Here is a 68,952-nt window from a genome sequence, read left to right on the forward strand (position 1 = left end):
CTCCATCCCACTTGAACAGGCATAAAAAAATACCTCTTACACTAAAAAGGGCATTATCATCATTTTCACAATTTCAGTGTGAAAATATCATTAAAAAATAAAAATCTAGTTTGCTGCAAGAAAGAAAAGAGGATTGGCCATGATGGATGTTAGAACTCTGGCCTTAAGAAGAAGAAAATCGAGAAGAGGACCAGCAAAAGTGTTTCTTTTAGACACTACAACTGCACTGCCCCTTTAAAAACCAGTAGCCTTGAGCAGAGATTTGAGGGGGAATTGACTTGAATGGATCACTGCAGCATGTCTTGACTGTTCAAGTTACCACTTCACTTGTGATCTATTGGAGTGCCAAGTTATCCTCAAAAGAACCCAAAGTTGGTTGAGAGGGACATCAACGCCTAATTCAAATTGATCAATAGTGCAATTTGTAAGTCGCTCTGGATAAGAGCGTCTGCTAAATTACTTAAATGTGATTTCTCCTGATAATGTCCTGTTTCTGACCTGCATCTTATCGAAATTGACCTATCTAATGAGAAGAAACTTGACGCCATCCTATATCTGGAAAATAAGAACTGAGACACATTGATACAAGACAAGTGTATCTGTCTATCTGCCACATTGAAGGCCACATGAAACAATCACTGATGCATTTTACCCTCGTTTGTGGTGACCTGTTAGCAAAATATACACAATCTGATTTAAAAGCATTATAGCCCCCCCAATCAAATCTTTGCTCACAGACTACCATTGGTGGAAAACACAAGAACAGGCGTGGGGGAAAAAATGGTTGTGCGTTCCACTGACCCCCCAGAGGGGAAGTCAGATGTAGAACTGGTGTGCGGCGAGGTTGTCCATAAAGGGGCGGACCAGGTTGTCTGTAGAGAAGTAGAAGACCAGGCCAAAGGTGATGGAGATGGGGAGAGCTGGGAGGGCCTTCTTGAATATGGCCAGCAGTAGAAGAGTGAGGCAGAGTCCCTGTGAGACACAGAAGGGGTCATTAAAGAACATTTCAAATCCACAAATGGGCCACATTTGGTGCTTTATCACACAGTTTTTAGGGCTATTTCAGCTTAGCCACCACACTAAATAGGCTAGCAATCAACACCCATTCCAAAGTTTCTGCTGAAACTACCTTTCTAGTTTACTATGGGTCTGCTTATCACGAACCTTAGTTCAGACTTGCAACTGAGCAGTTAAAAATACATAAATACAATTAGAAAAAACTAATAAAGTTATAAACTATAATTGTAGTCTAACTCAATATGCTTATTGGTGTAGTCTCCTGAGTGGTGCAGTGGTCTAACTGTGCCACTAGAGATCCTGGTTCGAATCCAGGCTCTGTCGCAGCCGGCCGTGACCGGGAGACTCATGGGCGGCGCACAATTGGCCCAGCGTCGTCCAGGGTAGGGGAGGGAATGGCCGGCAGGGATGTAGCTCAGTTGATAGAGCATGGCGGTTCGATTCCCACGGGGGGCCAGTATAAAAACAATATATATGTATTCACTAACTGTAAGTCGCTCTGGATAAGAGCGTCTGCTAAATGACTAAAATGTAAATGTAAGCCACCCTGCCTAATCAATGAACCAACAGCATCACCTAGGTCTATACGTTCACTCCCAGACTCATGGATAGAACATTTGGAACGTAGAATACGGTAACCAGTCCATCCAGTATGCATAATAATACAGTTCACACTCAAAGGTAATTACTAAAATGTGTTTAATTTTGGAGTATAGGTTAGACCAATTATGTACCAAAGACATCTTAAATCTTTTTTTTTTTTCTATGTTTTACTGCTGTGCATTATATGCGGTAGGCTATGTTTAGTATATTATGGGACAATCATTATTTTAATTAATTTTGATTTAAGCTTGGGCTCATATATAGCCCTATGCATAAATAAGCTCTAATATGCTTATTGGTGTTTTGAATTAATCATCACCTTAGAAAGTGCTGTTCACTTTGAAACAACATCCACAAAGACCATGTTTTCCACTCAGTTTCAAACTGTTGTTGAACTTCAGTGAGGTGAGTTTTAAAAGCACGATACTGTTTTGATGATAAGTGTTTGATATGATTTTGCATTGATGTCAGAGTGGTTAGAGGGACAATAGAGCCCTGAGTACCAGACCATTAGCAACTTGATGGTCGTTAGCGAGTTGAGTACTACCAACGCATGCCCAGAGTGCATAAAAGGAGATTACTCAACAGTCACATGGAATTTTACTGCGGTTATGACTCATGATTGACGGTGTGGCGGTAATACGGTCACTGCAACAGCCCTAGGTCTGGCTGCAACACTCACTATGAGAATGGCCACAAAACATGCCAGCGTGGTGTTCCAGTCTCCTCCGGTGGTGGCAGCCTTCCCCACCAGCACACTGTAGAAGATGAAGTCCCCCAGTCCCAGCTTGACTCCTCCTGCAGATTATACCACACCACAGCATGTCGATTTTGATTAGTTTCACACCACAAGAGACCACATTTATTTTAAAATAAAAACAAAAATGCATTCTAAAAATAATTGAGAGAAAATGTTGCTATGGGAGATGTTTGCCCAATCAACCCCTAGAACCCTACCCCCTATGCATTTGTGGAGCCCTTAAAGGATTGGCTAGAAATGGCAAATGACTACATTTTGCCCTCTGATAGGCCTGGTGTAATGTTCACCACCATTGCTTACACCTATCTGATCCTTTCAGATCCTACAGACGTGCCTAGGGGGTAGGGGCTAGTGGTTGATTTAGGATTCAGAAAGTACTCACGGTCTTCCTCGTCTAGGTCATCCTCGGTTGAGTAGGACCTGTTCATCCCTGAGGACACTTGGATCTCTGGCTCCGCCCAGTCTCCCGCCAGGGCGCTGCCCTCACTCTGATGTGCTTCCTCGTCTGAGGAACCGAAAATGGCAACAGTTTATTCATTTTAAGTCCTTCATTCAAATCTACAGTGGACTTGAACGTTACAATGTTAAACTGTTTGACTGTTGATACCATAGACAATATAACTATATCTATGGTTGAGACTAGGAACAAACTGAGCATTGTTAAAGCCAAAGGGTTATAAGCAGAAATTATACGACACGTACCTGTCTCTTCATTTGTGGGCTCTGCATTTATTGCTGGGTTGGCCATCCCAACCATCCATATCATGGCAGCTAAAAATAAATGAAAGTCTTATTAGGAAACTGGTGCAATTCTGCAAGACTCGTAATTTTGGTCGAAAGGCATCCTTATGGAAGGAAATTACGAACCATACCAAAGGCTCGAGAACCAGCTCAAAGAAACCGAACAAACATTTTGGTCAAATCTGAATTGAACTAAAACAAACACACATAAAGGGCACCAAGACAACGAGCCACTGCTTTGTATGATGCCTATTCCCTCAAAGCTGGGTAGTGTTCATTATGTGTCCTTTACCAAAGCACTTAACCCTAAATTGCTCCAGATGATAATGGCAGACCGTGGCTGTGACCCTACTCTCCGAGGGTGTCTCGGGGAATTGGGAGATTGAAAAAAAAATATCTATAAATTATATTTCCAATTCACACATGCGTATAATACACACTTGTACATGTGTGAAATAGGACAAATACAGTGGGGAGAACAAGTATTTGATACACTGCCGATTATGCAGGTTTTCCTACTTACAAAGCATGTAGAGGTCTGTAATTTTTATCATAGGTACACTTCAACTGTGAGAGACGGAATCTAAAACAAAAATCCAGAAAATCACATTGTATGATTTTTAAGTAATTAATTTGCATTACATAAGTATTTGATACATCAGAAAAGCAGAACTTAATATTTGGTACAGAAACCTTTGTTTGCAATTACAGAGATCATACGTTTCCTGTAGGTCTTGACCAGGTTTGCACACATTGCAGCAGGGATTTTGGCCCACTCCTCTATACAGACCTTCTCCAGATCCTTCAGGTTTCGGGGCTGTCGCTGGGCAATACGGACTATCAGCTCCCTCCAAAGATTCCGTCTCTCACAGTTGAAGTGTACCTATGATAAAAATTACAGACCTCTGCTCTTGTCCTTCTAGACCTGTCTGCTGCCTTTGATACTGTGAACCATCAGATCCTCCTCTCCACCCTCTCCGAGCTGGGCATCTCCGGCGCGGCTCACTCCTGGATTGCGTCCTACCTGACCGGTCGCTCCTACCAAGTGGCGTGGCGAGAAGCTGTCTCCGCACCACGTGCTCTCACCACTGGTGTCCCCCAGGGCTCAGTCCTAGGCCCTCTCCTTTTCTCCCTATACACCAAGTCACTTGGCTCTGTCATATCCTCACATGGCCTCTCCTATCATTGCTACGCTGACGATACACAACTAATCTTCTCCTTTCCCCCTTCTGATAACCAGGTGGCGAATCGCATCTCTGCATGTCTGGCAGACATATCAGTATGGATGACGGATCACCACCTCAAGCTGAACCCTGGCAAGACGGAGCTGCTCTTCCTCCCGGGGAAGGACTGCCCGTTCCATGATCTCGCCATCACGGTTGACAACTCCGCTGTGTCCTCCTCCCAGAGTGCGAAGAGCCTAGGCGTGACCCTGGACAACACCCTGTCGTTTCTCCGCCAACATCAAGGCGGTGACCCGCTCCTGCAGGTTCATGCTCTACAACATTCGGAGAGTACGACCCTGCCTTACACAGGAAGCGGCACAGGTCCTAATCCAGGCACTTGTCATCTCCCGTCTGGACTACTGCAACTCGCTGTTGGCTGGCCTCCCTGCCTGTGCCATTAAACCCCTACAACTCATCCAGAATGCCGCAGCCCGTCTGGTGTTCAACCTTCCCAAGTTCTCTCACGTCACCCCCCTCCTCCGCACACTCCACTGGCTTCCAGTTGAAGCTCGCATCCGCTACAAGACCATGGTGCTTGCCTATGGAGCAGTGAGGGGAACGGCACCTCTGTACCTTCGGGCTCTGATCAGTCCCTACACCCAAACGAGGGCATTGCGTTCATCCACCTCTGGCCTGCTGGCTCCCCTTCCTCTGCGGAAGCATAGTTCCCGCTCAGCCCAGTCAAAACTGTTCGCTGCTCTGGCACCCCAATGGTGGAACAAGCTCCCTCACGACGCCAGGACAGCGGAGTCACTCACCACCTTCCGGAGGCATTTGAAACCCCACCTCTTTAAGGAATACCTGGGATAGGATAACGTAATCCTTCTACCCCCCTCCCACTGGCTATAGGGTGAACGCACCAATTGGTGAGTCGCTCTGGATAAGAGTGTCTGCTAAATGACGTAAATGTGCCCTTGAGCAAGGCACTTAACCCTAATTGCTCCTGTAAGTCGCTCTGGATAAGAGCGTCTGCTAAATGACTAAAATGTAAATGTAATTTTCTATTGGGTTCAGGTCTGCAGACTGGCTAGGCCACTCCAGGACCTTGAGATGCTTCTTACGGAGCCACTCCTTAGTTGCCCTGGCTGTGTGTTTCAGGTCGTTGTCATGCTGGAAGACCCAGCCACGACCCATCTTCAATGCTCTTACTGAGGGAAGGAGGTTGTTGGCCAAGATCTCACGATACATGGCCCCATCCATCCTCCCCTCGGTGCAGTCGTCCTGTCCCCTTTGCAGAAAAGCATCCCCAAAGAATGATGTTTCCACCTCCATGCTTCACGGTTGGGATGGTGTTCTTGGGGTTGTACTCATCCTTCTTCTTCCTCCAAACACAGCGAGTGGAGTTTAGACCAAAAAGCTATATTTTTGTCTCATCAGACCACATGACCTTCCCCCATTCCTCCTTTGGATCATCCAGATGGTCATTGGTAAACTTCAGACGGGCCTGGACATGCGCTGGCTTAAGCAGGGGGACCTTGCGTGCGCTGCAGGATTTTAATCCATGACGGCGTAGTGTGTTACTAATGGTTTTCTTTGAGACTGTGGTCCCAGCTCTCTTCAGGTCATTGACCAGGTCCTGCCGTGTAGTTCTGGGCTGAACCCTCACCTTCCTCATAATCATTGATGCCCCACGAGGTGAGACCTTGCATGGAGCCCCAGACCGAGGGTGATTGACCGTCATTTTGAACTTCTTCCATTTTCTAATAATTGCGCCAACAGTTGTTACCTTCTCACCAAGCTGCTTGCCTATTGTCCTGTAGCCCATCCCAGCCTTGTGCAGGTCTACAATTTTATCCCTGATGTCCTTACACAGCTCTCTGGTCTTGGCCATTGTGGAGAGGTTGGAGTCTGTTTGATTGAGTGTGTGGACAGGTGTCTTTTATACAGGTAACGAGTTCAAACAGGTGCAGTTAATACAGGTAATGAGTGGAGAACATGAGGGCTTCTTAAAGAAAAACTAACAGGTCTGTGAGAGTCGGAATTCTTATGTCATGCAATAAAATGCAAATTAATTACTTAAAAATCATACAATGTGATTTTCTGGATTTTTGTTTTAGATTCCGTCTCACAGTTGAAGTGTACCTATGATAAAAATTACAGACCTCTACATGCTTTGTAAGTAGGAAAACCTGCAAAATCGGCAGTGTATCAAATACTTGTTCTCCCCACTGCACCCACCATATTTAAAATAAAATTGTAAGAACGAAAATGAAAAAAAAACTCAAATGGTAACAAAACCTTTTGCACCGTAGCAAAACAATTTGCAACAAAAATGAGAGTTTATTGGACAAATTCGTTCCATTTGGTTTCAAGATAATACACACCCCTGAACTTGTTTAACAAGAAACACTTTCTGTTGCAAAACAGTTTGCTACGGTGTGCCCCAATGAACAAAACCTTGTACTTACATGAATATATGAGTGCAGGGAAGATGGGCTCGTTGCGCTCCTGTGCTGTCTCTACAAGCATCCTGAGAGGACCTTTGGGGCACAAGACTGCAACCAAATCTGCAAACAAAGGACAACAGCATGACACAGGAATTTCTGAATGAGCAAAAAAAGTACTGAACTACTGGAAGAATGATTGCAACATTTATACATGATGAAATCGCACACTTTTTGATAGGTGGTGCTCAGCTAATAGTCAATGTCTGTACAGCAGCATGATAACTGCTCCACCATTACAGATAAAAATAAGTGTCAATTTAACACCTATACCATTACAAAGGGCCCGTCCTCTTGGCTATTCACGAAGATCTGAAAGGATTAGATAGGTATACGTAATAAAATGGTAGATTCACCTTGCACTGGGATAGGCTAGGTGGAAGTTATACCCATCCAAGGACCTTGCACCACTCCAATACTTTCAAATCTGCTACGTTTCTAGACAAAAGATGGAACCTCCACCTTGCCTACAGTCGTGGTCAAAAGTTGAGAATGACACAAATATTAATTTTCACAAAGTCTGCTGCCTCAGTTTTTAAGATGGCAATTTGCATATACTCCAGAATGTTATGAAGAGTGGTCAGATGAATTGCAATTAATTGCAAAGTCCCTCTTTGCCATGAAAATGAACTTAATCCCAAAAACACATTTCCACTGCATTTCAGCCCTGCCACAAAAAAGGACCAGCTGACATCATGTCAGTGATTCTCTCGTTAACACAGGTGAGAGTGTTGACGAGAACAAGGCTGGAGATCACTCTGTCATGCTGATTGAGTTAGAATAACAGACTGGAAGCTTTAAAAGGAGGGTGGTGCTTGAAATCATTGTTCTTCCTCTGTTAACCATGGTTACCTGTAAGGAAACACGTGCCGTCATCATTGCTTTGCACAAAAAGGGCTTCACAGGCAAGGATATTGCTGCTAGTAAGATTGCACCTAAATCAACCATTTATCGGATCATCAAGAACTTAAAGGAGAGAGGTTAAATTGTTGTGAAGGCGTCAGGGCGCCCAAGAAAGTCCAGCAAGCGCTAGGACCGTCTCCTAAAGTTGATTCAGCTGCGGGATCGGGGCACCACCAGTGCAGAGCTTGCTCAGGAATGGCAGCAGGCAGGTGTGAGTGCATCTGCACGCACAGTGAGGCGAATACTTTTGGAGGATGGCCTGGTATCAAGAAGGGCAGCGAGGAAGCCACTTCTCTCCAGGAAAAACATCAGGGACCGACTGATATTCTGCAAAAGGTACAGGGATTGGACTGCTGAGGACTGGGGTAAAGTCATTTTCTCTGATGAATTCCCTTTCCGATTGTTTGGGGCATCCGGAAAAAAGCTTGTCCGGAGAAGACAAGGTGAGCGCTACCATCAGTCCTGTGTCATGCCAACCTTAAATCATCCTGAGACCATTCATGTGTGGGGTTGCTTCTTAGCCAAGGGAGTGGGCTCACTCACAATTTTTCCTAAGAACACAGCCATGAATAAAGAATGGTACCAACACATCCTCTGAGAGCAACTTCTCCCAACCATCCAAGAACAGTTTGGTAACGAACAATGCCTTTTCCAGCATGATGGAGCACCTTGCCATAAGGCAAAAGTGATAACTAAGTGGCTCGGTGAACAAAACATCCAAAATGTGGGTCCATGGCCAGGAAACTCCCCAGACCTTAATCCCATTGAGAACTTGTGGTCGATCCTCAAGAGGCGGGTGGACAAACAAAAACCCACAAATTCTGACCAACATTGATTATGCAAGAATGGGCTGCCATCAGTCAGGATGTGGCACAGAAGTTAATTGACAGCATGCCAGGGCAGATTGCAGAGGTCTTGAAAAAGAAGGGTCAACACTGCAAATAGACTCTTTGCATAAACTTACTGTAATTGTCAATAAAAGCCTTTGACACTTATGGAATGCTTGTAATTATACTTCAGTATACCATAGTAACATCTGACAAAAATATCTAAAAACACTGAAGCAGCAAACTTTGTGAAGACCAATACTTTTGACCACAACTTTAGGGATATGCTAAGTGGAAATGATTATACCTATTTAAGGACCTTATACCTATCCAATCGTTTCAAATCACCTCAGTGTCTAGACTAGAGACTAAATTGCTAGGGGTTGTTTCCCAGACAGTAGAAACCACAAGCAATATGTACTCTGAGCCCTCCTACTCACCGTAGACGGAGATGGCTCCCAGGATGACCCAGGCGGACCACTCGGGCAGGTACTTGATGAACATCAGGGCCATGAGGGCCGAGATGGCGATGAGGTAGGCCTGCTGCAGCTGCAGGGGCCCCTTCCAGTGTATGCAGATCATTCCCACTGCCCCAAAGTTCCAGATGATCATGGCTACTGTGGGGTAATCCATGGCCATGTTGTAGGTTTTAAATACCTCCCTGGATAGGAGGAGAGAGATATGTCAAATCAAACTTTATTTAAAGTGCATTCAAACCTCAAACTGCTTTACAGACAAGGGACGTATCTCAATGGTCACTAGTGGCTTCCTTTCCTCACCTCCTATCCTTCATCCATAGTGATCTGAGTAGGTCAGATGAATACCCTTCCTTTCATCTGTCCTGTCTTTTAGGATGAGGAATTCACATTAAACTGTTGAGATGCTCCCATCCAGAGTTTGAACTGAGGAATTAGAATGCTGCCTTTGATGTAAGTGAAGACAGTGGAGTTCTGTTTAAGTTAAATCTCTGGCCCAGGGACTAACACTCTACTCAGCAAATTGGATGTAGTCTATCACAGTGCCATCCGTTTTGTCTCCAAAGCCCCATACACTACCCACCACTGTGACGTGTACGCTCTTGTTGGCTGGTCCTCACTACATGTTCGTCGTCAAACCCACTGGCTCCAGGCCATCTATAAATCACTGCTAGGCAAATCCCCGCCTTATCTTAGCTCATTGGTCACCATAGCAGCACCCACCCGTAGTCTGCGCTCCAGCAGGTATATCTCACTGGTCATTCCCAAAGCCAACACCTCCTTTGGCCGCCATTCCTTCCAGTTCTCTGCTGCCAATGACTGGAACGAATTGCAAAAATCTCTGAAGCTGGAGACTCTTATCTCCCTCAATAACTTTAAGCATCAGTTGTCAGAGCACCTTACCGATCACTGCACCTGTACACAGCCCATCTGAAATTAGCCCACCCAACTACCTCATCCCTATATTGTTATTTATTTTGCTCTTTTGCACCCCAGTATCTCTATTTGCACATAATCTCTTGCACATCTAGCATTCCAGTGTTAATACTATTGTAATTATTCTGCACTATAGCCTATTTATTGCCTTACCTCCATAACTTGCTACATTTGCACACACTGTATATATATTTTCTGTTGTATTTCTGACTTTATGTTTTTTACCCCATATGTAACTCTGTGTTGTTTTTATTGCACTACTTTGCTTTATCTTGGCCAGGTCGCAGTTGTAAATGAGAACCTGTTCTCAACTGGCTTACCTGGTTAAATAAAGGTGAAATAAATAAATAAAATAAAAATAAAGGTGATCTTTCAGATCTGTCAGACAGTTCTTTAAATAAGAAAAGCTGAGGGGGTAGAAGTTTTAGCTAACAACACAAGCATTGTAATATAATATTTTTCATTTCAATAACAAAGTTACTTAATACACTAGTGTGGTGGAAATTGCTATAAGGCAATATTTTTGGAAAAGTGTCAATAGCCACAGAGAAAAGTGGCAGCAAAATACATATTAACAGGTTCTGCTTCCAATGAGGCAGCAGTATCAGTTCCCCTTGCTTCGTGTATCAATAACACCGGGCTAACGCAAGCATTGTTGAACAGGCAGGGGCCAAGTAGGCCACACACACACACACAATTTAACTTGCCCAGAATAACCGTAGCTCAGAGAGGCACTTCCAGTTTACTGTCCAAAATGCATATGGTGTGTTGGGGTGTAAAACAAGTGACATCTCAAATGACATCCTATTCCCTATATAGTGCACTACCTTTGACCAGAGCCATGAACTAAGCCCATATAAACAACCATAACAGCCAGGCAACATGATACCATAGGGCTGACTACAAACAATTGCAGGGAGGGCCACTCACCCCAGGTACAAGAAGCTGAACCAAAAGAGCAGCATCAGTGAGGACAGGATGAGCCATCCGTGAATGAACTAGAACAGAATGAACCATGACACACAGATTTAGAATGTAGCACTCCAAGCTTGGGGCCTGTTCAGGAGGATGTAACGTTACAGAACGTTTAGATAGAAATGTACGGTGTAAAACAACAGATATGATTCCCTGTCAGATAGAATACCAGGGAATCGTGTCCGCTGTATTCATTCTATTTCTATCTGCAACGTTCAGAATGTTTCACATTACTGAATACACCCTTGGCCTGTCTCACCTTGTAGCAGCGGTATTTGTAAAGCACGACCAGGAAGATGGTCATGACCACGATGACGCTGATCATGATGAGGGTGTTGAGCACAGAGTTGAGCAGCCGCTCGCCCACCGTGTCTGTGTCCTCTGTGAATGGCGTGTAGATCCTAACAGGGCCAGAGTCAAATCAACAATCATGAAATCGGCCTGACACTAATACTATGCTCCGTGGTGTAGTTTCCCCCTAGGTACAGATCTAGGATCAGCTTCCCCTCCCCCAAGCCTAACCTTAACTATTGGTGGGGGAAATGCAGAACTGACCCTGGATCAGCATCTAGGGGCAACTTCACTCTAAACCTAATATTATCTACACCTAATCTTTATCTCATAAGTGGCCAACCCTTCTCAGAATACTAGCTAGCTACCTTTCTGCAGGATTTTGCTCCAGCCCTACTCGAACACACCTTCAGGTTCAGGTTCTGGATTTCAAGCTATGTTATAGTAGGGCTGGTGCATAAGCCTGCACACCATGTCCAGAGGGAGGGTGGACCACCCCTAATTTAGCCTTAGTTCCAGTGAGCTAGATATGAACTTAGCTTGTACTAAAGCGTGGGAAAACCAGTTGCGTAACATACTCAAGTTATAAAGACTATTAAGTTCTAAGCATGTCAGTGTCAAATCCCAGGAAAAGTTCCCTCAAGGAGCTGTCATAAAGATCTGCGAGAACCACCTCGTCTCATAATGTCTTGCATAGAAGCAGCTCATCTCATATCATCACGCAAAGAAGCATCTCTTCTCATATTACACTGGGTCGTGTTCATTAGGGCACACAACAGAACACTTTTTGAAACAGAACACGAAAATGTGTATTTCTTATTGGACAGGTCCAGGTAGCAGCCCCTCCCCGCTTCTGTCTGTATTCTTCCGTTTGATGCCTCATGAACATAACCCAAGGTAGGCTACTAAACGGAAGGGAAAAAAACGCTTACAGCTGCTGTCCGTTCTTCTCAGTGTAGAAGCTGACCGACTTGATGGTGGCTACGACGACCACCATGCAAAGGGTGACGGGGACGAACAGCATGATGACATGCTTGGCGCCGTACTTGAGGGTGAGCTCCTCGTCGTCCTCCAGGTCTACGGGCTCCCGCTCCACGACACTCCTGTCCAGGCTGGGGGGCTCAGCTGCAGGCTCTGGGGCCACCGGGTGCCGCTGCAAGGTAATGGAGCATTTTTTAGCATTGCTTATTACATGGAAATAGTACATGGTGTGAATAAGTGTTATTATTGCACTATGAAGGAGTCAATAGAAAATAGCAAGTAGTGGCTGTGGTACCCACAGTACAGTCGTGGTCAAAAGTTGAGAATGACACAAGTATTGGTCTTCACAAAGTTCGCTGCTTCAGTGTTATGAGATATTTTTGTCAGATGATACTATGGTATACTGAAGTATAATTACAAGCATTCCATGAGTGTCAAAGGCTTTTATTGACAATTACATTAAGTTTATGCAAAGAGTCAATATTTGCAGTGTTGACCATTCTTTTTCAAGACCTCTGCAATCCGCCATGGCATGCTATCAATTAACTTCTGGGCCACATCCTGACTGATGGCAGCCCGTTCTTGCATAATCAATGCTTGGAGTTTGTCAAAATGTGTGGGTTTTTGTTTGTCCACCTGCCTCTTGAGAACTGTTCTTGGATGGTTGGGAGAAGTTGCTCTCAGAGGATGTGTTGGTACCATTCTTTATTGATGGCTGTGTTCTTAGGCAAAATTGTGAGTGAGCCCACTCCCTTGGCTGAGAAGCAACCCCACACATGAATGGTCTCAGGATGATTTAAGGTTGGCATGACACAGGACTGATGGTAGCGCTCACCTTGTCTTCTCCGGACAAGCTTTTTTCCGGATGCCCCAAACAATCGGAAAGGGAATTCATCAGAGAAAATGACTTTACCCCAGTCCTCAGCAGTCCAATCCCTGTACCTTTTGCAGAATATCAGTCTGTCTCTGATGTTTTTCCTGGAGAGAAGTGGCTTCTTTGCTGCCCTTCTTGACACCAGGCCATCCTCCAAAAGTCTTCGCCTCATTGTGCGTGCAGATGCACTCACACCTGCCTGCTGCCATTCCTGAGCAAGCTCTGCACTGGTGGTGCCCCAATCCCGCAGCTGAATCAACTTTAGGAGACGGTCCTAGCGCTTGCTGGACTTTCTTGGGCGCCCTGACGCCTTCACAACAATTTAACCTCTCTACTTTAAGTTCTTGATGATCCGATAAATGGTTGATTTAGGGGCAATCTTACTAGCAGCAATATCCTTGCCTGTGAAGCCCTTTTTGTGCAAAGCAATGATGACGGCACGTGTTTCCTTACAGGTAACCATGGTTAACAGAGGAAGAACAATGATTTCAAGCACCACCCTCCTTTTAAAGCTTCCAGTCTGTTATTCTAACTCAATCAGCATGACAGAGTGATCTCCAGCCTTGTTCTCGTCAACACTCTCACCTGTGTTAACGAGAGAATCACTGACATGATGTCAGCTGGTCCTTTTTTGTGGCAGGGCTGAAATGCAGTGGAAATGTGTTTTTGGGATTAAGTTCATTTTCATGGCAAAGAGGGACTTTGCAATGAATTGCAATTCATCTGATCACTCTTCATGACATTCTGGAGTATATGCAAATTGCCATCATCAAAACTGAGGCAGCAGACTTTGTGAAAATTAGTATTTGTGTCATTCTCAAAACTTTTGACCACGACTGTATATCTTCATCACAATCACCACTATCTAAGAGTTGCAGACACTTTATTCAAAGGCTCTTTCTCAATTCATTGCATCCACTCTCCTCGCCTACTTCTCAAAATGCTTTGGGGACGGTCCTGGGAGGGACCTTGGACCATCTCCTCCAATACGGTTGCGAAGGAGGTGAGGAGATAGGATGCAAGGAATCACAAAGACCAATTGAGATAGAGCCATTGAAATGATCCAAGGTGTCCCTGCTCCGGGAAAGGGCACTTGCCCAACAGTGCAGAGGACACCTACCCTGGGCTCCATGTCTGCAGGCTGGGGTTGGTCGGGGTCTTGTTGGTAAGATGGCACAGGCGGTATCTTGGATGCAACCAGAGCTGTCCTCTCATTGTAGGAGTCCTCTTCACTGTCCGAAGCACTCATTGATGGAATGTTAGCGACGACTGAGGAGAGGGACACTGCTGCAATTTCTTTTTACAAATGAGTCAAGACAAAATTCATTGCGACGTTATTGACAAAAAAACCCGAAGGAACTGCAACTTTACTGACGCCCAATCATTATAGTCCCGCAGACTCTTTTTTTGACTGACTGCATTATCGAGTATGTTGACATCGAAAAACGTAGGCTAAAAATGTATACATAATTTCAGGATATTCTAACGTTATGTAGCTAGCTAAAAGGAGACTTAACGCAATGGATTGATTTAGCCACTACAGTCTGGTATTTAGATCAGTTTGTGAGAAGTGGAAGTTAGTTTGCTGACTAGCTAGCAAGCGTATTAGTATAAGAAAAAAGCTGTACATCCTATATTAAAGTTCGTTTTTAAACGTGTCAAAGTACCTTCTTAATCCTTAATTTGACATCAACAAGACCAGGGAAACCGAGTCCGTTCTTGGATGAAAGAAAGCGCTTCTGCAATTGTTCTTATCTCCAACGACAAGCAGAATGGCAACAACGGAAGTCATCAGCTGATGTCTGGTGGACCACGTGATCCGTGCTTCTGAAACGTCCCTAGACAACTTGTGACTTCAAAAAAATGTTGCTTCGTAAAAATACAACAAAAAAATAAGAATGTTAAAAGTAAAAATATAGAAAAAATCATTTTCGATTAAACTTGTAACAAATTTTTTTGTGTGCAAATACAACCCCCTCATCTTACAGTGCTATATAAAGTCTACACCCCCTTTCAAATGTTTTGTTGCCTTATTGCCTAGAATTCAAATACATTAAAATAGGTTTCAAAATAGGCACCAGTGGCAGTCGGTGCCGTTTAAGATTTGGGAGGACGATCAATAATGTTTATGAGCATGGCCTTATTTCTATTTCAGCATATTGGATGACTGTCCTTCATATTCCATTCACCCAGCTCAATGTAACTTCGATAGGTTTAGGCTGCTACATGATATTTGAGCATTGCATTTGGTACAAATCATTCCCTAAACTCTAGACCACAGTTGCATCTGGAAATGAATGGTGTGGCTGTTGAACAAGTTGAGGAGACTCAATTACTTGGTGTTACCTTAGATTGTAAACTGTCATGGTCAAAACATGTTGATTCAATGGTTGTGAAGATGGGGAGAGGTCTGTCCATAATAAAGAGTTGCTCTGCTTTTTTGACACCACACTCAAAAAAGCAACTCCTGCAGGCTCTAGTTGTCTTATCTTGATTATTGTCCAGTCAAGTGGTCAAGTGCTGCAAAGAAATACCTAGTGAAGCTGCAGCTGGCCCAGAACAGAGCTGCGTTGTAATCAGAGGGCTAATATAAATACTATGCATGCCAGTCTCTCTTGGCTAAGAGTTGAGGAGAGACTGACTGCATCACTTCTTTTAATAAGAAACAATGTGCTGAAAATTCCAAATTGTTTGCATAGTCAACTTACACACCGCTCTGACACACACACACTTACCCCACCAGACATGCCACCAGGGGTCTTTTCACAGTCCCCAAATCCAGAAAAAATTCAAGAAAGCATGCGGTATTATATAGAGCCATTATTGCATGGAACTCTCTTCCATCTCATATTGCTCAAATGAACAGCAAAACTGGTTTTAAAAAAAACAACAGATAAAGCAACACCTCACGGCACACCGCCTCTCCCCTATTTGACCTAGCCATTTTAAAATGTATGTAGTTCTGTCCTTGAGCTGTTATTGTCTATTATTGTCCTGTATTATGTCATGTTTCATGTTTTGAGTGGACCCCAGGAAGAGTAGCTGCTGCTTTCGTAACAGCCAATGGGGATCCTAATAAACAGTTGTGTAAAGTACTTAAGTAAAAATACTTTAAAGTACTACTTAAGTAGTTTTTTGGGGTATCTGTACTTTACTATTTATATTTTTGACAACTTTTACTTTTACTTCACTACATTCCTACACAGGGGCGGTGTGTTCATTAGGGCGATATGGGCGACGCACTGCCAAACGGGAAAAGGAAGGGATTTTTTTTCTAATCAATTATATCACGGCAACAGTAGTTATCAGTGTTCTAATCTAGACGTCTGATCTGCCACTAAATGTCCAATCAGGCTAAAGTCATGCTTCAAATGGCCCCGCCCCTTTTGGGGCGATTTCAGTCAGGTTGAAAATCGCCCCAGAAGTCTCTCATAGACTCTCATTAAAATCATTTTTTTTCAAATATCAGAGCTTTCAATACAATCTCTATGGGTTCCAGGGAGGGCTTGCACTTACGCGCTTTCGTCATACGTAACATAACCATGAACGTAACTAAGAAAAAGAGCGGGTAGCAGCGTCAATCAATTCACGTACTACTGTCAAGATGGCTAGCGTTCAGTGCAACTCGATTGTCTCTTTGAAAGAAGTTCCTTTTTGTCGGCGAACAAATCAAGATAAATTGGCAACGAAACAATTAGGACCTCCCAGACCAAATTTAATAATTCAACAGGTTTCTACTAAAGGGGAAAAATTGGTACGAACGAAAAACCTGGCTAGCAGGCTGCGATGTAGCTAATGCAGTCTTCTGCTACCCCTGCTTACTCTTTCACCCTGAAGGCGGCACGGCAGACAGCACCGCTTGGACAGCGACTGGTGTAACGGACATGCACCATCTTTCAGAAAAGATTAAGAAACATGAGCTGTCAAAGACCCACATGGATAGCTGTTTGAGATTGTCTGCTTTGAGGAGAGTGAACATTGCCACTCAACTGGATGATGGATACAGGCTAGCTGTCCGCCGCCACAACGATGAGGTTAGCAAGAACCGCCACATCCTCAGCCGGCTAATCCAGTGTGTGAAGTTTTGCGGAGTGTTTGAGTTAGCTTTGCGAGGCAAAGATGAAACTGAGGGCTCCACCAACCCTGGTATTTTTCTTGGACTTGTCAACTTTGTGGCACAATTAGATGAGGTGTTTTATGGAAATGCATATTGTTTATGCAGTGTTGAGGAATGTGAAAGAACACCCTTGATTATTTTTACTGTGATAACTTATTTTGCTTTTGTAAGCCAACACTTTTGAGATCAGTCAATAAATGCTTCTGGTATTGACTTATATGCTGCCCCTGTCTTCATGTTGTTGCTGGACATATATTTTTTAAAATGTGTGTAGGTCACCTAAATCATCAGACAAATTGCCCCCCCTGAGAATTTTTTCAGGAGCCGCCACTGTTCCTACAGAAAATAATGTACTTTTTACTCCATCAATTTTTCCTGACACCCAAAAGTACTCGTTACATTTTGAATGCTTAGCAGGACAGGAAAATGGTCCAATTCACACACTTATCAAGAGAACATCCCTGGTCATCTCTCCTGCCTCTGATCTGGCGGACTCACTAAACAAAAATGCATTGTTTGTAAATGATGTCTGAGTGTTGGAGTGTGCCCCTGGCTATCCGTAAATAAATAAAAAGAAAATGGTGCCGTTTGGTTTGCTTAATATAAGGAATTTGAAATAATGTATACTTTTATTTGACTTTTGATACTTAAGTATATTTTAGCAATTACATTTACTTTTGATACTTAAGTATATTTAAAACGATTTTACCGGGTGACTTTCACTTTTACTTGAGTCATTTTCTATTAAGGTATCTTTACTTTTACTCAAGTATGTGACAATTGTGTACTTTTTCCACAACTGCTAATAAAATACCAAATACTCTAATTTTCCCTATACCCATCAAGAGGTTGGTACAACCTAGCCTACGAATTAAAGTTTAAAACGTAGGTGCACAGGTGGAGAGAAATGTTTTAGTAATCAAGGTGACAGACAGTGACACATTCAATACCACCTTGCACACTCTTGCCTGCATCTAGGGTGTAATCATTAGTCCAAACAAGAGTTTTTATTGGACAAATGTAGGTATGTTTATCCCCGTTTCGTTCGCTTCCATTTAAGAAACGTTGTTCAACAAAATCGGCGTAATGAATACACCCCTGATCACCCACAAACACAGTTCACTTTCATAGCAGCCCACATACAAACAGCGTGATCACATTGCTCGTTGTATAATTCCTTCTCGCATCTACGCACTATCCTCCTCTCACCTTTTCCCTTCGCTTGTGGACCTCAGTGCACAACACAACAGCTGTCTGTGACCAGGTGAAAAAAACGTTCCAAGCCAAACCTTCATACCATAACTGCTACACACAGTCTACATCGTTGTCACCAAATTAGCTAACGTCATAGTCAACATAACTACTAGAACTAATGCATTAGTAAACCCGCTAGCTACAATCATGCAGTACAGTGTACAGCAAGCAGTTTAGCAGTTACACTGGTGGGCCCAAGTGGCAATAAATTAATCAAACCAAAAGCTTACCTTGACTTGGAAGAGTTCCAGTGTTGGATAGCCATAGCCAGCTACCGAACATCGCATCCCTCTCTGTTTGAGTCGGGTGTTTGAAACTAGGTAGCTGCATTCGCTAGCTAAGTAAGTGAAAGTGAAAAAATTATGAAATATAGCTAGCTCTCTCTCTCTTGCTTCTCCTTCATTTTTGAAGAAATTAATTTGTTCAAAACTGTTCAACTATTGTCTTTCTCTTTGAGTCAACTACTTACCACATGTTATGCACTGCAGTGCTAGCTAGCTGTAGCTTATGCTTTCAGTATTACATTCATTCTCTGATCCTTTGATTGGGTGGACAAAATGTCAGTTCATGCTGCAAGAGCTCTGATAGGTTGGAGGACGTCCTCCGGAAGTTGTCATAATTACTTTGTAAGTCTATGGAAGGGGGTGAGAACCATGAGTCTCCTAGGTTTTGTATTGAAGTCAATGTACCAATGTTTCCTCTAAACTGTGCGCATGGGCGCAGCTCCCCGGGACTGCCATGCAGAAGAAATATCAGCATATCAGCCCACGCAGAGAAGCACGAGATTGAACTTCACTCAACTTTCCCTTTACTATGGGAATTGTGACCGAATCAACATAATATTAGCCACTTTCAATGCAATATACCGAAACAAAGCAAACTATGCAAGAGATTTTATTGTAGGCAGAACACATTGGAGTAGGATTCTATTGCATTGGCACAGTGACACGACTCAGCCCCGCCCTATGGGACTCCCAATCACGGCCGGTTGTGATACAGCCTGGAATCGAACCAGGGGGTCTGTAGTATAACGCCTTAAGCACTGAGATGCAGTGCCTTAGACCGCTGCGCCACTCGATTGCTTCCTACAAGAGCACAAAACGTGTACATTTCTAGACATCTTTGAAAAACAAGTCGGGTAAAGAGCTATTTTTTGTCTTAAAGGGGCAGTGTTGTATTTTGAGACGTTCTTGAATAAGCTAAGTAGCCAAAAGGCAGAAAGTATCATAATTTGTCTGATTCTCTGTAATAATTGTATGGGAATTATAATGCATTTTATTTTGTAAAGTGGTTTCTTGAATCAAACAACACAACAACATTTCAGTCACCTACTTGTCTGAAGGACAAGTGAATAAACAGGTTAATGTCAAGCCCTGCATGTTTTTTTCAAAGGTCTCATGGAATATAGGCCTACATTGAACACCACACATTGGCTGCTACTGTAGGCTGAATGATAGAACAGCTGTTTCCATGTTAAAATGTTATGGGATGCATTTTCTCCATTGTTTTTGATAGTAGGCCACTCTGGTAGGCCTACATTATGATCAAATAACCACAGTAGCCAACTTGACCACTGTCTGAAACTGTAACTTAAAGCGGGTACAGCCTCAGTGTTCACAGTAAACCTGTGCTGGAAGTTGCACAGAATTTTCACAAGTTCATGTTTGCGCTCAGCAGACCTGAAATTTGCTCAGTGCCGAAAGAAATTAGAGGGAACATTGCAATGTACCCAGAGGAGGACGGAAACTAGCTGTCCTCCGGCTACACCATGGTGGTACCCCAGAGAGTGCTGTTGTGGCTACTGTAGACTTTCATTGCAATACAGTGTGTTTTAATCAATTATTTGGTGACGTGACTATATTTAGTATAGTTTTATATAAAAATAATACCTTTCTAATGTTTCACTATGTTTATTTTTATGAAATTCACTGAGGGGGATGGTACTCCCCTACCTCCTATGAGGAGCCTCCACGTATCTACACATCCTACCCCACAACTTCCAAGTGAAGAAAAATATTCAGATTTTGTGTTTGGAAAATCAATAAAAACATTAAACAAAAATAGCTTGGTTGGATAAGTGTCCACCCCCCTTGTAATAGCAATCCTAAATTAGCTCAGGCTAACCAGTCACCTTCAAAATCACACACCAAGTTAATTGGCCTCCACCTCTGTTAAATTGTAGTGATTCATATGATTTCAGGATACATTTGGCAGTTCCTGTAGGTTCCCTCTGCTGGGTAGTGAATTGCAAAGCAAACACTCAACCATGAGCACCAAGGAGCTTTCAAAAGTACTCCGGGACAAAGTTGTGGAAAGGCACAGATCAGGGGATGGGTATACAAATATTTGAAAGGCCTTGAATATCCCTTGTAGTACGGTCAAGACGATTATTAAGAAGTGGATGGTGTATGGCAAGACCAAGACCCTGCCTAGATCAGGCCGTCCCTCCAAACTGGATGACCGAGCAAGTAGGAGACTGATCAAAGAGGCTAGCAAGAGTCAAATGGCAACTTTGAAAGAGCTACAGGCTTTTATGGCCAAGACTGGTCAAAGTGTGCATGTGACAACAATATCCCAAGCATGCCACAACAGTGGAGTCTGGTGGGAGGAGCTATAGGAGGACTGGCTCATTGTAATGGCTGGAATGGAATTAATGGAACGGTATCAAACATCAAACATATGGAAACCACGTTTGACTCAGTTTCCATTTATTCCATTCCAGCCATTACAATGAGCATGTCCTCCTATAGCTTCTCCCACCAGCCTCCTCTGCTCCACAAATCTGGCATGTATGATAGGGTGGAAAGAAGGAAGCCATTACTCAAGATATCTCACCTTAAATCCCATTTGAAGTATGCAACAAAAAAAACACTTGGGAGATTCTGTAGCCATGTGGCAAAAAGTTTTGTGGTCTGACAAAAACTAAAACGGAACCTTTTGGCCTAAATGACAAGTGTTATATTTGGCACAAACCCAACATGGCACATCACCCAAACAACACTGTCCCTACTGTGAAGCATGGTGGTGGCAGCATCATGTTATGGGGATGTTTCTCATCGTCAGAGACTGTGGCACTCATCAGGGGCCTCATTTCTAAATGTTGTGTAAGCACAAAATATGCCCCAAAACATGCATGCGGCAGTTTTCACGCAAAAAAAACTGAACTTGACGTGAGAACGTTATTGTCACCATAAAAGGTGAATGATGGTCATTACTCAGGTGGAGTCATAATGCTTGTTCATGCACGCACAGTTTTACGACAGGTCTGATTTATAATGGGAAACGTGTATGTATGGCGTGCGCCAAGTTTATGAATCTCAATATTTGTGTGCGTGCACAGTCTTTTCAGAAATTGATATTTAATTACTTTAAAATGGGCACAACATTTATAAATAAGGCCCCAGGATATAAGGTAAAATAAATGGAGCAATGTAGAGAAAAGTCCTTGAGGAAATCAAATCAAATCAAATTTTATTGGCCACATGCGCCGAATACAACAGGTGCAGACATTACAGTGAAATGCTTACTTACAGCCCTTAACCAACAGTTCATTTATTTTTAATTTAAAAAAAAGTAGAATAAAACAACAAAAAAGTGTTGAGAAAAAAAGAGCAGAAGTAAAATAAAATAACAGTAGGGAGGCTATATATACAGGGGGGTACCGGTGCAGAGTCAATGTGCGGGGGCACCGGCTAGTTGAGGTAGTTGAAGTAATATGTACATGTGGGTAGAGTTAAAGTGACTATGCATAAATAATTAACAGAGTAGCAGCAGCGTAAAAAGATGGGGTGCAAATAGTCCGGGTAGCCATGATTAGCTGTTCAGGAGTCTTATAGCTTGGGGGTAGAAGCTGTTGAGAAGTCTTTTGGACCTAGACTTGGCACTCCGGTACCGCTTGCCGTGTGGTAACAGAGAGAACAGTCTATGACTAGGGTGGCTGGAGTCTTTGACAATTTTGAGGGCCTTCCTCTGACACCGCCTGGTATAGAGGTCCTGGATGGCAGGAAGCTTGGCCCCAGTGATGTACTGGGCCGTACGCACTACCCTCTGTAGTGCGTTGCGGTCGGAGGCCAAGCAGTTGCCATACCAGGCAGTGATGCAACCAGTCAGGATGCTCTCGATGGTGCAGCTGTATAATTTTTTGAGGATCTGAGGACCCATGCCAAATCTTTTCAGTCTCCTGAGGGGGAATAGGCTTTGTCGTGCCCTCTTCACGACTGGCTTGGTGTGTTTGCATTTCCGTGTGTTTAGAAAGCCTGCTTCCTTCTGCAAAAAAGCTGATACTTGGATGGAAGATCACCTTTCAGCATGACAACGACCCGAAGCACACAGCCAAAGCTACAGTGGCGGGGCTAAGGAATAAAAAGGTAAATGTCCTTGAGTGGCCCAGTCAGAGTCCCAACCTAAATCCAATCGAAAAATGTGTGACATGACTTGAAGATTGCTGTCCATGAACGCTCTCCAAGGAACTTGACAGAGCTTGAACAGTTATGTAAAGAAGAACAGTAAAATATTGACAAATCTAGATGTGAAAAGTTGGTAGAGACATATCCCAACAGCCTCACAGCTGTAATTGCTGCCAAAAGTGCTTCCACTAAGTATTAACTCAGGGGGTTGGAGACTTATCCAATTATGATATTTCATTTTTGTACTTTTTATATATACTTTTTTTCACAATAAAAACAATATGGTGTGTAGATACAGTTGAAGTCGGAAGTTTACATACACTTAGGTTGGAGTCATTAAAACTCATTTACAAGTTAACAAACTATAGTTTTGGCAAGTCGGTTAGGACATCTACTTTGTGCATGACACAAGTAATTTTCCCAACAATTGTTTACAGACAGATTATTTCACTTATAATTCACTGTATCACAATTCCAGTGGGTCAGAAGTTTACATACACTAAGTTGACTGTGCCTTTAAACAGCTTGGAAAATTCCAGAAAATGATGTCATGGCTTTAGAAGCTTCTGATAGGCTAATTGACATAATTTGAGTCAATTGGAGGTGTACCTGTGGATGTATTTCAAGGCCTATCTTCAAACTCAGTGCCTCTTTGTGAGACATCATGGGAAAATCAAAAGAAATCAGCCAAGACCTCAGAAAAAAAATGGTAGACCTCCACAACTGGTTCATCCTTGGGAGCAATTTCCAAACGCCTGAAGGTACCACGTTCATCTGTACAAACAATAGTAAGCAAGTATAAACACCATGGGACCACGCAGCCGTCATACCGCTCAGGAAGGAGACGCGTTCTGTCTCTTAGAGATGAACGTACTTTGGTGCGAAAAGTGCAAATCAATCCCAGAACAACAGCAAAGGACCTTGTGAAGATGCTGGAGGAAACAGGTACGAAAGTATCTATATCCACAGTAAAACGAGTCCTATATCGACATAACCTGAAAGGCAGCTCAGCAAGGAAGAAGCCACTGCTCCAAAACCACCATAAAAAAGCCAGACTACGGTTTGCAACTGCACATGGGGACAAAGATCTTACTTTTTTTTAGAAATGTCCTCTGGTCTGATGAAACAAAATTGTAACTGTTTGGCCATAATGACCATTGTTATGTTTGGAGGAAAAAGGGGGTTGCTTGCAAGCCGAAGAACACCATCCCAACAGTGAAGCACGGGAGTGGCAGCATCATGCTGTGGGGGTGCTTTGCTGCAGGAGGTACTGGTGCACTTCACAAAATAGATGGCATCATGAGGAAGGACAATTATGTGGAAATATTGAAACAACATCTCAAGACATCAGTCAGGAAGTTAAAGCTTGGTCGCAAATGGGTCTTCCAAATAGACAATGACACCAAGCATACTTCCAAAGTTGTGGCAAAATGGCTTAAGGACAACAAAGTCAACGTATTGGAGTGGCCATCACAAAGCCCTGACCTCAATCCTATAGAAAATGTGTGTCCAGAACTGAAAAAGCGTGTGCGAGCAAGGAGGCCTACAAACCTGACTCAGTTACACCAGCTCTGTCAGGAGGAATGGGCCAAAATTCACCCAACTTATTGTGGGAAGCTTGTGGAAGGCTACCTGAAACGTTTGACCCAAGTTAAACAATTTAAAGGCAATGCTACCAAATACTAATTGAGTGTATGTAAACTTCTGACCCACTGGGAATGTGATGAAAGAAATAAAAGCTGAAATAAATAATTCTCTCTACTATAATTCTGACATTTCACATTCTTAAAATAAAGTGGTGATCCTAACTGACCTAAGACACGTGACAAGTGAGGGGAAAGGAAAAATCCTTAAATGCATGAAATTGCGCTGACACAACAAAATGTGAAAAAAGTTCAACGGGTGTAGACTTTCTATAAGCACTGTATGTCTTTGAAACATTATTGAATAATTCAAAATAGTTAAGAAATGTGGAATGACTTAAAATACTAAAGTAAAAACAATAATGTTTAGATATTATGATAAGTAAGTTGTATATGCACATTGGTACGTTTGGATGTGATTTCTCCAGGGTTGGGCAGATTACTTGAAAAATGCAGTAACAAAATCTATTGGATTACTCAAAAATAGGGGATTACTTAATTGGTTAGACAGCACCTGCCTCCTCAGTTTATGATGCAGACCAATCAGTTTCCTCTCTAACTCTGCTCCCCCCAAACTTCCCAGCATCTTTGGGCAAGTGCTGGCTCAGCTGTCTGCTGCATCTTGTTGATTAAATAGCATCACTGCTAAAATGTCAGCTTCACTGTCATGTTCCAGGAAAAGCATTCCCAACCCTCATTATTTGATTGTGCAATAATAGGCCTTCTACACCGAGTAGTCAAGTAAATTGTGGCCAGTAAAAGAGGAAATGGTAATTTGAATGTCTGACCCACCCTAGCATAACAGTCTGGTATGATAAAGACTTCAATAACAAAAGATGCAACGGATCCAAGAGATATCTGATTATTTCACGATTTGGATGATCAATTGTGCAAATACAATTGCAAAAACAAGTATATCTGTCTGCAAAGACAGACAGGTAGATTTTAGTGTACACATTTTCATGGAAACTAGAGATTTAGCTGAGTAATAATAATATGCCATTTAGCAGATGCTTTTATCCAAAGCGACTTACAGTCATGCGTGCATACATTTTTTTTTTTTTTTTTGTGTATGGGTGGTCCCGGGGATCGAACCCACTACCTTGGCGTTACAAGCGCCGTGCTCTACCAGCTGAGCTACAGAGGACCAGTAAGCAGCTGATTTGTAATGTGTGTCATCCCAGTGCATGAGAAGTGAACTGGGTGGAGCTGTGTTGACTACTGTCATTTTGACACAAAGATTCTGATGAAAGATGGAATGATTCAGTTCTCCATAAGTGGTGATCTGATGTTTTTGGTTTAATCGTTTCTTTGGAATGCAACCAAGGAGAGCAAATTTGGCAGTGTTTACATTTCAAATAGATTAGAACAGCAATTCCCGGGCTGTGTGGCTCAGCACAGCTTTCAGAAAACCTGCCATTTTAGTGTGTTTGAGGCAAACACTTGCATCTTGATATTAGATGAAGTAATCTAAAATGTAATCAACTGCTTTTAAGAATGTAACTGTAATCTGATTAAACAATTTCTTTAAAGTAATCTGGTCTGATTTCAGTTACTTCATTTTTTAAATCTGATTATGTAAACCTGTTATGCGTTAGTACCAAACCCTGCTCTTCTCTCACAGTACAATGTCACTGATATTGGAAAAAGGCCAAGCTCCTTTTGAAACAATTTACCCCTTTCCAGACAGAGTGCCTCGTGGCAAATTTTCTACATTCTTGAGAAGATTGAATGGTCAAGGGCCAACTTTGATCACTCATCATTTTCACTATTAGAAAAACATCAGTATAGTGGTACATGTAGTATGCAAGGACTGGAGGGCAATGTTTTTAATGGTTTTGATTAGGTCTATTTGTTCTGCAATTGTAAGTGGAAGTTATCCTTCACTTAAAAAATTTAAAATAATTATATCAAGTAATCACTCATTAAGTTTTTTTTATTTCATCTTGGTGATGTTTCACACTCATAGTAGTGCTGAGAAGTTACTTACAAGCTACTTACATAAAGCACGCTTACTTATCCAGCAAGATCACAATCCTTCTCAGATTTCAACAGTGACTGAAGCATGAGAGCCTCACGTTATTTTAAAGGGGAGGAGTTGGGAGTAGTAAGTGTTCCTTTCCCATTCACACACCAGCATACACAGATGGAGGCTACTCGGTCTTGACAAAGCGTGGAGATCGTGGAAGCTTTGCTGGACACGAGGACCTGAAGGAAGAGAAGGAGAAGAAAGGAGAGAAGGAGAGGGGGATAATAATGGAGTGCAAGGAGAATGTGATCCACTACCTCAGCTGGGGGTTCATCGTCGGTGGGGTGGCGTATCTCCTTCGGCAGACCAGGACCCAGACCCAGTACGGACGCTACGTGACCTCGGATGGGACCCCAGGGAGGACCTGCCCTGCCAAGCTGGCCTGGTTCCTCCAGGAGCTGCCTTCTTTCCTGGTGCCGATGCTCCTTCTGCTCTCCACCGACACACAGCCCAGCCTGGGCAAAGACCTGCTTCTCTGGACCTTCTGTCTGCACTACTTCCAAAGGTATGTGTCCACATTAGCCTGGTCCCCACTTGGCTAGACAGCAGAATTAGATATGTGATGGTGGGACCAGACTATGTCCACATACCAACTTGCAATGGAGTCTGGAATCTTTTAACTCATTAAATCAGCTGAAACACATGGACAACGTTTTTTGGACAACAGCAGTCATTTCACTTAAAAGGTGTTGAACATATGTCTTTGCCTCCTACACAGTTGATCTTTGTGTGTGCAATACCAATGCAGGCCATTCAATGAAAAGAGTCCCCTATTCACTATTTTTTTTAAAGAGTCCCCTATTCACTATTTTTGAGTGAAGACTAGAGGGACATTCCACGCCCCGGTAAAAGAGTGAGGCTTAGACTCAGATTTTTCTCTTTAAAATGTATGACGGTATAAACAGAAAAAAACATCAATCTGTTACAAAACTTTGCATTTGCATTGTACTTCAAGTAAATGTTTTTGTACAATTTCCAGTGGAAATTGTATAAATTAATACTTGTGCATATAGTTGTATGGTTTGTTTAATTTGCAATACTTTTTTGAGTCTCAGCGTCACTCTGCATGGTCCTAATAACGGGATGAATCACATTCAACAGAACATTACTAATTTGGTTGGTAAATGTCCTTGTTCTGGAGGTTCCATGTATGCCACTGTTCTGAATTGTGTAATTTGAAAATGAAAGTAAGAAATCTCAGCAACGTAAATATTTTGAAACTCAGTTAAGCATGACTGCTGATGGACTGCCGATAGGTACTTATCACAGTAGGAGACCATTCCATCTCTTTCTTGAAACAAAATATGTAATATGCGCCTAGACATGCAGACCATACTTGCTTCAAAGTTACAGAAAGCTACTCGGCTCTGCCTCGTCGTCCATTATTTCCAAGATAATGTACAGAACGTCAGCGTTTATTCCTTACGTATATCCACTTTTTTTTGTGAGCATTGCGTATACTCACTTCTTACCACGATGCGTATCAAAGTAGTGTAGCGGAGGTATACGTCATATCAATTAATAAGACTGATAGAACAGATCAGAATGTTAGATTTAAAAAAAAAATGTTTGTTTGTTTTTTTAGGTGGTAGATCAGCTTTAATATTGCAGATAGATTGTAACTTCCATCAATGTAATTGTCTGCATCACTTCCAATCCCCCATGTTTTTTTTCTCGCAAATATATATATATATATATATATATATATATATATATATATATACACACATACATACATTCACATACATATACATATCCTTTTACTTTCCAACCCCACCACCCCTTCCCTAATTGGAGTAAACTAGGCACTTCATCGCAGTGCTAGCTGTGCCACTAGAGATCCTGGTTCGAATCCAGGCTCTGTCGTAGCCGGCCGTGACCGGGAGACCCATGGGGCAGCGCACAATTGGCCCAGTGTAGGGGAGGGAATGGCCGGCAGGGATGTAGCTCAGTTGGTAGAGCATTGCGTTTGCAACGCCAGGGTTGTGGGTTCGATTCCCACGGGGGGCCAGTATGAAAAAAAAAAATGGATGCACTCACTAACTGTAAATCGCTCTGGATTAGAGCGTCTGCTAAATGACTAAAATGTAAACAACTTAGACCTCTACTTCCAGCTTATACATACTATATACATTTTATGGACACAGTCAATTTTACAATAATTATTTTGTTTGTTTTTACTCCTGAACTTCCTTTACCCTCAACCTCTCCGATCATTTTCATGATGTCCATCCGGTTTGCTTCTATATGCCATATCTTTCTAACATATCTTCACAAAAGCTCTCAACCTATAACCTATATACTTATTATGGACACAGTATGCTTACATTATTATTACTTTCCAACCCCACCACCCTTTCCCTACTTGGAGTAAACTAGTGAACAACAATGCTTAGGCCTCTACTTCCAGCTTATACCTACTATGGACACAGTATGCTTACATTATTAGTTATCTTGTTCAGGGACGGCCTGTTCAATAGGGCGATATGGGCGACGCACTGCCAAACGGGAAAAGGAAGGGATTTTTTTTCTAATCAATTATATCACGGCAACAGTAGTTATCAGTGTTCACGTCTGATCTGCCAGCCACTAAATGTCAAATCAGGCTAAAGTCGTGCTTCAAATGGCCCCGCCCGTTTTTGGGGCGATTTCAGTCAAGTTGAAAATCGCCCAGAAGTCTCTCATAGCCTGTCATGTAAAATCTATTTTTTTCAAATTTCAAAGCTTTCAATACATTCTCTATGGGTGTCTGTGGGCATGCACTTACGCGCTTTCGTCATACGTGACGTAACCATGAACGTAACTAAGACAATAGCGGCTAGCAGCGTCTCTGTTGCGACCTGCAGTGTGGCGTTATTTTATGTTTTTAATTTGTAGACTTAGTTTACAAACATTCTGCCAACCATGGATTTCCAGTGGTTGGTTTTGGACTGATCTTGTTGATCGTGTACATACCCGCTACGAACGGACTAAATAATGAAAACGCTGCTGGCAGCGGAATCCCAATACAGCTGGGAGACTTGGCTGGATGACAGAGTCCCGGACAGAGAAGTGGAGCCGGCCGGCTTCACCCTGGTCAGAGCGGACCGCGATCCTGGTAAGAGAGCGACTCTGTACCCCGACATTGAACTGCTTTCTGTGTCATTGCGACCTTACTATCTGCCCCGTGAGTTCCCCCAATTGTTTGTTACCGTTGTGTACTGTTGATAATCACAAGTTTACTGGAGAACTGAGACCAAGTAGAGACTTTGGACAGGGTGGATATGGTATAATAAAGGCAGTTTATTCAGAGGTAAAGATATCTGGAATCGCGTGCACGGACTCGTTCGTCAAACTCTTAGGGAGAAGAGAGCCCCGAAAACATTGTGTGCAGACATTTTATACAATAAATGATGTAGGTTGAATCTAGTAGTTCTGATCTTCTGATTGGTCCTGATGAGTTGGGCGAGGTCCCCTCCACTGTTGCATTGGCTCTGAGTCGGGTTCTCTGTCTTCAAATGTTCAGCCTAAAGAGAGGGGATTTTTTGTGTGTGTGTGTGTGTTTAACAGTGATGATGTGTGTGTGTGTGTGTGTTATCAGTGATGATGTGTGTGTGTGTGTGTGTGTGTGTGTCCTCAGAGCAAGAACTCGTGAGTTGGAAGAACTGAGAGACCTATGGCGTGGGTGTTGTCCTTGGCCACCTGCTGACAAGGCTGACAAGATAGGACTCTTTTGTCCATTGTTATAGGATAGGAACAGCATTGATTGAAAACAAACGCCCAACACAAAATGGGTCATGCACAAGATTTTAGTCAGACCAAGCTATAACATTATATATTTACTACGACAGTACATTCAACCAAAAGCTAATATAACAAAGGCATCAGAGATTATTTATAATCTGTCACAGAAACTGGAATCCATCTCCCCAGATCAGTCAATAAATGCTTCTGGTATTGACTTATATGCTGCCCCTGTCTTCATGTTGTTGCTGGACATATCTTTTTTAAAATGTGTGTAGGTCACCTAAATCATCAGAAAAATTGCCCCTCCTGAGAATTTTTTCAGGAGCCGCCACTGATCTTGTTATTATTTGTTGTTAGTTGTTATTAGTCCCATCCTTCAACTCCATTCAACACCACCCATCTATCTCTTAACACCATCCATATTTGATTTCTATTTGCCATATATTTTGCTAATAAAAAAATTAATGTATTTATTTATTTAACCGTTGCTAATATGACTAGGATAATGCATTTGTCTGCTAGACAATGAAAGTTGCTTTGAAAACCAATAGAACAGGAGAGGGCATATGAGGAAATCTTTATAAAATAATTGCCGCCACGTTTCTATGGTGGGATTTTGCCTAAAGGCTACTTTGAAGCAAGGTAAGACATGCCTCATAATATGAAGTAAAACGTTCAGGTTTCAAACAATTAAGGCACAGGAAAAATATAGCGAAGCCAATGATAGGCCTAACTGTCTTCTGGTAGATGAAAAGGCTTTCCCAAAAACCTTCTCAATTAAATGTTAACTAGCTACAAAGTATCTTACGCCGACCTAGCAGAATGGTATTATGATTATTTGCATCAATCCAGTGGCCATTTGTTTTGCAAACTCATCTCATGTGTACTACAGACACACAGCTAGGTGCCTGGGTAGTTGAATTAAAGGGTAACTACACTCAAGAATCTAAATTTCTTTGATTTTTCCCAGACCTCAAAAGTGGTCTCCTGATGTTATTTAAGCATTGTTGTGGACTTAGAACATCCCATTTTGTTGTTGTCCCCCATGGTCTCTGTCCATCCATCTATCCCTTAGTCACATGCTATATCTTAGACAGCACTGACCCGATTTTGACGAAACTTGGGTGAATGATGTTTCATGCCATAGAGATCCGGTATTTACAAGATTACACTGATTGGCCGAAGGCTGGAGCTATAGTAATTAACTGACATTTCTGAGTTACATCAGAGAGGAAGAGGCGAAGTGAGAGGGATGACTGGGCCCAAAATCTGTCTTCTCCATCAGGTGGCGTTTGTTCTTTGGCACATGACATGGAGTACAGGGAGTGGATCAGCTAAAGAGACTGCAGGCTCAACATTCAGGGCTGCCGGCTAATCGGGCCAGTTAATCAACCTTTCATATGGCCCGCTTGGGCCAGTACATTTTCAAACTCCAAAACAAAACCAAAACAAAATATATACAGTACCAGTCAAAAGTTTGGACACACCTACTCATTCCAGGGTTTTTCTTTATTTTTACATTGTAGAATAATAGTGAAGAAATCAAAACTATGAAATAACACATATGGAATCATGTAGTAACCAAAAAAGTGTTAAACAAATCTAGGTATATTTTATATTTGAGATTCTTCAAATAGCCATCCTTTGCCTTGATGAACACTTTGCACACTCTTGGCATTCTCTCAACCAGCTTCATGAGGTAGTCACCTGGAATGCATTTCAATTAACAGGTGTGCCTTCTTAAAAGTTAATTTGTGGTTACCAGCCACAGTTTTTATGTGAGTAAAGTCATAGCATATATATACAAAAATCAGGACAGCTGTGATGGAAACAAGTTTCAGTACAATTTTATAAATGTCGACAGATAATTTGTTCATTCGACTAGCTGTGATCTTTTTGTGTCTGTAAAATGTATTATGTGAGAAATGGCGGTGGAAACGCCTTTAAGCTCAAATATTGATATAATAACCATCATATCCAAGTAAACTTGGAGTCACACGATGATATGATGTGTTGTGCTCCCACTATGATTCGGGAAACCATGTTGTTTATTAGGCTAAAGATTAAATAAGTTATGATGAACACAGGGTGGTGAAAGTGCACGGTGATGAGCTTGACGCTCCTTTCCAATAAATATCGAGGGTCTTATTCTGATGACATGATGATTGATGCTTGACTGCCGTTTGACAAATACAAATATTCTCGCTCTTATCCATAAGAATCTCATCATGTAGCCTAGACTAGCCTAGCATCTGTGAGCTGTTGGCTAGAACGCACGTGAGTAGGCAAGACCAGAGTAGGCACATTTGCTATTTAACGCAACAGTTTTTGTGACAAAACTATCAGTAGAGTTGAAAATGCAATGGAAACACATTGAACCATAGATTTTTATTTGGTACATGAAAAAGTACATTTTGTGTGCACTATGTCATCACCTACTGCTTTTTATCCGCAACAAGTCTGTTTGGTGGAAACCTGGTGGAAACACACTACTGGTGGGAAAATGCGCATATTTTCTTTATGCAGATTTTAGAATATTGCATGAAAATCTTTCGCGAATTGGATGGAAACCTAGCTTTTGAGAGCAAAAACCTGAAACCTGTGAATTTCTGAGTCAGTTGGCAGTCTCATTCATCTATTTCAATAATAAGCCTACTATTAGCTTACTTGCACAGAACAGCTTGGGTTGGCCTGACTGTGAAAGTGTATGTCACTGTTAGTCATATAATCTTTCACACAGTGCGCCTTTCCTTCACCGGGCAGGCCGTTTGGGAAATGTTTGTAAAAATTAGAGTATACCCACTTCTCCAGGCACCACTACACCACTGGACGTACCTGCTGCATACCGATCTGGTTCTGACGAACCTGCCGTTTCTACTTGTAGAATCACAATGCTCGGCAGTGGCCGACAACTTGACTTTGAGCCAATCAGATAGCACAAACATGTTGCGTTTATATTTTTGTTCAGTGTAAAACAAAGCTGCATAATACATATTTTGTTCTAGAGCAAGTCTTTACATATTTTACGTCTATCTAAGGAGTTTTTTGCTTGAAAAATGATTTTGTTAGGTTTCATAATGTGCACTAGCTTCGTAGTTAGTGAGCTAACGTTAGCTTGCTAACTGAGCAAGGCAGTCACACACACTTCATATGAAATGAATGGGGTAGTAAGTGCAGCACAATGCACACAACACTAAATGCTTTACCAAGCTAGCTATCTGGCCACTGTAGCTAGTAACATTATAATTACATCACAATGGATTAGTTTCCATGAAGCAGCTGCCTGTAGCTGGCTGCCGAGAGTCAATGCAGTGTCTTTACTTTACCTAGCTAGCACAAGAGCTAGCTAGCTAGCGAAACATGTTAACCATTTAGCTAACGTTAGCCAGCTAGCTAAAAATGTATCTTTGGGCTGTATGCGATTATGGAGTGTGAATGAAATTGTTTCTTTGTCATATTGCTAGTTAGTTATATAGCTGTGGCCATCTATCTAGTATCAGCAAGGGCTTTCTACAACATTACCGCAGCTAGCTAACATTGACTTGACCATAAAGCAACACACATGGACATGCCTTGCCAAACATTGCTACTGCCACCTTCTGGTGTGGAGTATTTTAACAAGGCTGAGTGGCTGACGACTTCAAGGTCTTTGCTGTGTGAACACGAAAGAGATTGACTGCCGACACTCTGTTCAGAGGTGCTAAGTACTGTCGGCAGGCAAACGTTTGACCATCCTACTGGTGTGTCTGAGCTCTTACATAGTCAAAACCTGTGGAGAACTCTCAAAGGAGACCGGGTGTGAACATATTTACATGGTAGGGAATTGAACGTGCATAAAACTCACAACTTCCCTTAAACCAGGTCAGCACACTTCCATGAATGTATGTTAGTCACCACATTTCTTCTCGTCATCATATCTGCTGCCATATCAAACTTTCCTCAACAGGGTCATGTCCAGTATGGAGAAACATTTTTGAAACGTGGAGGTAATACCTGAACTTGTCCAATAAGAAACAATCATTTTAGTTCTGTTGCAATATTTTGTGCCCCAATGAACATGACCCAGGGCTTTGTTGTGAGCCACCAAGCACATAAGCCCTTACCTGGAGCTCACTCAAATAACAGAAGACGAAGGAGCAGAAGTCAGAACAGAAGTGCCCCAGGGTGTGACTCAAATCATGTTCCACTGTTTACAAGTGTTACAGGGAATGGGAGGTATCTAGACTGACTAGAGGCCCAGGGTGTAAGGAGAAGGGAGGGGAACCGTTATACAGTACCTACTCGATCAGTATAGGGCACAACTTTGTAGAACGTCACAGATAGAAATGTAATGAAGAGATGACGTGATCCCTTATTCTACTTGTTACAGGGGAATGTTTGTTCTACATAATCTATTTCTATCTACGTTAAGAAACACGGCCCTGCATGGCTTCCAGTTACTCACATTGTTTCTACACAGCAGTGCTATATTGACTAATCTTTGACTTCTTTATCAATATTGTTTTATTTTTTGCAAGAACGTTCATCTACTCCTTGCTGACCAAAGGCCGCCCTTCCCCTCTCTACATTGTCTTCTCTGCGGTAGTCTTCTGCACCGTCAACGGTTTTCTCCAAGGCCACTACATGCTCCACTGTGCCACGTACGATGATGCGTGGCAGACCGACATTTGTCTGGGCACCGGTAAGTGAGATCTTAGATCCAAGCGGAAATGGTTTAGCAGTCTTTTCCCAGCACTTATTCTGAATATTACAGTGCCTGGATGATGTTCACAGACATTTGACAGTCATTTGGTATCCTATGTTGAAGCCCTAAATAAATGCTATAGATTAATTTCCAAAGTAATTAATTTCACCCTTTAAAGGGTAACATTTGATAACTGCTAGAGCTACTGTAGATTAAGTGAGATCAAAAACAGTTCTCCCAAAAATTGTTAGGAAAACACACAACGGGAAAACCAGCCGTGCAGTCTGGGACTCTAATCTGGCCAGAGAACTTTGAGGCTTTCAGCCTGGAACTGTGACAAAACAAGTTGGCATTCACTTCCTCCTTGTCAACGTTCTGTGTTTATTGGTCAGTTAATGAGGCTAGATTCTTCAAAACATGCATTTTTTGGTCCCAGCAGGATATGGGACGACAATTTTGACAGTATTCTTCCACAATAATATAAATAATGATTTGTTGACAAAGTCTGAGTTTGGGGTCGCATTGTACAAGCTTCTGCCAGCATGAAAGCTTTTAACAGCTTGTTTTTATATAACTAGAATGTGGTTTGCATTAAGTGCCTGTATATTTTTTTCAGGTTTGCTGATGTTTTTCCTGGGAATGGCCATAAACATTCACAGCGACCACATTCTTCTAAATTTGAGAACACCCGGAGAGGTTGTTTATAAGATTCCCAAAGGTACCAGATGGAATTCCGTATAACAGATGCCAGGCAGTGTTTCGGCAACTGTTCCAGTCTTGTGAAACAATAGCAAAAACGTGACTCTTTTGCCAAATAACCATGTTCTGTACTCTTTACTTAGTCACTGTCTGCACAGCCATGTGATGATAAACAGAACAAGCAGAGCATATTCAGAACATTCTGGTGTCAATGTGACCTTTTGCATTGATCTCTACTTCCTAAGCACTATGCCTGTGTTGATCAAAAGATGTTTAAAGGCCCAGTGCAGTCAAAATTAAGTATTTCCTGTGTTTTATATCATACTATACAACAGCTGATGAAACTAACACTGTAAAATTGTGAAGAAATAATATTTCCTGATAATTGCTGGTTGAAAATACAATATACACAGGACCTTCTATTCAGCAGGTTTGCATGGGCAGGAGTTTTGGCTTTCCATGGTGACATCACCATGTGGTAAATTGGTTAATAGACCAATAACAGAGTTCCAAACCTCTCTGCCAATAACAGCTCGTTTTCAGTTTCCCCCTCCCCACTCAGACCACTCACAGACAGTCCTAGCAAAATTCTTGCTTGAGAAATAATTGTTGTTGTTGTTGTTCCTAAAAAGCTATTTTTGCCCCATTTTAATAGATATCTATTACAGTAAGGTACTTAATTGTTACCCAGAAATGATTTGATATTGATATAAAAACGGCTGCATTGGGCTTTTAAGTGCCCTATGTAATCACCAGGGTCATAGAAGATTGTGAGCAATGTAAACAAGGCATTCAAAGTTTGGCCAAGAAACTTCAGACACAGGAAGAAAATATTCCAGTTTTCTGGGCCATTACCTCACGGAAAGGTTCAAAAGGAACATCTTGCAACTATTATCAGAACCATACGGCAAAAGCTGGAGAAAGATGAAACAGCGATGAAGGCCACAGCAGATTTGTTTTCACCCACCTTTGGGTGAATTAACTATCCAAGTAGTATATTCAAACATGGAGCCCTTGACATGGGGTGCTGGGTCCAAAAAAGGTAGTAGACATGAAGTAAGGTCTGAAAGGTCAGGGATTGAAATGTTGTGACCTACTCTCAAGGTATGAGTGTAAAGATCCTACTTCATTACTACTGAATTAACTGTCTGACACTTTTTATTCCAGGGGGAATGTTTGAGTATGTCTCCGGAGCAAACTTCTTTGGAGAGATTCTGGAGTGGTGCGGGTATGCCCTAGCAACGTGGTCCCTGCCGACGTTCTCCTTTGCCCTTTTCACTATGTGCTCGATTGGACCGCGGGCCTACCACCACCACAGGTACTGACAGGTCCAACCTCTAGAACCTTCTGTAATCTCTTCATGCTCATCCTCACACTGATACACTCATGTTCACTGGTATTGATACAATGTATAGGTCTTTCAGCGAAGCAATAAGCATGGACTGTGTTGATATTTTACAATGGAAAAGCATGGTGGTAGGATTCCTTCAATCTGACATTCTCTTCTCTTTCAGGTACTACCAAGAGAAGTTTGAAGACTACCCTCGGTCGAGGAAAGCTGTGATACCTTTCATATTCTAAGAAGAACAGCAAACCAGAGAAGCCTGAACAAATGGACTGACCTAGCTAAAATCATTAGTCATAGCCATGATATTGGCGTTTACTGAACTCTTAAATGAAATGCTTGTCCTAAATTGCTATTTTCTGTGGAGCCCATTTTACCACGCTTTAGCTTTCATTAACTAGACATATTGAACCTATCATCTCATTGTAGTCAGAGCTAGATGATATTCCACACTTACAGCAACATATCTGTAATTACATACTTCCATTGGCTTGGAGGAATGAATTATGTGCCAGCATTCAGCATGGTCAAAGCTCAATGGATAAAGAATTCATGGGGAAGAGAAAGGGGGGCGGTGGGGGTGTCTTGAAAGAATAAAGGAAAAACATTTTTTATATCGAAAGGGATGACTGACTGCCTTTTCCTCTTTGTGCAAAAACGGATCTCTTGGATAGATGAACTACTTCACTTTTGGAAAGGCTCATTAAAGCTCTGCTTATTTACCTTGGGTCTGAAAAAAGAACATGGTCTGTTTTTCTTATGCAGTTAATCAAATATGATATGATTAATAACTGCTGCATATGTTATTACACTTTTGAATTTCATGTTTGCTTGGTTGATTAGGTAAGTCCAAAGGCAATGTCATCCTTCATTAGGTGGGACAAAGGCTCAGCTTACTGGAAATCATGTAAATGGAATATCTAGCTAAGCAGTGACATTCATCAATCAATTAAGTTCCAGAGAGTTGGCAAACATTGCCACCCTCGGGAACTAGAGTCGAGCTAGTGCATCACTGAGGTTCTTGACAGACAAGCTTAACAGTATGTGTTATTACATGACAGTAGTTGTAATCCTCCAATTCCACCCCTAGAGGGTAGTATAAGCTTTTTCATGTGGGTATCATGTTTTAGAGAGCACAACAACATATTCCACTAAAAGAAGACATTGGCCACATCAATATTTCAATCCAAGGTGGCTTTCTAATTTCCTTCATTGACATTGATCTAATTTCCTTCATTGGCACTGCTCTGGAGAAAGAGCAGTGCTGATGACGGAAAATATTAAACTCTTTCCACATTACTGAGCCAGCCGAGCTGTATTGCACAGGCCTGGTTACGCATTCACCATAGTTGCTGGAACCATGCTGGAAAGGGGCATGTGAAAATAAAATTCCTGAACCAGCACAGTACGGTTTGGGTCAGCACAATAGTGTGAAAAAGGCCTTAGAGATGTTAGGGATGGAACATGTTAGGAATGGAGGTCCCAATATTGGACTCAATTGCAATGGTACTTAAACCCACTCCTTGTCCTAATTTAATATGATCTCAAATGTTGCTTCAATGGAAAGAATCAAATGTTTGTGTTTCATGGCTGACATTTTAAATGTAACCGATTATGTGATGTCTGTAAAGTGTCTTGAGATGTAGCCCTAGTCTTCCCTGGCTGAAATATGTTCACCTGTAAGCAAGTTACTCTGCAGTTTGACTTATTATGAAATTCATCATTTTATTTGATCTCTAACAGAGGAATAACATTTACAGCTAATCAAGCACAGGTAATTACATCATTATCTTGAGTTCAGAATTAAATTCCATTTACTCCACACGTGAGTCATTAAATAGATAGCAGTCCCATGGCAAAATGCCTCACCATCAGTCACTCCTGGGAATCCTTCTCTTTCAGTGCCATCTCAGAGCGAGCGACACTTCTCATAGCCCTCTGCATGAGCCAGGTGGTTAAATGGATGCCGAGGAAGGACCCCCCAGCCACCCACAGCCAGTTCTTCCTCAACCAGCTCTGGGGCTTCATAGTCTCAGTCCACTAAATAGCCTAGTAGGTGTTGTCCTTTCTGAAGGATGTGTACGTCACTGGACAAAAGAGAGAAAAATTAGGATACAAGATACTTGTGGTTCCCTACCATGGCAACTCAGAATGAAGGTGATCTACACATCTGAAGGATGTGTCACTTAGGAATTACTTGAAATATGAATAGGCTGCTACAAGACCTTGACATGCCTTAAATTAGAGTGAAGAAAGAAAATGTCACATACTCCAACAAGATTGATAGGATGATAATCATAACAATAATAAAGTGCTCCAACATGCTTACCTCACTCTCCTTCACCAGCTACTTTGCCTTGGCAGGGGCTTGAGGTGGCGAAACATATGCCACAATGCCTGGTTCAGGAATATAGTCCTGTTTATTCTTGTGTACTGCAGGGTGCGACTTGACGTTGTACCAACCCCAGTGTATGAGTCCAAGGCTGGTGCCCATAACAATCAAGACTTTGTAATTATTCCAGATCGTCTGCAATCCCATGATTGAAAGGCACTTGGCTCAACTATAACCACAAGCATAAGGAACAAATGTATGTCAAGAAGCATTGATTTGTTAATGCATTATAACCTGCTATTCAGTCAAACTGTAGACTTTTTAAAAAGGGTGTCATGTCCCATGCATTTCTTTTTTCTTGACAGTTTTAAATTGTTCAACTGGTCACAGTGATCAAATTGCAATATAGCACGAATAACTGTCTTGGGTGGGTTAGACTTGGCATTTGAGTCATTTGAGCACAAGGCTATTCTCTGCCCTAGCATAGCTAGCTAGCTAGGTTATGTACCGTTTTTGCTAGTGAAACAGCTGACTTTATGATACATTCAGAGATTAATAATTAATAATGCTTAATACATACAATGACACACATTTTTCATGTTGTGACCTTCAGTAATGTCGTCTTTCACCAAATGTAAAAGCTTGCAGGCTAGCTGAATGTTTGGTAACTTGTGGCTAGGTTTAGCTAGCTAGCTAGTTCTCACCTTCAACAATCAGCTGTTTCTCTTACGTCCACCATTTCTGAGTCCTCTCAATATTGTCGACTTGAAGATGCCTGAACATGAGTTAATTGTGTAATGTTGATAATATCAGCAAAGAGAATCAACCTCTCTTATATAAATATTAGAAAACAATATGTTATCACTGAAAACAAATGTTCCGTTTAATATTTGAAACAAACGTTTTTACATAATGATAATTGCAGGCAATATTTTAGCCACCTAGTGGTTAAGCGCGTTGGGCCAATATAAAATCATAGAGGCCTCTAGTGGCCAAAAGGCCATTTTTGCATGGGCAGTACCATTGAGTGCTGCCATCATTTTAATGAAGTCAACTGGGTGGGACTTCCAACTTCATTGGCTGTTCCATCCTGGTGACCCTGTTGGAGTCATGTGAAACTGGGTCATCGAGAGGGATCAGCCAATTGTGAAGAAGAAAATAGACTACTTCAAAATGGAGTTAGCCTCAATGGCACTGCCCATGCTGTCAAATCAAATCAAATGTTATTTGTCACATGCGCCGAATACAACAGGTGTAGACCTTACAGTGAAATGCTTACTTACAAGCCCTTAACCAACAATGCAATTTTAAGAAAGAATACCAAAAGAATACAACAACAAAAACATTCAATAACAGACGCCATAATGGCACAGATACAATGATGAGGCCTCTTTCTATCTCTATGGTTGGGCCAGTAACTGAAAGGTCACTGGTTTATGTGAAAAATCTGTGGATGTCCCCTTGAGCAAGGCACTTTACCCTATTTGCTCCTGTAAGTCGCTCTGGATAAGAGCCTCTGCTAAATGACTACAACTTTGCCAGGACGAGAAACTGTGTTCCTGCGTTTTCACAATGTCATGTTGAAGTGGTAAGCAGAAGCTATGTGCTTATTAAGCTAAATGAATGTTCATTTGGCTGGTTAAATGTTGACAATTCATCATTGTTACATTAATACACACGTCTCTCTGAAGCGCTCTAAAATCGATTAGAGGTTTGGGCCAGCAGAGGGAGCTGTCTGCCTGTGTAATTCTTGCCAGATGGATGCTCTCTGTCTCTCTCTCTCTCTCTCTCGCTCTCTTCCTCTCTGTCTCTCGACCCAGATTTCAGGAAAAAATGTTAAATATTGTAAAAATATTTGTGGAGGCAGGCATGTAAAATAAGCTAACATGGTTAATTGGCCTATTCAACAATGTCAACAGACTACACACTGCATGGAAACTAAAAAGCAAGTGGAATCCAGAACCAGTTGTTTTCTGTCTACTACTATACAGTTTGGCCAAAATGGACAAGTATGAACACAAAATGTAGTCTAAAGAGAAGGGGTGTAGCTATACAGAATATACTGTATATAGAGCTGCATTGAGGTCACCCGTCATTGGACTGGAATGTAGAAGGCTCAAGGCCTGGAAGGTGATGAGGAGCAGCGTCATGGCCTGTCTGTGCAGCACAACAGTTGGACAGTAACACTCTTGTGACACGGGGTAGAAAGATAAGGTTTGGTGGTGGCTCGAACCGCAGATGATGCAGACCAGATACTGACAGAGGATTAGTGTGGAATGAATGAGGAGGCATCTGCTATAGCCTGAACTTGGCCGAGGATGAGTGAAGAGTAGAAGCAGTTACTCGAAGTGGACGACTCCCCCATTCTTTTTAGATCAGATTCAAGATTACAGACTCACAGAATTGTTTTGATTATTTTTCTCTGACTGGGACAGTTGGAAACCGTTCAATACAGTTGAAGTCGGAAGTTTACATACACTTAGGTTGGAGTCATTAAAACTCGTTTTTCAACCACTCCACACTTTTCTTGTTAACAAACTATAGTTTTGGCAAGTCGGTTAGGACATCTACTTTGTGCATGACACAAGTAATTTTTCCAACAATTGTTTACAGACAGATTATTTCACTTAGAATTCACTGTATCACAATTCCAGTGGGTCAGAAGTTTACATACACTAAGTTGACTGTGCCTTTAAACAGCTTGGAAAATTCCAGAAAATGATGTCATGGCTTTAGAAGCTTCTGATAGGCTAATTGACATCATTTGAGTCAATTGGAGGTGTACCTGTGGATGTATTTCAAGGCCTACCTTCAAACCCAGTGCCTCTTTGCTTGACATCATGGGAAAATCAAACGAAATCAGCCAAGACCTCAGAAAAAAGTTGTAGACTTCCACAAGTCTGGTTCATTCTTGGGAGCAATTTCCAAACACCTGAAGGTACCACGTTAATCTGTACAAACAATAGTACGCAAGTATAAACACCATGGGACCACGCAGCCGTCATACCGCTCAGGAAGGAGACGCGTTCTGTCTCCTAAAGATTAACATACTTTGGTGCGAAAAGTGCAAATCAATCCCAGAACAACAGCAAAGGACCTTGTGAAGATGCTGGAGGAAACAGGTACAAAAGTATCTATATCCACAGTAAAACGAGTCCTATATCGACATAACCTGAAAGGCCGCTCAGCAAGGAAGAAGCCACTGCTCCAAAACCGCCATAAAAAAGCCAGACTACGGTTTGCAATTGCACATGGGGACAAAGATCGTACTTTTTGGAGAAATGTCCTCTGGTCTGATGAAACAAAAATAGAACTGTTTGGCCATAATGACCATCGTTATGTTTGGAGGAAAAAGAGGAAGGCTTGCAAGCCAAAGAACACCATCCCAACCGTGAAGCACAGGGGTGGCAGCATCATGCTGTTGGGGTGCTTTGCTGCAGGAGGGACTGGTGCACTTCACAAAATAGATGGCATCATGAGGAAGGAAAATGATGTGGATATATTGAAGCAACATCTCAAGACATCAGTCAGGAAGTTAAAGCTTGGTCGCAAATGGGTCTTCCAAATGGACAATGACACCAAGCATACTTCCAAAGTTGTGGCAAAATGGCTTAAAGACAACAAAGTATTGGAGTGGCCATCACAAAGCCCTGACCTCAATCCTATAGAAAATGTGTGGGCAGAACTGAAAAAGCGTGTGCGAGCAAGGTGTTAGGCCTACTGCTGCTAGGTAGCTCTCTCTCTGCTCTTCCCCTCCCCTCTGTTTGTCCTTGATTGCAGGAGTGAAGTCTGGTGTGCGGGAGTCAGGGTTCCAGCTGCAGCTCATTCACCATAATCACCTCAGCCCTTTAAGACCCGGTCAAACTTGCCACTCATCGTCAGATCATAGTCAAGACAACCATGTTAGTCTCGCTGCCGACTCAACCTGTCTGTTTTCGCTCTTGTGTTTTTTGGACTGTTTATTTACTTTTTCTCCTGTGCCACAGATATTTGGAACCTGACTCCTGCCTCCGCTTCACTCCTGCCACCACCATCCTGCTCTCCACTATCGGACCTCTCCTTTGGACTCCCCACGGACACTAGGACATTACGGTACCACACCTGCCCTGACCTGGATCTGTACCCTCACTGTAACCTGGACTTGCTCTTCCCCATTTATTGGAAACCTGGACTATTGAACATTATAATAAACCTGTTAAAACTTCTCTGGCTTGGTGTACTTGTCTGCATTTGGGTTCTATCCAGTTAAATCATAACAGTATGATCTGACCAACATGAACCCAGCAGACAGTAGCTCGGATACCACCCCAGAGTGCACTCAAATTTGGACTGCCATAGCCAATCAGGGCATTTTACTTGGCCGACATGATACCCTGTTTAAGACGATTGCTGAGGACAGTCAGGTGCTGCTTAATCAGGTTCAATTACTCACCAATCAAGTGTCTGCCCTTACTACCCCTTCAGCCCAGATCAGAGAGCCTTTTGTTCCTGCTCCAGAGCGCTATGACGGGAACATGGGAACCTGTGGCGAGTTTTTGACTCAATGCTCGTTAGTGTTTGAACAACAGCCCCTCACCTACGCCTCAGAAAGAGCCCGTATTGCCTACCTTATCAACTCTACTAGCGGTTCCGCTCGTGCCTGGGGATCCGCGGTCTGGGAGAGTCAGTCGGACATTTGCAACGTTTACGTGGCCTTCACCACGGAGATGAGGAAGGTTTTTGACCACCCCGTACGAGGCAAGGAGGCTGCGAAACGGTTGTTTTCTCTTCGGCAGGGGGTTCGTAGTGTGGCGGAGATGGCAGTGGAGTTTCGGACTTTAGCAGCAGTGAGTGGTTGGAATGACGAGGCATTACAAGGAGTGTTCATCAATGCTTTGTCTGAGACTTTAAAGGATGAATTGGTGTCATATGATGAATCGCCTACGCTGGATAATCTTATTTCACTCACTATCAGGTTGGATAATCGGATTCGGGGAGCGCCGCCGGGAGAGGAGTGTCTGTCATCAACAAACTCCTCCCTGCATCTTCCCCTACGGAGAAAGCCGTGTCTTCCCGAGTCGATACGAGGAGCACTGAACCCGAAGCCATGGAGGTGGGTCGTGCACGGTTGTCCTCAGAGGAGCGTGCACGTCGTATTCAGGCTCGGGTCTGCCTGTATTGTGGAGAAGCTGGTCATTTCGTTCCTTCCTGCCCAGTTCGTCCGGGGAAAAGGCCCGGCTCATCATTAATGGGAGAAGTTTTGGTGAGCCGAGCAGCGGATTCTTCCTCTTCTCCCCGCATTCTGCTCCAGGCATCCCTCCAGTGGCAGTCTCAGAATTTCTCGGTTAGTGCGCTGATTGACTCTGGTGCCGACGAAAGCTTTTTGGATAGAGAGTGGGCTCAACAGATGGATTTGGAGACTGTTCCTATGGACTGTCCGCTGCAGGCTAAGGGTCTAAATGGACAATTGTTGACCCGTATTACCCATCAGACTGTTCCTGTGTGTCTTAGAGTGTCGGGAAATCATCAGGAGAACATTCAATTCCATATTATCGACTGCCCACAGACCCCCCTGGTCCTTGGTATCCCCTGGCTCATAAGACACAATCCACACATTGATTGGGTGACAGGTAGCATTGTTTCATGGAGCACTTTTTGTCATGTGAATTGTTTGTGTTCTGCTCAGACTCCTGCCAGTACTGTGCCTCAACCTCCACTGGAGTCCATGGATCTTTCTGCTGTTCCTGACGCGTATCATGACCTGGCATCCGTTTTCTGCAAACACAGAGCTACTTCTCTTCCTCCTCACCGGCCTTATGACTGCGCCATTGACCTCCAGCCAGGAGCCCCGCTCCCCAGCAGTCGCCTGTACAATCTCTCCCGGCCGGAGACGGAGGCTATGGAGAACTACATTCGGGACTCCTTGGCGGCAGGTATTATGCGTCCTTCCTCGTCACCTGTAGGAGCAGGATTCTTTTTTGTTGCTAAGAAGGATAAGACCCTCAGACCCTGTATTGATTACCGTGGACTTAACAATATCACCATTAAGAACAAGTATTCTCTGCCTTTGATTAATTCTGCTTTTCCCCTCCTTCATGGTGCTACCATCTTTACGAAACTTGATCTACGAAATGCGTATCACCTGGTGCGCATTCGTAAAGGTGATGAATGGAAGACTGCCTTCAACACACCCTTGGGACATTTTGAGTATCTGGTCATGCCTTTTGGTTTGTCTAATGCCCCTGCTGTTTTTCAGGCACTCGTGAATGATGTCCTTCGGGACATGTTGAATCGTTTTGTTTTTGTCTATCTGGATGATATCCTGATTTTCTCAGAGTCCTCCCAGGAACATGAACTACATGTGCGCCAGGTGTTGCAAAGGTTGTTGGAGAACAAACTATTTGTGAAGATGGAGAAATGTGAATTTCATGTGTCTGAGACCTCTTTTTGGGTTACATAATCGCTCAGGGGGAGTTGCGGATGGACCCAGCTAAGATCTCTGCAGTCACGGACTGGCCAGCCCCCTCCACCCGCAAACAACTTCAACGATTCCTGGGGTTTGCGAACTTCTACAGGAGGTTCATCAAGGACTACAGCCGCATTGCGGCACCACTCACCGCTCTCACCTCCATCTCACTACCGTTCGCTTGGAATGAAGGGGGCCGAATCAGCGTTCGAAGAACTGAAACATCGCTCGCCTCGGCTCCCATTCTGATGCAGCCGGACCCAGACCGCCAGTTTGTCGTGGAGGTGGATGCATCCGACACTGGGGTAGGTGCGGTTTTGTCACAACGCTTTTCCTGAAGATAACAAACTGCATCCCTGTGCTTTTCTTTCACGGAAGCTTTCTCAGGCAGAGAGGAATTATGATGTTGGCAATCGTGAACTGCTCGCCGTTAAGCTGGCTCTCGAGGAGTGGCGGCATTGGTTGGAGGGGGCGGAACAACCCTTCATCGTTTGGACGGATCACAAGAATCTGGCATACATCCAGTCAGCTAAGCAGCTCAATCCCCGTCAAGCCAGGTGGGCACTATTTTTTGGGAGATTCAATTTTTCTCTGTCTTACCGTCCTGGGTCACGCAACGTCAAGCCTGACGCCCTGTCTCGTGTTCATTCTGCTGTTGATACTGGTAGTAACCCTGAACCCATCTTGCCTCCTACCTGCAGTATTGCGGCCATTACATGTGACATCGAAGGGATTGTTAGACAGGCTCAACATCATCAAGCTGACCCTGGGAGCGGTCCTCCTAACCGGTTGTTTGTCCCTGAGTCTGTTCGCTCCCAGGTACTTCAGTGGGCTCACTCGTCTCCCCTTACCTGTCACCCTGGAGTTACTCGGACCCTTGACTTTGTGCGACGGAAGTTCTGGTGGCCCAGGATGGAGGCGGACACTCGAGCCTTCATTGCTGCTTGTACGGTCTGTGCACGAAGTAAGAACTCCACCCAGGCCAGCGCTGGTCATCTACGACCTCTGCCAATACCCAGTCGGCCCTGGTCCCACATTGCTTTGGATTTTGTCACTGGACTTCCCCCCTCGTCTGGAAAGACTGTCATTCTTACTGTGATTGATCGTTTTTCTAAGTTTGCTCATTTTTGGCCCTACCTAAACTGCCCACTGCCAGAGAGACGGCTGATATTTTGGTTGAACATGTGTTCCGCTCTCATGGTCTGCCCACTGATATTGTCTCCGACAGGGGTCCCCAGTTTGTCTCCCAGGTATGGAAAGCTTTCTGTAAAGCTTTGGGCATCACATCCAGCCTGTCCTCTGGATATCACCCCCAGACCAACGGGCAAGCCGAGAGAGCGAACCAGGAGATGGAGACCGCTCTCCGCTGTGTCACAGGGTCTAACCCTGGGTCTTGGAGCTCCATGCTCCCCTGGGTGGAATATGCTCATAACACCTTGACTAACGCTTCCTCTGGTTTGTCTCCCTTTCTGTGTGCTCTGGGTTATCAACCTCCCCTGTTCCCTTCTCAAGAGAGGGAACTGGCGGTACCCTCGGTGCAGTCCCACATGCGCCGCTGCTTCAAGGTCTGGAGGAAGGCCAGGGTAGCTCTGTCCCGAGCTTCGTCATACATGCAGAGGCAAGCCAACCGTCACCGGTCCCAGGCTCCCGGTTACTCTCCTGGTCAAGAGGTATGGCTTAAGTCACGTGATCTTCCATTGAAAGTAGAATCTAAGAAGATGGCGCCGCGTTTTATAGGACCGTTCAAGATACTGTCTATTGTTAACCCCTGCGCGGTTAAGCTACAGCTTCCTGCCTCCCTACGGGTTCATTCCACTTTTCATGTATCCCAGATCAAGCCTGTGTCTGTCAGCCCTCTGTGCCCGCCCTCTCGTCCCCCTCCTCCGCCCCGGATCGTGGGTGGGGGTCCTGTCTACACTGTCCGGCGACTTCTGGATGTTCGCCGCCGGGGGTCGTGGTTTCCATTACCTGGTGGATTGGGAGGGTTATGGTCCTGAGGAACGTTCCTGGGTGCCCAGGAGCTTCATTGTGGATCCTGCTCTGGTCCGTGAATTTCATCGGTTACATCCCGATAAACCCTGTCGGCCGCCAGGTGGCGTCCGTAGAGGGGGGGGTACTGTTAGGCCTACTGCTGCTAGGTAGCTCTCTCTCTGCTCTTCCCCTCCCCTCTGTTTGTCCTTGATTGCAGGAGTGAAGTCTGGTGTGCGGGAGTCAGGGTTCCAGCTGCAGCTCATTCACCATAATCACCTCAGCCCTTTAAGACCCGGTCAAACTTGCCACTCATCGTCAGATCATAGTCAAGACAACCATGTTAGTCTCGCTGCCGACTCAACCTGTCTGTTTTCGCTCTTGTGTTTTTTTGGACTGTTTATTTACTTTTTCTCCTGTGCCACAGATATTTGGAACCTGACTCCTGCCTCCGCTTCACTCCTGCCACCACCATCCTGCTCTCCACTATCGGACCTCTCCTTTGGACTCCCCACGGACACTAGGACATTACGGTACCACACCTGCCCTGACCTGGATCTGTACCCTCACTGTAACCTGGACTTGCTCTTCCCCATTTATTGGAAACCTGGACTATTGAACATTATAATAAACCTGTTAAAACTTCTCTGGCTTGGTGTACTTGTCTGCATTTGGGTTCTATCCAGTTAAATCATAACACAAGGAGGCCTACAAACCTGACTCAGTTACATCAGCTCTGTCAGGAGGAATGGGCCAAAATTCACCCAACTTTATGGGGGAAGCTTGTGGAAGGCTACCTGAAACCTTTGACCCAAGTTAAACAATTTAAAGGCAATGCTACCAAATACTAATTGAGTGTATGTAAACTTCTGACCCACTGGGAATGTGATGAAAGAAATAAAAGCTGAAATAAATCATTCTCTCTACTATTATTCTGACATTTCACATTCTTAAAATAAAGTGGTGATCCTAACTGACCTAAAACAGGGAATTTTTAATAGGATTAAATGACCGGAATTGTGAAAAACTGAGTTTAAATGTATTTGGCTAAGGTGTATGTAAACTTCCGACTTCAACTGTATATTTTTTGGGGGTGCAAGCACAACAACGTATGACCTCAAAGCATTGTAAATGATCACATAATAATGCATTAGCCTATACAGTACCTGTTGGCCTTATTTTAAGTGTTACCAAATAATTTATTCAGTTAGGCCTAAAGCTAAAAATATAAGTATGTGCTAAATCGAGATGGGCAACACCAGTCCTCGGGGGCCTGATTGTTGTCACACTTTAGTCATTTAGCAGACACTCTTATCCAGAGCGACTTACAGGAGCAATTAGGGTTAAGTGCCTTGCTCAAGGGCACATCGACAGATTTTTCACCTAGTTGGCTCGGGGATTAGAACCAGCGACCTTTCGGTTACTGGCACAACGCTCTTTAACCACTAAGCTACCTGCCTAAGCTACTTGCCACCCCAGCCCCAGATAGCACATCTCTCCAATAATCCACTAATCATGATCTTTAGTTTAGAATGCAATTAGTTTCATCAGCTGTGTTGATTAGATATGTGGAAAAAGTGTGACACCACTCCGGCACCCGAGGACTGGAGTTGCCCATCCCAGAAGAAATGTCACCTAGGGACATTTTGCATCCAGTGGGGTTCTGGTTAGTTACAATGTGGTTGGGAACAAAAGGTAGCAGCAGTACAATGAAGAAGTTGGGCTTAAGTGGCCAGTGATAGCTGAGCCTCTATCAGTCATAATAGTCCCAACTCCCTATACACCACAGTATACATCACGTCTTATGAGAACCAGGAACTAAAGCCACGTTGGCCCATTTAAAGGCTGTGAGAAACAGGAGCTTCTTTCAAAATGGTCCTTTTCAGATGTCTTGGGTGGGACACACTGACGTGTTCTCTCTATTGATGGAGAAGCTTATCTAGATCTATCTGCCCTGTGGGGCAAGCTGCCGACAGTTTTCTAAAGCCATGGAAATATACTTTACTGAATAGAAAGCAACCTCAGGGTGTGAAGAAAATCAAAGTTGTGACAATGCACTTCAGTTGGCCTCAATTAATGGACTATCATGCACAAATGTAGTTTGTTAAAACAAACAATGACAAAATTTAAAGCCACAAGTACATAAAATCTCATCTTGGTAAACAACAGGTGTAGACTAACAGTGAAATGCTTACTTACGGGCCCCTCCCAACAATACAGAGATAAAGAAAATAATGGTCCAGTTACATCTGTTTGGTTTGGTCTTGTTCTAGGCTGTGATGGTCAAGGTTATGACTGATTAAACTTGATATAGCGAATCCCAGACTTCATTTATGGAATACCTATGTTGCCCCATGCAGCTGTAGCTACTCAAAGAGTTGCTATGGGTGTAGGGAAAGGGGGGCTTTTCTGGACTGGCCAGACTCTAGCAGCCAATATTAATGTGTATGTGTGTGAGAGAGAGAGAGTGAGTGAGAGAAAGAGATAGAGAAGGGGGGCTTTAGTGGGGAATTTCATCTGTGCAATGTCAGCCCTTACACCAGAGGAGGCTGGTGGGAGGAGCTATATGAGGATGGGCTCATTGTAATGGCTGGAATGGAATTAATGGAATGGAGTCAAACATGTGGTTTCATATCTTTTATGTTTTTACTGTTCCATTTTCCATTCCAGCCATTACAATGAGCCTGTCCTCCTATAGCTCCTCCCACCAGCCTCCTCTGGTGTAAGGGCTGACATTGCACAGATGAAATTCCCCATCCTCCTATGCTCCTCCCACAAGCCTCCTCTGCCTTACACCCCTCTTTGAGTCACCAATGCGTTTGTCACGAGATGACTATCACCCTACACACACCCACACGTACACACGTTGACACACCCCCAATTCCCCAAATAGCCCCCCATCTCTCTCACACACACACCCCACCTAGAAATCAAGGAATGTCTTGGGTTCATCATGTCCTGGTATGAATGAGAGATATGAAGAGAGGGAAGAGGGATGACTGAAAATAACCATTCACTTAGGGCCATGCAACGTTGTAAGCCTAATGTTGTTTGAAGGGCCACTGAGATCTCCAATACACTCACCTTTAATCGTTCAAAAATGTTTTTGGGTGGTTCAAACTGAACCATCAAAGCTCCATCAAAAGTGTTAGGCGCATGACCCATGATGATCCAAGCCTGGTCCCAGATATGTTTGTGTCTTGCCAACTCCTATGGTCATTGTCACATGCAGAGTTGTGTGACAGCACAAACAGATCTGGGACCAGTTTTTGATGACAGTGCAATATCACGAAATGGCGTTGGATTTCTTCCCCTGAAAGGGACAGAGGGCCAAAACAACCTATTGCATGGCACCGGTAGTGCGAGAAGTGTGGAGTCAGTGCTGATGTTTATGGTTAGTGTGCAAATGGGTCTCTCCACAATCTTGCCGAGAGTAATTCGATAAAAGGGAGATATTCCAAGCATGGCCCGCAATCTGGATCCCGGCCAAAGGCGAAGCAATGCGGTTTCTTAAACACGCCACTTATTTCGCTCCCACCCGCTTTACACATAGTAATGGAGGGAGACGTTTCAGCAACATTCCCATTGCGTTCCAGTTCTAATATTAGTATTAATTTCAAGAACGCAGGGCATGGCGATTGGAGATGGAGAAAATACTATTAGTGTCCCTAGTTGTTTATTAGAAATGTATTAATTGCTTAGGCTATTCATGGTTTGAAATGTAACATCAATTTGTAATGTGCTGTAACTACATTCTGAAACCACAGCTACTATTCCTGAAAGTCTGGAGAAAATACTTGAAAAGTTCAGTCATTGGCCAGAAATAAAAATAAAAGTATCTCTGTTCTATGGAACTAACTGTACCATCATTCATTCCAACGAGCAAGAGAAGAGAGGCTTAGAAAAATATTTTCCCTGCATCAATTTGTTGATTTACCACTCAGCGGTATGGCCAAATAGCTCTTATATCCATGACCCACCCATGAAATTCTGTGTCCAACAAGGTTCGCTACGTATCGCATTACATAGACAGCTCATTTTTTCGATGCAATTCCAGTGGAATATTTTTTATACAACCACTTACACAACATTGCATCAGGGGGGTTTTCAGAGAGGGGCTTGACCTTGTTCTGGCTTGTCTTAATGAAAATGAACGTGGGGAAGAAGTTTGAAGATGAGACAGTGGTCTGTGTGTGTGCATCGTCTTGCAGGGGTGACTTGGTCTTCCACAAGATGGCGCTGTTCCTTTCATTGGCATGTGACAAGACAGTTCAGGGGCTCTCTTTGCATCTTTGATGTGAAGACTGGGAAGCACATTTAATTCATTTGATTAGTATTAACCAGTGGAGTCTGCTGAGGGGAGGACAGCTCATAATAATGTCTGTAACGGAGCAAATGGAATGGCATCAAACACATGGAAACCATGTGATTGATGTATTTGATACCATTCCACGTACTCCGCTCCAGCCATTACCACAAGCCCGTCCTCCCCAGTTAAGGTGCCACCAAACTCCTGTGGTCTTTCTTGGCAGCACCAAGAAAGTCTTCCACCAATGACGATGTCCTCATAATTAAGAGTAGATTAATCTTTAATCTAATAGGTTGTTTTGCCACAGCTACACCTATTCTCAAATTTCCTACGGTCTCCTGTGAATCAATAGACAAATAAATACAGATCCCAAAAACTCCCAGGTTAACGCTGAAAAGACAAAAACCCAAGAAAGCAATTGCCATTGGTGAATCATCAGAAAATCAGCTATTATCATTTTACCAGACTCATGAGCCAAAGTTCCCAGAGATATTATATTTTGCGGTGTGACAACTATTCATCCTTGAAAGAGAAGACAAATTACTTTCTTCATTTCTTTTTTTCTTTCTTTCGTTTTGCCTTTTTAATGGCGTGAAGTGAAAATGTTGGTTTTGAGGAGGGAATTGCCATCACGATACGATATTATCATGATACTTAGGTGCCGATACGATATGTATTGCGATTCTCATGATTCTATATGTATTGCAATTCGATAATGCGATTTTCTTGCGATTTGATGTTCCAAACATATTGCTCCTTGCTGCAGAGAGACAAGAAAGAGCCATAATAGAAACAAGTTCTGGCGCAGGTACAGCCAACTAGCGCTAGCTAACGCTACCTAGAAGAAAAAAAATATGTATAGTCCAAAGTAATATTCCGAAATGTAACTGTTTCGATTTTTTCCCCGATCACAACAACACTTCTCTCAATAACAATACAAACTGTAAAATGTAAAATGTAAATGTAAATATTATACATTGTCATGTTGGCCTTTATCCTACCCAGCAACTGAATTATTTTGAAGTCAAGTGACCCATACTTTAGCTACGTGGAATGACTGAGAATTTTACTGACCGGGAAAGGAGAGGGACATAGAGAAAGTGTAACTATGTGAGGTGGATGGACAGGTCGTGCGATAAAGATGATGAAAGATTGAGCGAGATGGAGGGGAGGCAACAGAGAGATTCAAAGAGCAAAACAAAGAAAAAGAGAGAGAGGATAAAAGTGAAATGAATAGAGGAGAGAATAGAGACAGAGAAAGAGTGCATAAACTATATACAAAGTGGTAATTGAAGAGTATCACAGCCCTGCCTGCTTAGTTGTAGGAAATAATCTTGCTCCTATCATTTACGTCTTCGCTCTCCTATCCTTGCCACTTATCCCTGTGTGTTGTGTTGTGTGGTGTGTCTTTGTTGTCTGCGGGGGCCGTGCGCATCGCTAACCCGTGGCAGTCCACCCCTCATTGTCTGACAGTGTGGGAACCCTGTAAGCTGGTGCATCTTCAGGTTCCACCCCCAGGGGAATAGGCTAAAGACACCAGCTGGTTATCTGAATGGAGTTAGGTAGGAAGATACCATCACCGGGATGGGGGGAGGAGAGTTTCTAACTGCTTGAAAGTTTTCTATTTTCTCCAAGGTGAGAATCTATGAATGTGATAGACTTTGAGGTTGAGTTTTGTATGTGTGTTCATTCTGCATTTATAAATTCCATTGCCTTTATCATTATGTAGCAAATAAATTGCATTGATTGGCTATTGTTTGGATCAGGGTCTGGGTCAATTCCATCTCAACTCCAGTCAATACAGTGATTTGAAGTACATCATATTCTTATGGAGAAATTCCATGTCAAAATCCACAGACAGGAATTGAACTGGAATTGACTCTAACTCTGGAATTAATCTAAACTTGGGTGACCTAACGATCAGAATTTGATCCCCCAAAAAAGCATGCACACACAAACACTGTGGCTTGCTCAGACAGAGCAGAAAAATGACAGCTTCGAGAGAGAAGTAATGTCTGTGCAGGTATCCACATGGTGATAGGATCATTTTTGTTCCAGCCCAGCACTAACACACCTCATTTAGCCAAGGGCTGGATGATCACCTAGTTGAATCATCTAGTTGTATTAGTGCTGGACTGGGAAAAAACTGTGCGATCCTGGCTATGCGCCCCCAGGACCGTCTGGAGTTGAGAAACACTGTCTGGCACCGACCCATTCAAAGAAAGAGATAACAGGAGACCAGACAGAAAAATTGGCTGTAGACTCATTAGTAAGTCTAGGTCTAGGTCATCGTTTAACACAACCCCCGTTGTGATAAGTACTCATAAGTAGAGAGAGGAACAGGAAGCGAGGTTCCATTGTCATTAGCATCATTTTCTTTTTAGATTACAGGACACAAGACCTAATTCCCGTCCAATCAAAAATACACTTTGTTGCAGACTCACAGTAGAGACACATGGCAGTTCCACTTAGGCTTTAGGCTTGAGGCTGTAATGTGTGTGTGTGCCTTTTCAGAGATTGTCATTTAAGCCCCATTTCCTGTTATCAGTGATAAAATCAGCAAGGGGCAGAGCTGAGGTTGAGGAAACTTTACACTTTGTGTGTTTGTGTACATGCTTGTGTGTGTGTGTGTGTACATGCTTGTGTGTGTAAGTGTGCGTGTGTGAGTGCAAGCACACGCACATTAGAAAGGGAGACAAAAAGAGATGAGAGAGAAAGAAAGTAGGGAGGGAGGGAAATAGGGTGAAAGCATTTTATTGATGGCCTGGGGGCAGCTTGCTGGAGTTGAGTTCTTGTCTACTGTTGGCATGAATACCATTACACAGAGAGAGACCGGACAACAGTGGCAGACAGCAAAAGAAGACTCAGTCAAACACTTAGGAGTGGTTTCCCAGACACAGATTGAGCCTAGTTCTGGACTAAAAAGCATGTTCAATGCTTTGCTTTATCTTTGCCAGGTCGCAGTTGTAAATGAAAACTTGTTCTCAACTGGCTTACCTGGTTAAATGAAGGTGAAAAAAATAAAATAAAAAATAATTGGAAAATCTCCTTTGAGCATGATTCTTAATCCAGGACTAGGTTTAATCTGTGCCTCCCAACAATCGACAAGTGTCCTAGTCCAATCGCTATGTATTATGTGTATTCTGATCGGCATTCATGTTACATCAATGTGATTTGACCAAAGGCTACAGTTGCCATTTTGTGTTTAAAGTTAGTAAATAGTGTGTTATTAGCTATTTCCCGTCACATTTTGTACAACCGCCCTGAATATATCACAGACATTATGAATGTCGTAACAATTTACTAAATCTTAGAAAACGAAGCTAAATCTACCACATGGGTAGGGGAACCCTGCAGGCTCACACGGATGTATGGGCCAATGTTTTGTCCGCTGTTTGTTTAAACGCTGTGTGAATAAAACCGTGATGGGGGTGAATGAATTCCATAGAGGGAGACCAAGCTCTGTGTGGCTGCTGCTGGTGATTATAGTATAGCAGGCAGCTCACATACATGTGCACATGCAACATACACACACACACACGCACACGCACACACACACACACACACACACACACACACACACACACACACACACACACACACACACACACACACACACAAACCACACACAGACCCACAAACTCTCTCTCTCTCTCTCTTTCTCTCTGTCTCTCTCTCTCAAACACAACAGTCAGGCAGGCACACACACAGAAACACAGAAACACACACACACACAGCATTAGGAGTTAATTTCAGGAACTACACTATCCCAGATGTGTTATTTCCAAGGATTTGGGTTCCATTACATGGTCTCTGCCAAGGTATACATCCCCAAAGCCTCCTATGTTTATTCGTGTAGCTAATTCGACATGACATGGCAAATTGAGAAGGGACTCTTTTTTTCCCCCTTGTAGATTGACGACTCGAGGATCCGTGCAAAAGTGGATGGGCAAAAATGCAGTTTTCAATAGCTTAATGATTTGGTGCGATTAGTGGCTGTGGTGCAATTATTAATTGTCTGTAGCAGTCTACACCATTATTAACATTAATAATGATCAAGGTCCTCTATAGCAGAATTGCATTTTAATTGCATGTTTTGCAGAAGGAAGTCACTCTGGATTCAATAATTTTGATTAATATTTTATCAGCAGAGAAATTCCTCCTGGGCCATAGAGAAAGGTGAAAACACAATACTACGGCATCCATATTAGGAAGTTGTCAGTTGACAGAGTTCTGTCTGACCGCTACCTAATATGGATGCCGTACAATATGTACAGTATGTACATAAAGCATAATTAGGGCCAGAGGTGACTGACCAGAAAGCCAGAGATGTGTCAGTCCAAATCCACGTTGATGGACCCACTGACTCCCTGAAACTTCCTGAGACTGTGTAAAGGTTTTCCTCTGGTATGTAAACTTAGAGTTCCCATGGATTTAGATAAGCGAGCAGAAGCTCAATGACCTTAGTGCACCAGTAGCACTTGCATACATTTCCACTCACATCAATTATTATCATCATGGGAAGCAGACCTTTCAGGGCCTAAAGAGCTCGGTTGGGGTCAATTTCATTCGAACTGAGTCAATACAGGAAATGAATTGAAATTCAATAAGTCTGAACTGAGATTATTGTTAGGAATAAATCTTATTGTTAAGCATGAATCCTATTCTTGAAGTTATGGGCAGTTTCCAATTAGTGTATTAATGTCTTGCATTAAATGGGTTGAAATTGATCTCACTCAACCCTTGTCAAGAGTGAGGATAAGAAAGGGTGAGGCGGGTGAGGGTGAGAGAGGGTAAGGGTAGATGATTAGATTGTCAGAAAGTCCAGGCTTGACTTCAGCCCTGACCAGAGAGCTACGCCCACCCCTTGCCTGATAGGCTGATCCACTGAGTCCTTTACTGGCAATCACTCACTAGATGGCCATGCTTGAAGGGACACACTCTTTTCACGCCATACGTCACATGGGCGTCATGGTGGGCGTGGGTTTCAAAGTGCAAGGACTGCCACGTTCTACCGAGAATCCTCCGCCTGAGACCTCATTCATGAATGAAGCTATGGTGGGTTTATACTTTATAGTTTACAATAGCACTTTCGTATTAGTTAATCATTTTGCTTTATTTGAACTAACAATAGCTAGCTACCAACTAGCTGGACCAGTTTCCCCAACCAACAACGTCAATGCCGCTATCAAGCCAATCTACAAAATGTAACTGAATGAAATATATGAAACTGATCATGACTAATCTAACTTCAATGCGATTGGTTAGTCAACATGCAATAATACCTGTGTACTGTCAATCAGTGAGATTAATTATTTGCGTTGCTGGCTTCATTAAAAACTGTTAATCTGATGGATTTTGGATACCTTTGTTCTTATTCATTTGTCCGAGGACCTATACATGAGGCTAACTTTACCATATTATCCTAGAGGCGTACTTACACACCCAGTTTCATTACTTTGCGTGAATGATATCTCTCAACTACACAATGCGAAATTCAAATACAAAATAATTTTGTTTAGATTCTTTCTATTCTGTGGCTGCATGAAATAGCAAACATAATGTCAATTCAACGACTACATTTGTTAACTTCATCTTTGTGGCTCCCTGATGAAACAGTAACATCCATTACTGTAGTTAGGCTTAGCCAACCTGTACACTATGGCTTAGCGGTTGTGTGCTCTGCTCGTTATTGACACTGTGTGTACCCGTATGCTCGTTGAAATCTACGCCCACCGTGACTTACAGCACCGCCCACCGGGCGAAATGGTGTGAAAAGAGTCTGTCCCAATGTTTGAAAGGACAAAAATGGCAAAAAAACTAAAGGAAGCAAACAGCTGAAACAGGGAGGGACCTACCTAAATTTGTCCAATAAGAAATGCTTGTTTTGTTTTTTATTGCAAACTGTTACTGCAACCGTGCGAACTCATGACTGCAACCCTGGTGAGCTACTTGGCTAACTCCCTAGGGGGAAAAAAACGTTCTAGCTAGACCAGATAGCAACAACTGACCTAACCGTCCTTTGCAGGGATTGATCATCTGACTGACCAGAGCCGGAGGCTTGGGACTAGAGGAAGTCACCAGGTGCCAGTGGGGGGTCACTGCTTGGGACTGGGAAGTAAAACACCTGCCAGGGCCCTTGGCTGGTCCCTGATAGAGGCACGACTTGCAGCCACTTTCCCAGGCTCCTGGATGAATGGTCACTAATATCCGTGGGAGACGGCTTTTCCCTCAGAGCAGCCACAGCTCCAGCCCCAGTATTCAGCACAGCGCGGTGCGGCACTGCTGACACCCGGATTGGCAGTCTTGTGAGGGCTTAAGCCATTCCCTGTGGAAAATAACAAGCGATCCTCGATAGGTTTACAATAGAAAGAGAGAAAGAGGTTTGCAGAGTTGAATAAGGGTGAAAGTGTTAAAGTATTAAAGTGAGTAAGTGTTTAAAGTGTTAAAGTGAAATTGGTAATCAAATAACTTAAGAAGTACATAAGTACCAGGAATTTCAATGCCCTCTTACATACACACTTTCTTTTTTATCTAAGCCTCATATCGAAAAGCCCTGCATGTGAATTGCAAACACAGCTCTTGAGCCCCGGCGCAACAACAACAACATGAGCGAGTTCATTTGCTTTAGTCGAATAGAAAGCAAAACACAAAACGAGGTAATGACATTCAAGTATGCACCCCAACCCCCCCCGCCCGAACAAATTCTTCCCTCAATTCAAATCAGATGAAGATATTAGTCTCACGTAGTTGGAACACTAACATTCCATAAAAATCTTAGCACATTTTCCAATTTGGATAATTCGATATCGACAGGCTCCTAAGTCCAGTCAGGTCTCGCTAGAGGTTTAGATTTCAAAATGCGGGAAGAGAGTGGAGTGTGGAAATCAAGGAAATAGCAACTCCACCGTGACAATACTGGTTCTGCTGCTAATGGTCAAAATCACTTTACCCTCCTCCTCTACTGTCTTTCCCCAAGGTCCAAGGTATGTGTGTGTTAATGTTGCTTTCATTTAACTCATTTCCACACCGCCCAGCATTGCGTCTCACCCCAGCCTCACGACCTGGAGCTGTTTGGATAGAGTCGTGTTTACAAAATGCACACACACAAGTGTTTACTTTGCACCCACGCACGCACACACAAACCTACTCAAACCCCCACACACACACACCACCCCCTCTTCCAGAATAATCATTCCCTGTAGCAGGGGGATCTAGCATAGCTGTTGGGGTGGTCAGAGAAGGGAAATGGATACCTCCTATTCAAGTTATTTTTGCCTCATGTTCAGAGTCAGCATATCTGTACCATACTTTATCACACAATACCTCAGACCATACCATGTCATGTCATACCATGCAATGTAATGCCATACATTATACAAGTTTATCATGTTGATGAGTGGTCCTGTGTGGCTCAGTTGGTAGAGCATGGCACTTGCAACGCCAAGGGTTGTGGGTCTGATTCTCGCTGGGGCCACCAGGCTGTTTTGCGAAAGAAAATGAAAAGCACACACATCCAAGTCTTCATTAAAGCAGCTTATAGTATGTAAACTGAACATATCACTCCCACAACTAAACTCAGTACCACTAATTCTTAGCTTTCTTCAACGTTTTTATTGCGGTTCAATGTCAACACTGCTTATGAGTATAGTATGATGACTGGGCTATATTATGCATGCAGTGGCTTGGTGGCCACGCCAACTACGTTTCCCAGAATACCACGAGACGTAGCTCCAGGTTTAGCGGCCCCGAGGCCCTGGGCAGACGACCACAGAAGCGACCGCTGGTGTCACACCATACTGTTTACATACAACCAGACTCTACCAGAGCAGAGAAAGTGCAGTAGAAAGCAGAAGTTTTGAGTCGTTTTCACTCAGCAGCAGCACCTAGTCAGGCAGGCTGGCAAGCAGATACACACGCACGTACACACACACACGGATAGACAGACTGACACACAAACACATGCATGCACACACACACACAAACACAACAGGCAGGCACACACACAGAAACACACACACACACACACACACACACATGAACTGATATGAACCTGGTTTGGGTGACTCAGCTAGCGCAAGGTTGGTGCCTTTCATTTTAGAGTGATGGACCACACAACTGGACAGGTCCAGAGTACAGCGAGCGACATATGGTAGTTGTTAGGAGTTGAATCTTGACTTGGGAAGTTGGGATAAAGACAAGGACTGTTACTTGAATTTATGTGCAAATCTCCTGCTGGCATCGACACATGATTCCAGCTAATGTTGGGATTCAAATTCAACTTTCACTGGAGATTATCCATTGAGCACCCTTTTTAGTCTAGGACTAAATCAAATCAAATCAAGCTTTATTTATACAGCACATTTCAGACATGGAATGCAACACAATGTGCTTCACAGGAAAAAAATAATAAAAACAATGAAAACTGAAAGACTAAAAAGCACCCTAAGGAAAAGCAAAGCTAAAAAGGTGTGTTTTAATATCTCTTTTAAAAATGTCCACAGTTTCGGCCCCCCTCAGAGAACCTGGCAGGCTTAATCTGTGTTTGGGAAACCAGCCCATAGTGTTATATGCTACACTATCTGCTATAGCTTATAGACACTGTAAAGTCTTATAATGCATTATGATTGCATCATTGTGAATTATACCTGTTGGGTTTAGATACAATAAATGAATCTTAAATTATTAAAATATTCTGTGCATTTTATATTTCTTGCAACCACCCAGAGAAATGTTACTCAGATAGGTTCCCAGTCTTTTGTCTGCTCACACAGGTTACACCCATAGACTTGTACTGGCAGGTAAAGCATTATACTAACAGCTGTGCCATGATGGATTCATGGGAAATGTTGTGTGTGTGTGTGTGTGTGTCTCGAAGTGTGTGCGTGCACTTGCATGTTTGTCTGGTTGTGTGTGTCTGTGTGTATGTGTCCAACTAAGTGATTTTCTAGGTTTGTGAAGTTGGGTGTCTGAGGCTGCAGACGTGGTTGGGTGTGTCAGTGTGTGTCAGTGTGTGTGTGTGTGTGTGTGATCTTCTTCCAGTCAAGCCCCAGTAGCTCCTTAAATGGAAGTAATAGATGCAGATGATGACATCCCGAATCCTGCCACACCTGACAGGCGGTGTTCCCGGAAAAACATGACTCGGAATGACTTGGAAATGATTCTGCCAAAGTCATTATTTAGGATTCTCAGAATGTGGATCAGAGACTTTTGATTTGATTTATTTGACAATTAAAAATATAGACTCAGTGGCCAATTTAGTAGGTACACCACACCATTCACGAAAATGGTTCGCTCCTACAGACTGTAAGTCACGTGGCCATGGCTTGCTATATACTGTAAAACAGGCAGACAGGCATCGAGGCATTCAGTTACTGTTCGATTGAACGTTAGCATGGACAAAACTAGTGACCTAAGCGACTTTGAGCGTGGTATGATCGTCGGTACCAGGCGCGCCGGTTCCAGTATCCAAGAAACGGCCAGCCTCCTAGGCTTTTCACGCACGACAGCGTCTAGGGTTTACCGAGAATGGTGCGACCAAAAAAAAAATCCAGTCAGCGGCAGTCCAGTGGGCGAAACAGCGCGTTGATGAGAGAGATCGAAGGAGAATGGCAAGAATCGTGCAAGCTAACAGTAAAAATAACGGCGCAGTGCAACAGTTGTGTGCAGAACGGCATTTTGGAAGTCACAACTCATCGGTCCTTGTCACGGATGGGTTATTGCAGCAGACGACCACACCGGGTTCCACTCCTATCAGCTAAAAACAAGAAGAAGCAGCTCCATTGGGCACGCGATCACCAACACTGGACAATTGAGGAGTGGAAAAACATTGCTTGGTCGGAATCCCGGTTCCTATTGCGTCATGTTGATGGCAGAGTCAGGACTTGGGAACATCCTGCCTGGTGTCAACGGTACAGGCTGGTGGCGGTGGTGTAATGGTGTGGGGAATGTTTTCCTGGCACGCGTTAGGTCCCTTGATACCAATTCAGCAACATTTAAACCTTGTAGAATCCATGCCCAGAAGAATTCAGGCTGTTCTGGAGGCAAAGGGGGTTCAACCCGGTATTAGATGGGTGTATCAAGGGACCTAGCGCGTGCCAGGAAAACATTCCCCACACCATTACACCATACATTGAGTGTATATAAAACTGCTCCAGCAGGAAGCAACAACACATACAAATTTATTGAGGATTATACACAATAAAGCACAAAGACTTATTTCTGTTGTAGTCTTCTTACTCCTAGATTAATTTGAAATACCTCCACCCATTCCGAGGTTACATTCAATTAACGCATTGCTAACGTTGCTAATACACTCCTCTAATGTTCCTTAGAGTCTTCCTCCTGCATGACCCTGCATGCACGCACAGTCAGTGTAGCGTACGATACATTTTCACCTTGAATAGGGTGCGGTCTCAAAATCTGTGTACCAGTATTTCTTGTCACTTAGCAACCTCTGTGGTTAGGCTTCATTAGATAGGGGTTATGAGAAAAAGTGTTCCATCACCACGTTCCGTGTCAGGATGTTTACATAATAAGAAGTTTAATTATGAGATGGTTATCAGACCTTATAAGGGGGTCATACATCTTCATGGCAATTATAACTACACATTATAACGCAGCATAATACATTTTACCTACAGGCTTTAAAAGGATCGTTCATTCAAAAACAATATTTTAGTATTTTGTTCATTAGTGTTAAAACAATCCCCAAAAAGTCTGCATGTCTTCAATCAAAAACTGTGATGATGATGCGTTTTACTTAAATTATCCTTTTAAGTTAAGTGTTACAGGAATGTTAACAGGTTTATATACACCGTTATAAGACGTTATAAATACTCATAGTTTTAACAAGTTATGTAGCATTATACCTGCAGGCTTTAAGTAAAGTGTTACTGAAAGGTTAATGGTTTAATGGATTTAGATAGAAACACTGTGGTGGTGCCCAGGCTATGCTGAGGGTCTGCATGCTACCAAAGCAAGATTTAACCAATAGACACGTAACAGTACGGGCTTAGCAATAAGCCTGGGCGCCAGGCCAAAACCAACTGCAAACTGTGCAGCGTTTTTCTAGGTATGAACAGCAGTGGATGCCTCGACTTGTGCTGCTGTTGATCGTTTGCTTTCTGCTTGAGTCCTCTCTTTCTTCCGTGTTCTATCTCTTTATTTTCCCGAATTCCATTGCTGTAGGAAAGATTCTAATTAAACTAATGTGAGTTATAGGCTTAGTTTTAGTAAGAACTCCTAAGTACTTGGTCTTAGAAAATTGTCTGATTACCAATTTTAGAGTATAATACAGTTTTGAATATCTACTTTGGGATTGACCCATGGAGGAAAGTTGACTTTGATAAATATTACTCAGCTAATTAGTAATAAAACTATCAATTGCTAACATATATAATCGCAAAGAGCTATGCAACTCCACTATAGCAAGCAGATAGCACAAATGCATCTGTCTGAAAGCTGCAACTTGATATTAGTCTGTCTATAGTGACATCATACAAATACCCTTTGTATTGATGCAGTCTATCAAAGTTTACAATATGCATGGCTTTTATTTACATGTTAAAATGTTATTAGTTACAGTCTGTCCGAAATTATTGACAGCCTTGATAAAGATGAGCAATACATAATTCAAATACTGAGCTATATTGTATGCTACATTTTTGGGGGGAATTATATTATTTTATACTAATAAAAATAGATTTTGTTTAACAAGTAATACATTTTTTTTCTCTAAAAGGTAGGGTTCAAAATAGTCAAAAGTTTAGTGGTTGGTCCCATATTCCTAGCACGCAATGACTACATCAAGCGTGTGACTCTACACACTTGTTGGATGCATTTGCAGTTCGTTTTGGTTGTGTTTCAGATAATTTTGTGCCAAATAGAAATTAATGGTAAATAATGTATTGTGTCATTTTGAAGTCACTTTTATTATAAATAAGAATATTATATCTTTCTAAACACTTCTACATTGATGTGGATGCTACCATGATTACGGATAATCCTTATGAATTGTGAATAATGATGAGTGAGAAAGTTACAGATGGATCAAAGATCATACCCACTAGACATACTAACCTCTCACCATTACGAATAACAGGAGAGGTTAGCATGTCTTGGGGGTACGATTTTGACCCTCTGTAACTTTCTCACTCATCATTATTCACAATTCTTTCAAGATTATAGGTAATTAAGGTAGCATCCACATTAATGTGTTTAGAAACATATTCTCTTCTTATTTACAATAAAAGTGACTCTAAAATGACACAATACAGTATTTTCCTTTCATGTCTATTGAATTAATGAATAATATCCCTTTGAACATGGTGAAGTTATTATTAATTACACTTTGGATGGTATATCAATATACCCAGTCACTACAAAAATGCAGGCGTCCTTCCTAACTCAGTTGCCGGAGAGGAAGGAAACCGCTCAGGGATTTCACCATGAGGCCAATGGTGACTTTAAAACAGTTGAAAACTGAGGATGGATCAAAAACATTGTAGTTACTCCACAATACTAACCTTATTGACAGAGGGAAAAGAAGGAATCCTGTACAGAATAAAAATATTCCAAAACATGCATCCTGTTTGCAACAAGGCACAATTTCTTTCATGAATACAAAGTGTTATGTTTGGGGCAAATCCAATACAACACATTACTGAGTACCACTCTCCATATTTTCAAGCATAGTGGTGGCTGCATCATATTATGGGTATACTTGTAATCCTTAAGGACAGGGGAGTTTTTGAGGATAAAAAATAAACAGAATGGAGCTAAGCACAGGCAAAATCCTAGAGGAAAACCTGGTTCAGTCTGCTTTCCACCAGACACTGGGAGATTCACCTTTCAGCAGGACAATAACCTAAAATACAAGGCCAAATCTTGTGACCGAGTTACAGTTTTGACTTAAATGTACTTGAAAATCTATGGTAAGACCTGAAAATTGTCTAGCAATGATCAACAACCAATTTGAGAGAGCTTGAAGACTTTAGAAAATAATAATAGGCAAATGTTGAACAATCCAGGTGTGGAAAGCTCTCAGTGACTTACCCCAAAAGACTCACAGCTGTAATCGCTGCCAAAGGTGCTTCTACAAAGTATTGACTCAAGGGTGTGAATACTTATGTATATTAGATATTTTTGGTACTTCATTTTCAATACATTTGCACACATTTCTAAAAACATGTTTTCACTTTGTCATTATGGGGTATTTTGTGTAGATGGGTGAAAATAATATATTAAATCAATTTTGAATTCAGGCTGTAACACAACAAAATGCGGAATAAGTCAAGGGGTGTGAACATTTTCTGAAGGCACTGAATGTAAGGTAACTCTAAGGTGAAACTGTCTCTTCTCAATTAATCTTTCCCCGATGCCTCACATCCTCTCTCCTCAACTCCTTCTAAAAACATATTAGAGGAGAAGGTCCAAGGGGAGGGATCTTGGACCTTCTCCTCCAATATGGTTGAGAAGGAGGTGAGGAGATAAGATGTGAAGACTTGCCTATAGATGAATTGAGACTGTGAAAGAAGGAGTGGATTGACATCATGCAGGTCAGAGGTTACCTCTTGAATGATAGGGCAAAATATAGATTTCCGCCTAAATAGACATACCCAAATGTAATAATTTTTCATGAGATGGCAATAAACAATAACTGGTAATGTTGCATAGTTTTAGAAAGGTCTGGTACACACATTGCTGATGTGTACTCACTTTTGAGGACACAAGCTCAAGTACAAAGTACAAATATTATGAAAATATGAAAAATCATACAGTGTATACAGCTGTGGAAAAAATTAAGAGACCACTGCACATTTTTCTTGAATCAGCATCTCTACATGTATGACAGCCATTCCATTCCAGTGTCTGTTGAATTCCAACACAGGCACACCTCATTCTACTGAATTAGGTACTGATTAGGTGATCACATGAACCAAATCTTATTTAACGAGGAAAAGTATAAAAACAATTGCTGTGGTCATCACTATCCTCTTGCAATAGGACCAGCTGGATGGCAAAAACAGTGCTAATAGTACCTCAAAAGTAATATTAATCAAAAATTAACTATTGACCATGCCAAAAGAGTTGAAAAGGAAAGTTTTGTGTGAGGAAAAGAAGGGTTCAATTCTGGGTTTACTGGCAGAGGGATACAGTGAGCGTCAGGTTGCTTCCATCCTTAAAATTTCAAAGACAGGGTTCATAAGAACAAGGTCAAGCAGCAGACATTGGGGACAACAAAGCTACAGACCGGCAGAGGGCGAAAATGACTCTCTACTGACCAGGATGACCGCCAACTCATTCGAATGTCACTCAACAACCATAGGATGACATCAAGTGACCTACAAAAAGAATGGCAAACGGCAGCTGGGGTGAAGTGCACGGCGAGGACGGTTAGAAACAGGCTCCTTGGGGCAGGGCTGAAGTCGTACAAAGCTAGAAAAAAGCCCTTCATCAATGAGAAGCAAAGAAGAGCCAGGCTGAGGTTTGCAAAAGACCACAGGGATTGGACCGTAGAGGACTGGAGTAAGGTAATCTTCTCTGATGAGTCCAATTTTCAGCTTAGCCCAACACCTGGTTGTCTAATGGTTAGACAGGGACCTGGAGAGGCCTACATTTTACATTTACATTTTAGTCATTTAGCAGACGCTCTTATCCAGAGCGACTTACAGTTAGTGAATACATATTTTTTTTATACTGGCCCCCCGTGGGAATCAAACCCACAACCCTGGCGTTGCAAACGCCATGCTCTATCAACTGAGCTACATCCCTGCCGGCCATTCCCTCCCCTACACTGGACGACGCTGGGCCAATTGTGCGCCGCCCATGAGTCTCCCGGTCGCGGCCGGCGGCAACAGAGCCTGGATTCGAACCAGGATCTCTAGTGGCACAGTTAGCACTGCGATGCAGTGCCTTAGACCACTGCGCCACTCAGGCCTACAAACCACAGTGTCTCGCACCCACTGTGAAATTTGGTGGAGGATCGGTGATGATCTGGGGGTGCTTCAGCAAGGCTGGAATCGGGCAAATTTGTCTTTGTGATGGACGCATGAATCAAGCCACGTACAAGGTTGTCCTGGAAGAAAACTTGCTTCCTTTTGCTCTGACATTGTTCCCCAACTCTGAGGATTCGTTTTTCCAGCAGGATAATGCGCCATGCCACACAGCCAGGTCAATCAAGGTGTGGATGGAGAACCACCAGATCAAGACCCTATCATGGCCAGCTCAATCTCCAGACCTGAATGAACCCCATTGAAAACTTCTGGAATGTAATCAAGAGGTAGATGGATGGTCACAAGCCATCAAACAAAGCCGAGCTGCATGAATTTTTGCGCCAGGAACGGCATAAAGTCACCCAACATCAATGTGAAAGACTGATGGAGAGCATGCCAAGACGCATGAAAGCTGTGATTGAAAATCAGGGTTATTCCACCAAATATTGATTTCTGAACTCTTCCTAAGTTAAAACATTAGTATTGTGTTGTTTAAAAATGAACATGAACTTATTTTCTTTGTATTATTCGAGGTCTGACAACACTGCATCTTTTTTGTTATTTTGACCAGTTGTCATTTTCTGCAAATAAATGCTCTAAATGACAATATTTTGGGGGGGAATTTGGGGGAAATGTTGTCAGTAGTTTGTAGAATAAAACAAAAACAAAAAATTACCAAAACACATGCCTATAAATAGTAAAACCAGAGAAACTGATAATTTTACAGTGGTCTCTTAATTTTTTCCGCAGCGGTATATATATTTTCCTATTCAACAAAAGGGGGGCAATAGGGCATGAAATGACTGAAATGCTTTCAAAATTTAGCAACAATACAATTATAAACAACTTACTGTAAGATTTCACCTTATAACTGTAAAATAAATATGATCATACTAAATGACAATACAACATTGTCACTATTTCATATAACTGACAACAGAGAATTTTCTCCTAAACGTCCACTGAGTGGCGCAGAGACACCATTCAAATGTGTCCAGATTCGTTACAATTTCATCTTTAAGCACAAAGTGATTTCGTCCATCTGTGACCAAGAGAAAGTGGTCTTGTTTCAATTCTATTAAATTATTTCATATTTTTTCATGTGAGCGCTCTAAATCCGGCTGAGAATATCACAGTGAGATGAAACTACTATTGTTGCATGCATCTGCTAGACTCTCCCATTTCATATGCACTATTGCAAGCACAGCTGTGAGTTTCACAGGCACGGGAAATAGTTCCTTTGTCTGGATAGGCCATAAAATGACACGTCATACCCTATGCAAATGTGATGTCTGAAACCTGACATTTCTAGTAATTTCCGCTGAGAGAGTGAGAGTGGAGAGCAGACAGATGGGGCTTTTTTGGCACTATAAGGCACGGCACCCTACAACACTCACAGAGCGCCAAAATGTCAGTCGGAACCAGTCCAGAACCTCTCAAAGTCTCCCATATAAGGGACTTAACATCTAAGAGAAAAGCACTCAATCAATGGCCCAAGACTTTACTTATCCTATGGCAGGTTTGTAGTCACCAGAGACACTAATAGCAGGTTATTATCCCACACACGTTGCTGATATTGCCCCTCAAAAATGAGTTAATGACAAACAACAGGCCTAACACAGCCATAGAAAGCTATAGGAATTACAAATAAGACATTTAACTAATTTAGATAGTAATTTAGTTAGTTCCTGACTATTTAAGTGTCAAGCACATTTAAAGGTAGAGTCAGCGATATGACGTAGATGCAGAAGTTAAACAGCATAGTGGGTCAATTTCCGCAACAACTAGGAGCGTTGAAGCACAATGTCACGATCGTTTACTGATGAGACGGACCAAGGCGCAGCGTGATAAGCGTACATTTTATTAAGTACTTAACTCACACAAAACAACAAACAAACGAAACGTGAAGTCCTAGGTTACACAAAACAAACCTTAACGGAACAAG

General features: G+C 42.7%; 2 protein-coding genes across 3 annotated transcripts; one reads left to right on the forward strand and one right to left on the reverse strand.

Moving 5' to 3' along the window:
- Positions 1-575: 575 nt before the first annotated feature.
- On the reverse strand, positions 576-14,856 carry LOC123483080 (presenilin-2-like). 2 transcript variants are annotated; one of them, XM_045212534.1, is made up of 11 exons: positions 14,722-14,856; positions 14,175-14,323; positions 12,132-12,352; positions 11,168-11,309; positions 10,864-10,931; positions 8,962-9,182; positions 6,756-6,854; positions 3,083-3,151; positions 2,763-2,885; positions 2,303-2,418; positions 576-972 (listed from the first exon to the last, which is right to left on the reverse strand). In XM_045212534.1, exons 2-11 carry the CDS (start codon positions 14,301-14,303, stop codon positions 817-819), a joined length of 1,344 nt encoding a protein of 447 aa, XP_045068469.1. In that variant the 5' UTR covers positions 14,304-14,323; positions 14,722-14,856; the 3' UTR covers positions 576-816. The 2 variants fall into 2 exon arrangements, with proteins under 2 accessions (XP_045068469.1, XP_045068468.1); XM_045212533.1 differs by having other exon boundaries at positions 14,175-14,350.
- An 11,751-nt stretch (positions 14,857-26,607) lies between these two features.
- On the forward strand, positions 26,608-38,580 carry LOC123483071 (3-oxo-5-alpha-steroid 4-dehydrogenase 2-like). The gene is made up of 5 exons (XM_045212515.1): positions 26,608-27,008; positions 34,747-34,910; positions 35,530-35,631; positions 36,780-36,930; positions 37,127-38,580. The coding sequence occupies exons 1-5, from the start codon at positions 26,731-26,733 to the stop codon at positions 37,191-37,193; spliced, it is 762 nt and encodes a 253-aa protein (XP_045068450.1). The 5' UTR covers positions 26,608-26,730; the 3' UTR covers positions 37,194-38,580.
- The last annotated feature ends 30,372 nt before the right edge of the window (positions 38,581-68,952 follow it).

The sequence above is a fragment of the Coregonus clupeaformis genome, unplaced genomic scaffold (genome assembly GCF_020615455.1).
Source record: "Coregonus clupeaformis isolate EN_2021a unplaced genomic scaffold, ASM2061545v1 scaf0018, whole genome shotgun sequence".
NCBI classification, from domain to species: Eukaryota; Metazoa; Chordata; class Actinopteri; order Salmoniformes; family Salmonidae; genus Coregonus; species Coregonus clupeaformis.

Excerpts from the sequence above, each read along its gene's own strand:
- LOC123483080 (XM_045212534.1), bottom strand. The coding sequence starts at position 14,303 with ATGAGTGCTTCGGACAGTGAAGAGGACTCCTACAATGAGAGGACAGCT. Across the intron at positions 12,353-14,174 it reads CTGCAGACATGGAGCCCAGG|CGGCACCCGGTGGCCCCAGA; the intron begins GTAGGTGTCCTC and ends ATTACCTTGCAG. Across the intron at positions 9,183-10,863 it reads TTCAGCTTCTTGTACCTGGG|GGAGGTATTTAAAACCTACA; the intron begins GTGAGTGGCCCT and ends CCTCCTATCCAG.
- LOC123483071 (XM_045212515.1), top strand. The coding sequence starts at position 26,731 with ATGGAGTGCAAGGAGAATGTGATCCACTACCTCAGCTGGGGGTTCATC. Across the intron at positions 27,009-34,746 it reads TGTCTGCACTACTTCCAAAG|AACGTTCATCTACTCCTTGC; the intron begins GTATGTGTCCAC and ends ATTTTTTGCAAG. Across the intron at positions 36,931-37,126 it reads CGGGCCTACCACCACCACAG|GTACTACCAAGAGAAGTTTG; the intron begins GTACTGACAGGT and ends CTTCTCTTTCAG.